Source organism: Suncus etruscus, chromosome 1 (genome assembly GCF_024139225.1).
Source record: "Suncus etruscus isolate mSunEtr1 chromosome 1, mSunEtr1.pri.cur, whole genome shotgun sequence".
NCBI lineage: Eukaryota > Metazoa > Chordata > Mammalia > Eulipotyphla > Soricidae > Suncus > Suncus etruscus.
In genome coordinates, this window is record NC_064848.1 from 192,669,600 (window position 1) to 192,741,043 (window position 71,444).

The 71,444-nt window shown below is 48.1% G+C and overlaps 1 protein-coding gene across 2 annotated transcripts; it reads right to left on the reverse strand.

Moving 5' to 3' along the window:
* Positions 1-26,816: 26,816 nt before the first annotated feature.
* On the reverse strand, positions 26,817-51,884 carry GOSR2 (golgi SNAP receptor complex member 2). 2 transcript variants are annotated; one of them, XM_049781317.1, is made up of 6 exons: positions 51,783-51,884; positions 39,757-39,821; positions 37,389-37,497; positions 36,528-36,660; positions 32,073-32,213; positions 26,817-28,340 (listed from the first exon to the last, which is right to left on the reverse strand). In XM_049781317.1, the coding sequence occupies exons 1-6, from the start codon at positions 51,809-51,811 to the stop codon at positions 28,179-28,181; spliced, it is 639 nt and encodes a 212-aa protein (XP_049637274.1). In that variant the 5' UTR covers positions 51,812-51,884; the 3' UTR covers positions 26,817-28,178. The 2 variants fall into 2 exon arrangements, with proteins under 2 accessions (XP_049637274.1, XP_049637282.1); XM_049781325.1 differs by lacking the exon at positions 32,073-32,213.
* Between the last annotated feature and the right edge of the window lie 19,560 nt (positions 51,885-71,444).

A 71,444-nucleotide genomic window follows, 5' to 3' on the forward strand; every position in this document is an offset into this window, starting at 1 on the left:
GTGTCAAAAATACAGAAGGTCACTAAGAAAGACCTAGAATTTTCCTGACCCCTGGAGCTTCCTGTTTCTAAAATCATTGTAATCAGGATACATCCCCTTCTCCTAGACCCCCGCCATCCCAATATCAGACCCAGGAACATGGGTTCAGCCATTCAGACAGGCCAAGATGGCGATGGTCTGAAACACTTTGTGGAGGCCAGAAACACCTTGTACAGGATCTGTGATTGTGTAAAACCTTCTCTGGAAAATTCAGTGTAACTTGCCAGTCATACCAGTCTGATTTGGGAAGAGCAACTGTGAGTGATTTGGATGTCTGAGTCTCTGACTGGACCTAGAAAGAGAGGGCTGGGGCTCAGACCATACTAGGTGTCTGGAACAACAACAACAACAACAACAACAAAAAGTGGAACAGTGGGGCTGGAGCCGTGGCGCAAGCAGTAGGGCATTTGCTTTGCACACTTAACTTGGAGGGACTGCAGTTCAATCCCCCAGAGTCCCATATGGTCCCCCAAGCCAAGGGCGATTTTTGAGCACATAGCAAGGAGTAACCCCTGAGCATCACAAGGTGTGGCCCCCCCAAACAAAACAAAACAAAACAAACAACAAAATAAAAGGTAGGACAATGCAGCCCAGGAAATAGCTCATCCTCATAGAGACCCCCAATGACAGGCCAATAGGAACTGGGGGTGAGGGGGTTAATCCCAGGTTTACACTTTTCTGTCTGTTGGCATGAAAGCAAACACCCAGCAGAGTTTTCCTCTGAGAAGCTGGACCTGCCTCAAATGGTGCTGGGAGCAAGAGAGGACTCAGGAGTGAGGTGTCAGTGATTTGTTGGGCTAGAAAAGCCATTGTGGGGAAGCTTTAAGAATTTCCTCCCTGGAGAGGAACCAAAGGAATAGAAGACAGGTCTATATGCGAGGCTGCATGCTGGGCCCGCCATCACTGATGTGCCTGCTCTAATATTTCCCCCAGAGCCTCAAGCCTTAGACAGGAGAGACCAGAGGAAGCTGGGGAAGCCGGGTCCCATGTGTAGCCTCTGGTTCTCCCGAAGGAAGGGTCTGTACTGATTACTGAGTCTTTTTATATAAACCGTGGGGACAGGGGACACGGTTATGTAAGAGTGTAAGGATCAGTGCTCCAAGGAAAGCTGGAACCGGAGCACAGTCATAAGTCTGGAGCATGGAGTAAAGCATGGAGAAGGGGTGTAGGGACCTCTTCCTATGAGGACCCACCAAGATGGGGCCAAATCAGCAGAGTTTCTGAATTTAGAAGACCTAAGATTTCCCGTTCTTGGAAATCCTGGTTGTCCTGCTTGCTGATTCTGTGAATCCGAGGCGGTAACGCTGTGTCCCAGCTTTCTCCTCTATTTGATGGAAGCATTAGGACCCACTGCGGTGTGGGAAGAGAGGTGTGCAGAGAAGCCAGCACAGCACCTGACTTGTAATAGACCCAAGACAAGAGTCATTATAGTGTTGTTTATGGCTGTTTCTTGTAGGAATTCTTTTCCAGCACAATAGTTCAGGCTCTCTAAAATGAGATCCCCTGGGGGAAGGGGGAGGGAGGGAGGGAGGGAGAGAAGAAAAGGAGGGAGGGGGAGAGAGAGAGAGGAGAGAGAGAGAGAGAGAGAGAGAGAGAGAGTCATTTTTACTTTCCAAGTCCTTGTAGTTTTCAAAGCTTATTCTGAAGCAGAACAAAAATAAAACCAGAGCTTCTGCCCTCGTGGAGGATTTCATTACTATTCTATTTTACAGATGTGGACAGAGGGTCAGCAAATTCATCTGTAGTCACATAGCTAGAGACAGGGACAGAGCTAGCATTCAATGCAGGCTGGGTCACTCCAGTTTTCATTCTACATGGTCTCATGGTCTTGTTTGCCCTGGAAGATTACTTGGTCAATTATGACTGATACCATTCTTTTGGTCTTTTTTGTTTTGTTTTGTTTTGTCTAGGACCTCCCTTAGTATTACTTGACCAGGCTGTAGAGGAATGGTGCTCCTGTGGTGCTAGGGATCAAAGTTAGGCTCCTATCCCCAAAACTTTGAGCTATCTCCTTGGCCCTATTTACATTTATTTTGCTTTGGAGGTGTGTACACTCCTGGCAATGCTAAAGGTTTACTGGCTGTGCACTTAGGAATCATTCCTGGTTGATATCAAGTAACCCTATGGAATGCTGGGAATATAATCCAGGTTGGTAGCATGCTAGACAAGTGCCCTGCCCACTAGACTATCTCTCCAGTCTCATTGTTTGTTTGTTTCAAGAAGACAAAACCAAAATTCAGTGTAATCAACTTGTCTTTGTTGATTCACTTATTTGGAGTCTATTGTGGGTCTTCCTGAGGGCCAGACTCTGTGGTGGGCCAGGTGAGAGGGGACATGGCAGAGCCAGAGTCAGTCCTGGCCCTTAGCCCCTGAAGCCCTGGGCTTCAACTGCCTTGCTCTCAGCTCTCAGGGCCACTCACCCTGGGGATGGGGATTCGTTCCAAGCAGAGACCAGCTCAAAGTCTTTGCTGCTAGTTTCCCTTCCTTTTTTTTTTTTTTTTTTGTTTGTTTGTTTATGGGTCATATCCAGCAATGCTCAGGATTACTCCTAGTTCTGCACTCAGGAATTACTCCTGGCTGTGCTTGGGGAACCATATGGAGTGTTCAGGGAACCATATGGAGTGCTGGGGCCCCAACCTGGGGTTGCTGTGTGCAAAGCAACAGCTACCTGCTGTTCTATTGCTCTGGCCTCTGGTTTCCCTTCCTTTAATTCAGGAATGCTTAGTAGGGGACTCATTGTGCCCTCACTAGCAAATGTCTCCTGGGGGTTGGGGCTGGAGGAGAGCTTGCATCACAACATCCACTTTCCATCCTTCTTATGCAGGAGCAGGATTCACACAGAGCACTGCTTAGTGGGTTCCTGGCAGCAGCCCTCCCAGAAGTCTCTCCCGGAAGAGCCAGAGCATCAAGAGGAGGCTTCATGGCAAAGAGGGGAGCGTGGGAAGTGGCAGAGACAAGAACAGCTCCCACCCAGTATTCTAAGAGTACACGAGTGCAAGCACCTATGATCCAGACAAAGGATGCTAGTGGGGTTTGTGGCAGCATCTCTATGCACCCCTCGAGTCTCTTGTCAATCAAGACCACAGCAGCTGGATCAGAGAGAAGATGCAAAGAGCTGAGCACCAGGCTCTGCCTCCAGGAGCTCCTGTACAGCATTACATGGTCCTGGAGCACTGCCAGTCTGGATCCTTCTCTCCCCACTAAAAATATCACAGGAAGTTTGTGGGCTGTCCGGAGTCCTGATCTTTAACTTAGTCCAAAGAAACTGTCCAGGCTTTGGAGAAAGAGGGGATGTCCTGAGACAGAACCTACTTAGTCTTGGTACCTGATAGTCTTATGCCCAGAATGCATGAGGGGTGCCTTTCAATCATGGATAAGGAAACTTTCACTTATGGGGACTATTCTGGAACTTTCTAGTTCTTTCTAGAACTAGAGAGAGAGAGGGGAGAGAGAGAGAGAGAGAGAGAGAGAGAGAGAGAAAGGGAGAGAGGGAGAGAGGGAGAGAGGGAGAGAGGGAGAATGTGGTATAAGGCCCACAATTTACCATCCTTGAGGGAAGCAAAGAAAGAAATCAAAGCTCACATGGAAGTTCAAACATGCCTGCAAGTTTGCCCACCTGTGTGTATTAAATTTTGGGGTGAATAATCCCCACCAATATTGACTTCAGGTTCATAGGAACCCAAACCATGCAACAAAAGAAATAGCATAAGAAGGAGAGTGAGGGGCCGGGGCGGTGGCGCTGGAGGTAAGGTGCCTGCCTTACCTGCGCTAGCCTAGGAGACGGACCGCGGTTCGATCCCCCGGCGTCCCATATGGTCCCCCAAGCCAGGAGCGACTTCTGAGCGCATAGCCAGGAGTAACCCCTGAGCGTTACCGGGTGTGGCCCAAAAACCAAAAAAAAAAAAAAAAAAAAGAAGGAGAGTGAACCACCACCTCCATCAGATCCATCAGCTCAGGTCTCTCCCTCTGTAGGTCTCTCCAGAACCACTCTTCTGTTTTGTTTTGTTTTGTTTGTCATTGTTGTTGTTTGTTTGTTTTTGGGTCACACCCAGCAGTGCTCAGAGGCCACTCCTGGCTCTGCACTCAGAAATCACTCCTGGCAGGCTCGGGGGACCATATGGGATGCCAGGATTCGAACCACAGTCCTTCTGCATGAAAGGCAAACGCCCTACTTCCATGCTATCTCTCCAGCTCAGGACCACTCTTCTGACCCAAACTCATGACTCTGCTTGGTTTTTCTCATAGCCCACTGGAGTGGAGGCCTCATGGCCCAATCCTAAGGGATTGGGGAGACTTGGGTCTGGAAATACCAACACAGGAAATAATCCACACAAAGTTGAAGGAGATTGGACAGGAAAACCACTAGTTTTCCACTCCTAACACTAAGGCAACAGGCACAAGCAGTTTCTCCCTGAGACCCAGGGTCTTTCTTTATTGGGAAGCCAAAGACCACAAATGGGTGGAGAACAGGTAGGGTAAGGGACCAATCCAAAGATGCTTTAATCCAGTGAGTGATAAGCACCAGCAAAAATGAATTATCCGGAATAGATGGAGATTAGTTATCCAACAGCCCACAACTCATTTCCTCCAAGGCAGATGTCAAGCTTTGCTACACCAGCCAAGGCTCAAATTAGGCTTGGGCTCTTGTCTAAGACCCATAGCTTGTCATCAGAGTTCAAGCTCGAATCTTCCTAAGTTCAAAAGGGCCCTTTGAAAGTGACTAACAGGTGTTGGAGTTCATTTCCTGGCTTGGGATGTTGAAGAAACATCTAAAAAAATGGATTTCAGGCACCGTGATTTGCAGGATTGGGAACTGCAGGGTTTCATGCACAAAACATTCCATCACTGCACCCACACCAGTGTTCACTTCCCTCCTCCACGGTCCCAGACACCCCCTCATCCTATTCCTCCCCAAAGCACTCTCCAGTGATCTGTTTCCTACTAAAGACTGGTTCTCAGTTTCCGTTGCCTTTGGCAGTTGTTATTCCCTTACTATATTTCCTTATATCCTGAAGATAAAAGATCATTTGGTATCTATTTCTCTCTCTCTGACTATCTTCACTCAGCATGACATTCTCCATATGCATCCACATAGTGGCAAATTGCAAAATTTTTTTTCTTTTCTTTATTCAAGGTAGTATTTTACTATGTAAATGTACCAGGTTTTTTTTTTTTTTTATCCACTCATCTGTTCTTGGAAATTTGGGTTGTTTAGATATTTTGGCTATTGCGAAGCATACTGCCGTGAACATAGGAATATAGAGGGCTTATCTGTCATTTTATGCTTTCTGAATTTTTTCTGGGGAGAGGCCACACTCTTGGTGAGGAATCACTCGTGGAAGTGCTTGGGGACCATCTGGGATACCAGGGATAGAAATAGGGTTGATCATGAGCAAGGCAATTGTCCTACCTTCTGTGCTTTCTCTTCAGTCCCCAGATGACTTATCTAAATAGAATTTTTGGACTATTCTTAGACTTGGGGTAAATAATAATAAGAAGGATTACTGGGGCATATGGAAAATAAATTCTAGTTTTTAATCTTATTTTCTTTTAGGCCACACCTGGTGGCACTAAGTAGTTACTCCTGATTCTCAGCTCAGAAGTTTTTCCTGGCAGGGTTGGGGGACCCTATGAGATGCCAGGGATTGAACCCGGGTTGGTTGTGTTGAAGACAAATACCCTACCCACTGTGCTATTGCTCTAGCCCCTAATTCTAATTTTTAAAGGTCTATCCATATTGTGTTTCCCAATAGGTGAACCAGTCAACATTCCCATTCACAATGGATGAAGGCTCCCTTTCTCCTTAGCCCCAGTGATGGGGGAACATTTTGGGGTTCTGATTTTGTTGCTGAATATGTTGGTGACTCCCCATCAGGAGTCACTACATGGCTCTGCTGCTGGTGATGGAAGAAAATGCCCCACCCCACTGTCAGAATGACTACAGTATGAAAAGTAAAATAAAAAGTGGATTCTGTCTTCAGGCTATGCCAGGATTGAACGTACAAAATAAAGGCGATCATTTCCCTGTGGAAAAACAGAAAATAAGTTGGTTGCTACAAACACTAAAAGGAAAAGGAAAAGGAAAGGTGGGCATATGGACAAAATATTCATATCAATACTTTGTGATGCACCATCAGAATTCTGCATACAGTGGGCTGGATAAAACCATGGGTAGGACTCTTAATTTGTACATGCTGGCCCAGGTTTGATCCTTAGCATTCCATATGGTTCCCTGAGCACTGCCAAGAATACAGAGCCAAGAGTAACCCCTGAGCATCTCCAGGTGTGACCCAAAAGCAAAAGCTAAAATAAACCCGAGGACTAACATTACAAAAAAAATCCAAGGCAGGGTCAAGACTCAGAATGGTGATGCATATGGATTGTATATGTGAGACTTTGGATTTGATTCCTTTAGATCAAATGCCCCAGCACTGCTCTGTGTGGATTTCATACACCCCTGCAATGCTAGAAGCTGGATGTACCCCACAATAGCAACAATCACAAAATAGAAAAATCCTTATCAGTGGATTTTCTGAAAAATTTTCTGAAAAGGCTGGTTAGATCATGTTGAAGAGGTATCCATATCGCAGGCAAGTGAGGTCAGCCACAAAGGGAGATAACAGCTCAGGGGTGCCCCAAACTGAAAGGCAGAGAACATGGCAAGCAGGAGGTGGCACTCTGGGGGTACCAAGGAGATTGTGCCATCTCTTGCCTCATCCTGCCCATTTTTGCCAGCATTGAGGACTCTGAGGCTTTGTCCTAGGCTGGGCTCTAGGTATGACATAGGCTTTATCTATGTCTATGGTAAGTTTAAGAAGCTCTGATGTTGGCCAGAGCAATAATATAGTAAGTAGGGTGTTTGCTTTGCACTCAGATGATCTGGACCTGATCCCCAGCACTCCATTTGGTCCCCTGAGCCTGCCAGGAGTGATTCCTGAGCACAGAACCAGAAGTAACCCCTGGGCACTGCCAGGTGTGCCCCCCCCCAAAAAAAACAAAATAAAACAACAACAACAACAAAACTCTTATGTGAATGGTTCTGGAGCAATAGTACAGCAGGTAAGATGTTTGCCTTGCAGGCAATCAACCCAGGTTTGATCCCCAGCATCCCATATGGTCTCCAAGCCCTGCCAGGACTAGTCCTTGTGCACAGAGTCAGGTGTAAGCCCTGAGCACCACTAGGTGGGCTCAAACAACAAAACTAAACAAACAAACAAAAAAAATACCTTCCAAGGTGTTAAATCTCAATAACATCAGTGTTGTTCAGCCTGTTCTGGGTCCTAGCTGCCACCAAACCTCCTGACTGCAGTCTGGCTTGGTAAGAGGACCCACTTCTAAAAATGTGGCTTCGATAAATTTTCTGCCATGTACATATGGGCAGCCCATGTGTGTTACCAGAAGGGTGCAAAACTCCCATGAATCGCCATGGAGATGATCGCTGGAACCAGGTTGCCATGGCAACTAACCAGCTCCTAAGCAGCTGTGTCACTTGGGGAAGAAGGAGAGTCATGTCAGGCACCTAAGTGCAAAGTGAAATCACAGACCTTCCCACCAGGGCCACGAGCTCTTCTCTCACCCCTCCTTTGCCTTTCCTTCTTCTGTGTATCCCAGCGCAGGGGCACTCAGTACTGTGGACCTGGATTGACCCTGTGGATGGGTCCAGAGAAATAGTACACAGCAGGGAGGATGTGGCTGAGCCAGGTTTGATTCCTAGCATCCTATATAGTCCCCTAGGACTATATAGGACCAGAAGTAATTCCTCAGCTCCACTAAATATGGAGCAGAAAACAAAAACCACACAAAAGAGGTTGGAGAGATAGAACAGTGGTAGGCCATTTGCCTTGCATGAAGCTGATCCAGGACAAACGGTAATTAGAATCCCGGCAACCCATATGGTCCCTCCATGCCTGCCAGGAGCAATTTCTGAGTGCAGAGCCAGAAATAACCTCTGAGCGCTGCCAGTGTGACCCAAAAAACCAAAAGAAACCAAACAAACAAACAAACAAAAAAACAAGAAAAATTTTGGGTGTAGAGTCACATCCAGGAGTTGTCAGGGCTTACTCCTGGCTCTGTGCTCAGGGATTACTCTGGGTGGCTCTTGAGGGGCCCTGTAGGGTATCAGGGATGGAACCAGGGTCAGTTAATTCCCTACCTGCGATGCTCTCTTTCCTGCCAGATCATTTCTTTTCTTTGTCTGGGGAAACTTTGCCTCCCAAGTTGTTGTATTACATAACTAAGGATGGAGCTGGATGGGGCTGGATGGTGATGGATGCCATTCCAGGTCACGTGGCTTCACAACCCCATTCAGCTGGTGAGTCCCAGGCCCAGGTGAAATCACTCACTCACACGCAGGCGTCAGGAAGCAACAACTTTATTCAGGCCCTAGCCACCATGCATGTGGCCTACTTATAACCTTTCAAGCATTCAGCCATTCTAGGCTTGCCCTGCATCTTATCCTCTTTTCAGCCATCTTCCCTTTGGGCTCCATGCGGCCCAAAGAGCCAAAGGGCCAAGGTCCAAAAGCCAGGGAGCCCAGCCGGGCAAAGAGAGAAACGGCAAAAGGGCCGAATCCCCTGGCTCAGAGGTTTATCTATTCTTTCCAAGACCCCTCCCTGGAATGGGCTGGGTCTTGCAGGTAGGGTTACACCTACTATCCGGTTCCCAAGACCCCTCCCAGAAATGGGTGGGTTTTGGGTACACTAGGTGGGTTTTGGGTACACTACATTTCCCCCCTTTCTGAAATATAAAGACCCTTTTTGTAATTCTGACTCCACCTTTAGCCAAAGGTGTGTTAATATTTTCATACAACAACGTAATAAAGTGAAAATTAATATACCAGCCCTTTTCAAAAACATAACATTTTTGCAAAATATACTATACACTTGTAACCTAAAATTCTATTAATGCTTTTTTACCAAGCACTATTCCGGAACTTTCATGTTTCTATACTTTTAAACTATATTGGGGGAACTTTTTGTTCCTAAAAACCTTTCCTATACACAAGTACTACAGCATAAATGTTTAACATACATTTTAAAAACAGGCTAAGTACATTAAAATACACAGTAAAACATTTTGCAATTGAAATTATTAACTATGAAAGACAACAAAACAAATTTAAATTATAAAGAAAATGACTAAGACAAAGATGCAGGTGGTTAGAAATCAGATGTTTAAATGGGCTAAACTGTATTACCTCCCTTTTATTTTTATTTTTTAACCACTAACTAAAACTTATCCCATCACCAACTATGAGTAAAATATAAGACTACCCGCTTAGTTCCTATACTTAAAATGATTAATTTGTCCCACGCTGATCTTACCACGTGGCTTTTGTAAACTTTTAAAGTTCAGATGCTGGTTTGTCCCACGCTGATCTCACCACGTGGCTTCTGTAAACTTTCTGCAGGCCGGTTCGCTAGAGCCATTTAACCTTTGAGATTTGGAGGGTGGATCCCAGGCTCGCTGCTTTTCCAGGCCAAGCGGAGCCCAGCCGAGCCGAGCCCAGCCGATCCAATCTGATCCGATCCGCAGGCATTGCCACTTAGGGGTTTTTAGAAGCTTTTTTCCGCTTTTCCCTCTGGGCGTCACTTTGGACGGTTTTTTTCGGCCACAGCTTTTTTTGCAGAGGGCTTTTGGATGTTCAAAGTTATTTAAACTAAAAGTCCAGTCCAAAATTTCCAAAGTCGAAATCCAAATTCAAGGCGCAGGTCATATTCAGAAAATCAGTCCACTTTAAATACAGTCTTTTTTCTCCTCCGTTTCCAATTTAGACTTTTAATCAGTTTTTGAAGAGGCCGAGGTTTTTTTTTTTTATTGTAACACCAAGTGAGGGCCCAGAGGAGCTGATCTCATAATTGTGGTGTGCCCTGAGCTTTGTCCTGTGGTCCAAGCTCTTCCACAGGGCTGAGTTCAAGCTGCCACCAGGAGTCTGGGACTCACTTTCTAGATGTGTGTGTGTGTGTGTGTGTGTGTGTGTGTGTGAGAGAGAGAGAGAGAGAGAGAGAGAGAGAGAGAGAGAGAGAGAGAGAGAGAGAGAGAGAGAGAGAGAGAGAGAGAGAGTGCATGTGTGTGTCCAGAGGGCCTTCTTGGATTTCAGAGATCCTGGCCTGAAAGAGTTAGGAGGCAGACTTTTTGCCGGACTTGAATGCTTGTTCTAAGAGTTTTTGCAGTCTCCTTGCCCTTTTTGCGTGAAAGACTTTGGCAGAAGCGACAGCTCCTCCATGCCTCCCAAGTTTTCTCACCTGTGAGGCTGAGATGAGGAGCAACAAGAGTCCTAATTCCTGCAGAGTCCCAGAAACTTGCCTGGGCTATGGGGTGAGGAGACCCCATAAGATTCTGTTGTTCGCCACATCCAAGCACTGGGCATCCTGATGGAAGATGAGGGATGTGGGGTGTTGCTCTGTGGTCCAGGAGAGAAGATGGCCAGGGAGAAGGTGCAGGATTCACCAATCACCGAGGTGATTCGTGCTTGTTAGGAAAAGCATCAAAGCTACAGTAAAACCTCCCAAACCTCCCATTTAAATCGTTTACCTATTTGTGGGATCCACTTTCCCTTCTGAGTCTGCTTTGCTCCTCAGGATCACAGAATCAAAAAGACCAATTGGAGGCTGGAGAGACAGTACAACAGGTAGGATGCTTGTCTTTCACTCGGCTAATCTGGGTTTGATTCCTGGTACCACATGTGGTCCCCTGAGTTCTACCAGGAGTGATTCCTGAGCACAGAGTCAGGAGTCAACTCTGAACATGGAAAGAGAAGGTAAAGAGAAGGGAAGAAAGTGGAAAACAAGGGAAGGGAAGAGAAGTGGAGAAGAGAGGAAAGCAAATGGAAGGGAAAAGAAGAAAATGAAAGGGGGCCGGAGAGATAGCATGGAGGTAAGGCGTTTGCCTTTCATGCAGGAGGTCATCGGTTCGAATCCCGGCGCCCCATATGGTCCCCTGTGCCTGCCAGGAGCAATTTCTGAGCCTGGAGCCAGGAATAACCCCTGAGCACTGCCAGGTGTGACCCAAAAACCAAAAAAAAAAAAAAAGAAGAAAATGAAAGAGAAGGAAAGGGGAGAAGAGGGGAAGGAAACAAGGGGAGGGGAGGGGAGAAACAGAAGAGAGGAGAGCATGGGAAGGAAAGGAAGCAGAAAGGAGGAGAGGGGAAGGCAGAGGAGGAGGAGAGAGCTAGGAGGGGATGGGACAGAAGGAGAAAAGAATAACAACTTACAGGGAGCTCTATTTCAGAGAGGCACATTTGCTCCCCAAACATCTTGTTTTTCATCTCTCAGCTCCTTGGGTGGCAGCGGCATTCATGGGTTACTCCTAGCTCTGTGATCAGAAGTTGCTCCTGGCAGGCACAGGGGACCATATGGGATGCCAAGATTCAAACCACAGTCTGTTCAAGTCAGCCTTGTGCAAGGCAAATGCCCTACTGCTGTGCTATCTCTCCGGCCCCACACATCAGTTTCTTCATGTGTAAGATGTAGGTTCGTGACACATCCCTGGAAGTATTATTCAAAGGGACAACACATATTTATGACAATTATTTGCAAGCACAGCCTCTGGCCCCCTTTAAAATTAATTCTTGGGGTTTTGTCCAGCACTGACATAGACCACGCATGTGGTGTGAAATGATGATCCTTGTCTTATGTCCATGATCCTATGGGTTGATGGGCATCCACGGATCAGCAGGGTGGCTCGGTTGCCACTACAAGTTGGTCCAATTTAACTGACTGGAGTTGAGTTAACCAAAGTTTCTGGGGCCACTGAAAGTAGCCTCCAGTATCACTGGGATGAGACACTTTCTGTCTCTTTAAATGGTAAGATTTGGGGAACCAGAGAGATAGCATGGAGATAAGGCATTTGCCTTGCATGCAGAAGAATAGTGGTTCAAATCCCGGCATCCCATATGGTCCCCTGAGCTTGCCAGGAGCAGTTTTTGAGCGTAGAGCCAGGGGAAAGGTAAGATTTGTGGTTTGTTAATTATTTTCCTGAAAAAAAGGTCCAGGTCTCATCAGTTTGGGAATCTCTGGGCTGGTGTGAAGACTTGGCAGAAGCAGCCAGGGTGGCACGGGGCAAGTCTTTCCTCTCCTGGGAGGGTCTTGGGGCTCCTCTCCTCCCCCAGACATTGCCACATGGTCTCTATAGAAACGGCACAGCTGCCTTCCCCCAAATGCAAAGATGAAGCTCTCCAGGCCAGCCTAAGGCTCCAGCTCAGAACTGACACATTTTCTTCTATCACATCTTATTTATCAAAATGAGTCACAAGACCAGTTTGGATTCACTTGTCAGGGATGGGACTAAATAAAAGCCTGTTTTATGGGGAACAGGGGAATCTTTCAAAACCAACGATTTTATTGTTTAATGAATGGCTTTAAAATTTTTTATTGAATCACTGTGAATTATGAAGCTCAATAAATGGTTTTTTTATTCAAGGAATTTTAGGGATGTTTCACTTCATGGTCTCATTTTTTTTGTGAGGGGAAATATCATCTGATGGGGTCTATAGAATAAGCCAATATTGTTTATTATAGAACTTAGAGTCTTGAGATCATCCTCCTTACGTAAGTCTCTAAGACAGAAACCATGATTCTTTTTCTTACAAATCGCCTCACAGGACCTGTCCATGGTAGGAAGCTTGCCCCAAAGAGTGGGGGAGTGCAGTTAGGGCAGAGAAGGAACAAGTATGACAATGAGAGTTGGATTATGACAAAGAGAATTGGAAATTATCACTCTGGACAAGAACTGGATGCTGAAAGGAGGGAAAATAATAGGCATTTTCAGTAGCAATATTGCAAACTGGAACCTAAGGGGAAAGGGAGATAGAGAGACAGAGACAGAGACAAAGATGGAGAGAGACATCTGCAATAGGGGCAGGCAAGGGGGAGGGAAGGAGGGAAACTGGGGACATAGCAGCTGCAAATGTGCACTGGTGAAGGGTGTTGTACATTGTATGACTGAAACTCAATTATGAACAACTTTACAACTGTGTATCTCACAGTGGTTTAATTAAATAATTTTATAAAAAACATACAAATTGACTCACAGACTTAGGACAGAATTCTATCTTCAGTAATATAAAATAAAAATGCATTGTTGAATATTACTATTTCTAAAGCAGCCTGATTTTTTTTTTTTTGGGTCACACCCGGCGGTGCTCAGGGGTTACTCCTGGCTGTCTGCTCAGAAATAGCTCCTGGCAGGCACAGGGGACCATATGGGACACCGGGATTCGAACCAACCACCTTTGGTCCTGGATCGGCTGCTTGCAAGGCAAACACCACTGTGCTATCTCTCCGGGCCCAAGCAGTCTGATTTTGGTTAATGTCTTCTTTGCTTCATCCTTCCCTTTGCAAGTTTTCAGTGTCGTTATATTTTAGGCACATCAAATACAACTGTATTTAAAATATGTATTTTAATGTTTATTTGTTATTTGGGAGAGAGGTCGGGGTACACATGGCTTGTGTTTAGGATCACTGTTGTGCTTATGAGTACTACACACTACATAGTATATACATAAAACATACTACACATATGTCGTGTTGGAAATAAAACCAGGGTTGTCCACGTTCAAAGAGAGTAACTAACCTGCCATATTCTCTCTCTAGCCCTGACCACTTTTTCCTATGCAAGGCAAATATTTAGCTGCTCTTAACATTTCTATAACTCGATGTGTGTGTTTTTAAGTCCTAGGAGATGGCTCCTTGAATTAAGGTGCCTGCCTCGCAAACATGAGGTCTAAGTGTGTTCCCTGATGCTGCCCACGTGCACAGAACTGTTCTGTGATCTAGGTCCCTGATGTCACACCACAGTGTATGGCCTCAAGCATACAGCCAGGTATGGACAAACACCACAACTAAAGTGTGTGATCTCTGAAGAGTGGCCAAAAAATACACTGGCAAGAGATGAATAAATGTGGGAGCTCCAGCGTGTACCTGTGTGAACCCTACAACACTTCCATGCAAGCACACCAACTCAACGAATGGGAACCCCAGTAAGCATATAGGGCATATGACCCCAGGAGCATCATACCTGGGGTGGGAACACCACACCCAAGCATGTATCATCTCAACAAAACACCAAAGAAGGGGCTGGAGCGGTGGCACAGCGATAGGGCATTTGCCGTGCATGCAGCTGACCTAGGACGGACCAAGATTCCATCCCGCGGTGTCTCATATGGTCTCTCAAGCCAGGAGTGATTTCTGAGCATAGTCAACAGTAACCCCTGAGCATCACTGGGTGTGGCCCCCCAAAAAAACACCAAAGGAAGGAATGGGGGCGAATAATAATAAAGAGATGCAATTCGAGTGCATGTCTAGGGGCTAGAGAGACAGTACAGCAGGGAAGGCATTTGGCATTTGCTTTGCATGCATCTGACCTGATTTCATCCCTGACACTGTATATAATGCCCCAAGCCCCACCAGGAGTGATCCCTGAGCACAGAGCCAGGAGTAAGCCCTAAGTACCCTTGGGTGTAGTCCAAAAAGTCAAAAGAGAAAGTGCATGTCTTTTTCACTAACATGCTTCCTGTTTTCATTTATTGTGAATACCAGTTTATTTGGGTTTATTTGTGCATTTAAGCAATGTTTTATATTTATCACCTTTTTTGAGTTTTGGCTGAGCTCAAAGCTTACTTCTGGCTTTGTACTCCTTGAGGAGTGCTCAGAGATCTACATGCATTGTCCAAGACCAGACTGGATTAGCCATGTACAAACCAAGCACACCTAACCTGCTTGTATTATTTCTCTGAGTCCGACCACATTTTTATTTTTAGTTATTTATTTTTGGTTTTTGAGTAACACCCAGCAGCGATCAGGGATTACTCCGGGCGCTATGCTCAGAATCGCTCCTGCCAGGCTCGGGGGACCATATGAGATGCCAGAATTCGAACCACTATCCTTCTGTATGTAAGACAAATGCCCTACCTCTATGCTATCTCTCCACCCACCCCCAACCACATTTTTATGTTTCTTTTTTCATGCCTTCTATTGCTTTGGAAATTTCCATTTGTTTTTCTTCTCCCAAGGGGTATCCTTAATTTGAAATAGCATCTTAAAAAAAAAAAGCCTACAATTGGGGACCGGAGTGATAGTACAGTAGATGGGGCATTTGTCTGGTATGTGGCCAATCTGCATGCTACAGGCAAGCCAAATTGGGCAGCATGGAGAGCGGCTTCAGGGTTACTCGGCAGAAGGACAGGAGCAAGGAATCAGTGATGATTGGTTACTCAGAGACCAGACACACTCAGGAGCTGCTGGATCTGAGCCTGTTTATTCAAAGTTTCCCTTCCATATTTAAGCAGATAATTATCAATAGTAGTAACTTGCAGTAGGTCAAGCATGACATGATTTTTAGCCACAGGGTTAAACATTATGCCTCAGCACAATCATTAAACAACCATCTAAACATTCTATGTAGTCTATAAATTCTTTGTACTACTATCATCAGTTTCATTTATTCTAGACAGAAATCAAAAAATAGTTATTCTTTTTCTTGTGGATATCATTTTACTATTATTATTCATGAACAAAACACAAGCCCATTGTCTATGAATGCTTAAACTAAGGAACTATTGTAAAAAGGGAGCATATGCAATTCTTAAAAAGACCAAACATTCTCGTAACCTACATGTTACTAAGTAACCGGCCCAAAAAATATAATTGTAAATTCTAGCAGCTTGGGGAAAGCAGCAAAAATTATTATTGTAAATTCTTCCAGCTTGGGAAAGGCAGCTTAGGGTAAGTCGGGTCTGTTCTAGCAATCCTTTTTTAACTGCAAGGGGCAAAGGCACACAATTTTTCATCTACTTGGCATTGTTAAATCTCATTATGAATTAATATTTAATAAGTTAATTGTTGCTATCTTGCCAATGCTAACTTAGGGCACCTGTGGCCTTTTCTCAGCAGTATCTGACAGGACTGCATCTCTTCTTCAGGCAGGAGACTAGGCCTGCACCACATTAGTTCTGCTGGCAATCATGCCTGTAGGCTGGGGGGCTTTGGAACCTGGATTCCATCCCCAGTATCCCATATAGTTCCTGAGCCTGCCAGGAATGACTCCTGAGAATACCTGGGTACAACTTCCCCAAAATAAAAACACAGTGTACAATTAATCAATCTGTTTTCTTCCTGGACAAAAACACAGACTTCAACTATGTAAATTCTGATGACCCAGCCAGGGAAGGAGATAGATCAAAGGGTCAAATTCAGGCTTTGCATGCCAGGGGCCCAGGTTCAACTCCTAGTACCTCACAGAGCATAGAATCCACTCTGAGCTATGCCAGGTGTGACTCAACATCTTCTAGAATCATTATCTTTTCTATCTACCAAAGTATTTTCCCCTTGTATTTTTGTTTATGTTTTGTTTTTGTTTTTTGGCCACACCCTGTGACACTCAGGGCTTGGGGGGACCATATGAAATGCCAGGGGGAATTGAACCTCTGTCTGTCCTAGGTTAGCGCACTCAAGGCAGATGTCTTACGCCCTGCACCACTGCTCCAACCCCTTCCCCTTATATTTGATTTCTACCTCATTTCTTCCCAAAATTCCCATCAAAGTAACTACTCTATACATTTTCATTTTAATAGTTGTGGTGAAAAATATTTGGTTCCTGGACTATGGATGCTTAGAGACATATGATCAGCACAAACACAAACTAAGCCCAACCTTCTCCAGCTGCTCCTTTGTGGCCCATCTGTCCTCCTTTTTGCATTTGGCCAGAGATTTATACTCTGTTCCTGTAGCAGTTTTCTTTGATGGCTTTTGGGTTTGCAGGGCACACTCAGCAGTGCTGGGGACTAATCCAAGCTGTGTGCACAGGAGTCAACTCTGCAAGTGTCCGGATCTCCTGCATGAAAGCAAGTGCTGGGCCTTTTGAGTTCTCTCTCTCTGGGCCCTCCATCCACCCCCGATTTTTATTTTTCAAAATGTCTCATCAATGGAGTCATGCCACATGGAGTATTTTCAGTCGGGCTTCTTCTACTTGTCTTAATGCATCCACTTGATGCATGTGTGAATAACTCATTTCAGGGCTGAAGCAAGCTCAACAGACTGGAGCAAATTCCTTCCAGGGGAAGGCCCAGACTTGATGCCTTGTATTGCAATCCCAGGGCACAGAGGCAGGAGCAACCCTGAACATCTTTGAGTATGGCCAAAATATCAAAAAATATAAAATAAGATAAACTCTGCAGGACACACACTAATTCATTCCTTTTTTTTTTTTTTTTTGTTTTTTTGGCCACACCCAGTAATGCTCAGGGGTTACTCCTGGCTATGCGCTCAGAAGTCGCTCCTGGCTTGGGGGACCATATGGGAAACCGGGGGATTGAACCGCAGTCCATCCAAGGCTAGCACAGGCAAGGCAGGCACCTTACCTCTAGTGCCACCGCCAGACCCTCATTCCTTCTCTTAAGGTTAATGTCATATTCTATCACATAGACATAAGTTAAATTTTAATTAAATTAATTTAATTTATTTTTGCGTCTTGAGCCACATCCAGCTGTGCTCAGGAATTACTCCTAACTCTGCACTTATGAATCCCTCCTGGCAGGATTCGGGGAACCACCTGGGGTGCTGAAGTTTGAATTCAAGTAGGATGCATGCAAGGCAAATGGAACCCATTGTGCTATTGGTCTGGTTCACATATCACAATTTTTCTTTTTTTCTTTTCTTTTTTCTTTTTCATTTTTGGGCCACACCCAATGGTGCTCAGGGCTTACTCATGGCTCTGTACTCAAAAAAATTACTCCTAGCAGGCTCAGGATATGAGATACTGGGAACCAAACTTATATCGGTCACATGCAAGGCAATAGCCTTAGCCACTCTGCTATTGCTCCAGGCCCTCATTTCATTTTTCTATTGTCTTTCTCCAGTAGAGGAACCTGAAAGCCAGGGTTGGTGACTGATAAATATTTGCACACAGTCGTTGTGTGTCTGTATGAAGAAAAGGTTCCCTTTTGCTTGGTTTCATATTGTTGGGTCCCAGAGGCATGTGGAGTAGCTGTACTGTCAGTCACCCATGACCAATGAGGGTCCTCGCAGCGCCATATACTCAGCAGCATCAGGTTTCTTTGGGTGTCATTTGTGTGTTTTGTTTGTGTGGACACAAATCTTTCTATTACAGGCTGCGTACAAGCTTTGGGCAGTTGAGATGTGTGTTTGCGAAGGGAACAGTGATTTTGGAGGGTGTATTTTATTAGTCACAATGATTTATCATATAGGTAGGCATGTTCATGCACATAGATACCAATCCCACATACCTACCAGAGTCAATTCCTCTTCACCATCACCTCTGGGTCTCCCCCCAAATGATCCTTCCCACAAATGTGACGCTGAACATCTTTTCATGTATGTATTTTTTGTCAATCTTCATTGTGAAGTGTCTGCTGTTTTGTTTGAAAATGTGGGTTGTGGGAGCCAAAGAGATAGGACAGTGTAGGATAGTACAGTGGGTAGGATACTTACTTGCCTTGCATGTAGGTGTCCCAGGTTTAAATTCTGACACCTCATATGGTCCTGAGCCCCACCTGAGTGCAGAGCCAGAGTAAGCCCTGAGCACAACTAAATGTGGCCCAATCTCCCAGCCAAAAATTAATTAATTTAAAAAATGGGCTGTTTTCTCACTATTGAGTTTTGAAAGTCTACCCTGAATGCTGGGTTCAAATTCCTAAGCAGGAAGGTTCTGGGAATGTTCTTTCATCACCTCCTGGACCTTGTTCCCTACCCACTGCCCCCATCACTGGGTCCCACCACTGGGTCCCCAGCACCCAGCCTGAGTCTGCCTGGCAATATTTTACTTATGTGAGTGAATTTGGGAATGAATGGAAGTATGGAGCCTTCAGGGCTGCCTTTTCTGTGCTCTGGGTTTCTCTTCCCTAAGTCTCAACCCCAAGTTCCCTGACTGCCTGACTCAAGGCCAGGAATCTAAGAAGAGGACACAAGAATCCTTTGGGGACTGAAGGATATCAGCCTCTACTGTCCACTCTGATGTTCGAAGAGATGCCCAGGGCATCCATCACAGACATTAGTTATGCCTGAAGGAGGGCGACCATTTTCAGGTCTTCTGGACCCTCCTAGAAGCTCCGCCATCTTGGTTTCTTCATGGTAGTGGCCTGTGACGTCTTGCCTGAGGACCCGTCTTCAGATGCCCTCATTCTAGCAATTTCTTCCTCCCTGCTCAGTGTGCAAAAGGTGGGTCAGAGAGAGTGGTTTGAGACCCTCCAGGGATGGAAGAATGAATGTTTTAGGGGGGCAAATAAGGAAGGGGAAAGCCATGGGAGGACAGTGAGGTGAGGGAGAGCCTGTCATGGATGAATACCCCCTTCTCTCTATGATTGATATGAGGGGTGCTATCCATGTTATGAAAAGGTTTATTTTCCAAAGGAACTGACTGGGGTCAGGAAGATAGTACAGAAGTGAAGGCAAACCCCAGCACCATGATGCTGTAGGCCCAACTGGTGCTGCCTTGAGCACCCCAGGAAGGCCAGGGAGGGGGCTGGCACTACTGGATTCCTTAAGTCCCATATTTTCAGGCCTCACATTAAACTGTGGCTCATTTGGCCAAAAATCTTAGGGGAGTGGATCCAGGAGTCCTTGACTACTGTTTAAGAGCCCCTAAACAAATAAAAAAGGAATGATTGTACTCGGCATCCTCTCTATTGCATAAAGAGAGGTATAATTTTAATACTTCATCAGTCAGTCCCATAGCACTCTTCCCCGATGCAGGCTCTCAAATGCCAACAAGAATGGTCCCCTCAGTCTGCCAGCAGTGATTCCTATGCACAGAGCCAGAATTAATCTCCAAGCATAGTCAGGTGTGGCCCTTAAAACAAAGCAAACAAAAAAAGTAAACCAAATGCCGACAAGAGATCCAGCAGAGCCTTTTCTCGGCTCTAGTCAATGATGCCTTTTCCCTTCCTGCTTATCCCCCAAAGCCAAAATCCCTCTCCTTGTTTTAAAATTTCTCACTCGGTCTGAGTACAAGAGCTCAGGGAATCACTGAAGATAAAACCGATAGGGTGGCTAGAGCGATAGTATAGATGGTAGGGTGCTTGCCTTGCAAGTGGCCAACCCGGGTTAGTTCCCCGGCATCCTTTATAGTCCCCTGAGCCCACCAGAGTGATCACTGAGCACTACTGGGTGTGTTCCCCAAACAAAAAAAATGTTCTTTAAAGATGAGTGTATTGAGGAAAGTGAACTTAGGATATTCTAAAAACTGCAGGTAGGGCCCAGAGGGATAGCACAGCGGCGTTTGCCTTGCAAGCAGCCGATCCAGGACCTAAGGTGGTTGGTTCGAATCCCGGTGTCCCATATGGTTCCCCGTGCCTGCCAGGAGCTACTTCTGAGCAGACAGCCAGGAGTAACCCCTGAGCACCGCCGGGTGTGGCCCAAAAACCAAAGATAAAAAAAAAAATAAAAACTGCAGGTAGTACAGACTGCAGGTAGTGGAAGGCAAGCACTTGCTTTCTCATTACTTGTTGGAAGCCATAAGACTTAGAGAGCAAATGGAGTCTCTGATACCTGAGAAACCAAAGGCCTGCACACCTGACAGGCTGTACTGTGGCATTTCCCCCATGGGCCTAAAGGAAAGAACAGCCATATAGTTCAGTTAGCAATAGCCACAAGATGCTCCAATAAACCTCCTGAGTTGATAAGATATAGATCACATCCTGTTAAGCTACCATTGTAAAAGAATGTCTGTATGATCTAAGGGTATGCTGTAAAACTGGAAAGTCCGTCCTGTACGACCCCCCTACTTTTCTATAGACACCATGGAAAAGTACTGACTGTTACGTCCGTATTTTGCTTAACTATAAAAGCTAGCCCCCTTCCAATAAACCTTGGCTCTTGATCAGACCCGTTTGACTTGAGCTCGTTTCTTTCTCAGCCTCTTTCCTCCATTTCAGGTCGGATCCCGCTTGTGACCCACGAATTACTTCGTGATCCTCATTCTCAAACCCCCCTCGGGTCGGGGGTCCCCCATCGGGGGTCACAATTACTGACTTGACTTCGACGCCCATAACCACATGGATATGATCCCCCTCCCTCCCAGCACTGCTGGGCTAAAAACAAAACCAACAGGGACCATAGTTAGCAGTAGGGCACTTGCTTTGCACACAGAAACCTGAGTTCTACCCCCAACACCACATGTTCCCCTGAGCACCACCAAGAGTGACTCCTGAGCGAAGAGCCAGGAGTAATCTCTGGGTACCACCAGTTGTAACCACTCCCAAAACACACAAAAACAAAGCAGATGTTGGTGGCATCGTACAGAACATAAACACTTTTACTTTGGCTCTAAAACTTTTCTCAGTGACCATAGTGGTTCTGCCATGGAGGGGAGCCCAGATAGCAGCTTCCAGACTGCCTTGATGCTCCTAGGTCTCCCCACCCTGTCTCTACCCTGGGCTTCTTGGCTTGATACAAGCCCCTCCATGCTATTCAGTGCCTCTCCACAGTTCTTCAAAGCAGATTATGCATTTCGCTGTGGGGGATGTGGAGGTACAGACAGCAAATCAGTTCTGTCACCCCATCTCATGGCTGAGACTCCATCACAGGCAGACCTGAGCAGTGGGGCTTCAGGGCCTCTTGTCCACGCGAGGTGGGTGGTGGCAGGGCCGGTGGTTCCCCCCCCCCAAGCCAATACATGCTGCTGGAACATTCTATAGCAGCTGGACCCCTCTGAGGCGTCTTCTGACAGTGCTTTTGGCTCAGGCTCCCAGACTCCTTGTTGCCTGCCGCCAGCACTTCCTTCATCAGAGGAATAAAAAGGAAGCCGTGCCATGAGCCCCCACACAGACGTCCACCCCCAGAGATGTCCTCGCGAGCTCCTGTGGTTGCGACTGTCAGGAGTGGGTTTTGGGGGAGCGGTTGCCATGGAGACCCTTCTGGAGTCACTGTGCAAATGTATCCTCTCCGCTCCCCTTTGGTGTGTCTCAAATGGATGCCTGGAAACGTCGGGGAAGGATCTCCGCTTCGCTCCCTCACCCTGATAACTGCTTTCTCCGAGCTCCAAGTATGATGGCAGCCTGTCCCCCGATCCCTGTCTTCCCTGATCTCCCCCCCTGCCAGTCTTGTGCAATAAGAACAAGGTCCTGAAGGAGGGCTGAGGGGCAAGGAGTCCTGCACACCAGGTGTTGACTAACCCTAACCCTAGGGTGGATTACAGGTTGCAGAGTGTTTTGAAGTGGCAAGGAACCAGAGAGATAGCACAATGGGTAGGACACCTGCCTGGCACAGCCAACCAGGATTCAATCGGCAGCACTGCAATATGGTCCCCCTGATCCCTGAGCACAGCCACTGTGACCCCCCAATCAAGCAACCAAGAAGTGATGAGACAGTTATTTGCAAGAGCAAAGTCGCAGTTGGGGCTGGGATGTGGAGCTGTAGGCTGGAGGGCAGGAGGGCAAAGAGCCTGGCTCAAGCTATCAGGCTGGGAACCTAGGAGGGAAATGCTGGGGTAGGAGCCTGCTGTTGTCATGGGAACAAGCATGGGGTGAAGGCCATTCGTCTGTGCATGAGCACCCTGGGAACCTGCCTCGTCCTTTGAGGAACATCACAGTCCGGCTAGCATCTGTGGGTGTCTATGGGCTCCGGGATATGTTCCCGAGACAGAAAGTCCTCTGGCTTGGTTAGAGGTGCTGATGAGACTAAGGTCCAGTGCCAGGCCAGAGGGTGAAATGGGGTAGGACTACAGCCTGCAGATGGGACAGCAGAGGTGGAGGTACAAGGGAGATCAGGCAGGAGCCTAGAATGATGCAGTGACCTCACTGATTGAGGTGCTCTCATTTCCAACTGGGCAAGTGGCCTTTAGCTAGTAATGTTCCCTGCAAAAGTCAGGCTAGGGGGTCCCTGAGTCCCCTTCCACTTGTTTTACCTAGTCTGGGACTTGGGAACCCAACAGATTTTTGTTGTTGTTCCACCCAATAGTACTAGGAGCTACTTCCAACTCAGAACTTGGGTCATTCTCAGCTCAGGGGTCTGTGTAATACAGGGTTGAACCCATGACCCCTGCATCCAGAGATATGCTCAGCATGTCGGATTATGGAGCCAACCCAGCAGTTGAGATCTCATCAGCCCCGTTTCTCGGCATCTCATTAAGCCAGCAATCTCATGCTCCCCATCCTTCCCAGTAACCACATCATGGCACAGTGCACCACACAGCAACCCTGGCAAGGCTGCCCAGGGTTCTCCTGACCCCAATTCTGGAGTGTATGGGCCAGAAACACCTCAGGGCATTCTGTCTCTGACTTAGAGTTAATATCTGGCTGTTGCACTTTCTGAAACTTTCAAATGTCACTGTATGTTTTGAAGATACCCAACCCTGCTTCAGCTACAAGATCCCACAAAGGGCCACAAGCCCGAGTTTCAAAAGCTGAGCCCAAGAACTGGGGGTTGATCTGGGTATGATGCAGGCTTGGGTGTGCGGAAGCCCCAGTCTGAGTTTCAGCACCACATTGTCCTCTGACCATCACCAGGAGCTAATCCTGAGCACTGAAGCAGGAACAATCCTAGGATCATGGGGTGACCCCAAAATCAAAACCTCATTGCTTTTTTTGGGAGGCCACACCCAGCGGTGCTCAGGGGTTACTCCTGGCTCTGCACTCAGAAATCACTTCTGGCAGGTTCAGGGAACCATATGGGATGCTGGAAACTGGACCCAGGTCCATCCCAGGTTGACCTTGGCCTACACCCTGCCACTGTGCTATCACTCTGGCCACCACATTGCTGAATAAGTGACAGCAGAGACTTCAAGCCTCAGGATGCTGAGTAGTGGGTGCTCAGCAACAGGACCCCATGGAGTCTGTCACAGGGGCAAGGAAGAGATTTATGGAATTACAGCTCAGAAACCCCCAGGGCCACATACTCCTCCTCTCAGCCCCATAAGCCCCAGCAGCTTCAGACTTAGTATCCCCAGGGAGGCCAGAACCTGTTTACTCCAGGCCCACCCGTTCTACTCCCCAGACAGCCAAGGTGGTTCCCCCCTGGTCAATAAGCATAAGGTTAGAACAACAGTCCATTGTGAAATGTGGAACCCGTCCTGACTAGCCCACGCATGACAGTTATTTCCCATGGTGGGGACCAGAGTGGCCCATCAGTGGCCTCAGCAGGTGACAAACTCTGGCTACCTCTTACAGGCACAGGGCCAAAGTGCCACCATCTCACACCACCACCTGCTGCTCCCCCAGGGAATTTGCAGAGCCAGAGATATGCTGTGAGAAGTGGTGGTGCTGGAGTCTCGGGCAGAGTCTCTGTGGCAAGTCAACAGCCAAGAGTTCCAGAGTGGGGGGCCCTCGAGAGGAGAGTGAAAGTTTCCTTACACCCAAGCACTTTCCTTGGCAGGCATGGGGATACCAGGCAATGGAAGGGCTGCTGAGCCCCCAGCAATGGAGAAGTCTATTTCTGCATGGCCAGCAGGAAGGCTGTGGCCAGGCAAGGCTGCGTGGCTACCAGAACAGCCTTGGAGAAGCATCTCTGCTAGAATAGTTTCTGCCAGGGTCACAGCACAGATGCAGGACCCTGGCCTTGCATACTGCCTACCTGGGTTTGATCTCTGGTACCCCCATATGATCCCCTGAACCTACCAGGGGTCATCTCTGAGCACTGAAGTGTGTGGTCCCCAAACCAAAAAACAACCAGAAATCCCTCGCTCTGACCGGCAAATCACCATCACCTGGAAACTATCCAGTCTCCCAATGCTCTCCAAGTAGTCAGGCACACCTACACAGTGCGGACTTGGAAAGATCATCAGGACCCCGAGGGTGAAGGTTCCGTATTTTAGTAATGTAGGAATGAGGCAGGGCAGGCCTGGTCAGAGTTTGGCCCATAGTGGGAGACTTAGTAATGATCCATGGGACACCTCACTTCCAGCCACAGGAAATGAAAGGGCACATTCCAGGCTTAGTCTAGGCTCATCAACAATGAGTCCATATATAGAAGGGATGGGAAGGGGCATCTCAGACACCAGGACCTGGATTTCAGGGGAGAGCCAGGACTCAGTAGACTCTGGAGCGAAGTCCCAAGGTCCACCTAGCTCAGAGCAGCCAGAGGATGGCATGACAACTCCCCTTAGTGGCCAGACTGTATATTACACCCAATTCACCCAATTCATTCCCCCAATTGCCCTCTCCCCACTCAGCTAAGGAGTTGCACCAAGGCCTTGCAGCTGGGTCCTTAGACCTACCAGGAGCATTGGGGGTGGGGTGGGTGGCGATGACACTGAAGAGCTTTGGGCTTTAGAGGCAGACAATATGGGGAGCCAGCTGGCCAAGGGACCACTAGACAAGTACGAGTCTCCTCAGTGGTACAGGGAACCAGGAAGGACCCACCTTTGGTTATGGACGTGGTCACTGGACAGGGCCACGGAAACCCAGCAAGTTAGTCCTCAGGGTCACTAACCCCATCTAGACAGTAACCGCACAGTGCGGAGAGGCTTCTGGCTTCTGCTGCAGAGACCCAAAGCATGCTAGGGACTTCCCAGGGCATTTCCATGGGGGCTCCCATGGCCCCTGCAACTTTTCTGCTGCTGACATTCAGATTCGTTCTTGGTCCTCACTTCCTTATACTCTGTAGGCCTCGTGGTCTCTTCAAATCTCTTGTGGAAGAAGACAGCTCATACTGAAACAAATATGACGTCATTTTGGACTTACTAAACTTTCAAATGCTATTTTTGAGTTGTTTTGGGGTTATACTTGGCAATGTCCTGATTCTCATTTGGGAATTACTCCTGTCAGGTTCAGGGGACCAACCATATGTGGTGCTAGGGGTTGAACCCAGGTTGGCAACATGCAAGACAAGAGCCCTACCCATTGTATTCTCTCTCTAGTCTGCCCACCCCCCCCCCAAATGTTATAATCTTCAAACCTCAAACCTCTATCAACACAGCAGTGGTACAATACATACATGAAATTCCCTTAAGACTAAAAGGCCATCCTAATTCAAGTTTGGGGTGTCCTCAGTGAACCTGTCATGAAGCAAGTTTCCCAGCTGCTTCTGAAGTGGCCAGCCCTGACCTGAGCACTCTTGGAGAATATCTAGTCTGGGAAATAATGACACAACTATGAATGGCAAAGAACTTAAAAATAGTTTTCTAAATAAAAATAAATCTCAATTTTATTCAAGTTAAGTACTCCGAAAACAATGGATGTGATAGATACGAATCTCCCAGACCCACATTCATCAGGGAAACAGGACCGGGGAGAACCAGTGACACCTACCACAGTCAAGACCCTCTGACTTACACAAACTGAAAGTAAGGCTGTTTCAAACTTTGTCACCAACCAAATGTTCACGAACTGAAGGGATTCCGCATTCCTCAGGCAACCCACTTGTCTTACACACCCGCAGGTGTCAGGAGCACTGCTGAAACTACAAGTCCACTAGAGGGTGCTCCTTCCTTGGGGCCGGGCCTTCCCTGGACTTGGGCACCTGGTTTGGGTCCAGGTTTTAAGGCAGTCCTGGGCATACACATGTTCTGTGTCCCCATATCTCCAGATGTGCTATGGCACCATGACTACTGCTCCTTGTACTTTGTATATGTGTGGTAGGCAGAATGAACTGCAAACTGGAGCATGAAGACTTCTGGCTGAAGCAAGCAGACTGCTTCTTGTACACACGTGGCTCTTAGGGGCCATTCTCAGCGCAGCCAGAGCTGTGTTTACAAACCACTTCAGGAACTGCTGAGTCCTATGCTGGGTCGCTGGGATGGCGGGAGACAGGTAAGGGGAGACCTTCAAGTGGCTTTTCAAACTCACATCTGTCCTGGAGCTGCCTCGTCCGTCCCTAGGGCTCCCACCGACACTCAGGGCCTCACTTCCTTTACGATTCCCCCTTCCTAGGAAACCTGGGGCCCTCTGTGAGTGCAGAGGGGTAAGAACAAAGGGAGATTCCACCAAAAAACTAAACAGACAACTCAGTATTCAAAAAGCCCATGTCAAAAGTCGGTGACAATCAGGAAATAGTCACCCAAAGAGAGTTGCACACAGGGGTGTGGGAGAAGACATTTGCACAGTCCCAGGTGGAGGTGGGGTAATACTAAGCAGGTTTCCAGCTCTTCAGGAAATTCTGAATATTACTGTGTTGCCATGAAGCTACCAAATCAAGGTCTGGAGGGGCCTATGGGCAGGGAAAATGCTAACCTGGTCTCTGGCGCTCAGCCACCCATTACACCAGACATAGGCATTGATCAGCCAGTCTAAGCTACATCTAGTCAGAGTCCCATTCCTGAAGATTCTCCCACACTGGGCATGCTCCACGTGGCACATGCTTACTGGGGCAATGGGGGCTCGGCCGGTGGCTGCTGCTGCTGAGGTTCAAGACAGGGAAAAATAAAAGCTGAGAGGTGCTGATCTAGGAGGAGATGGTAACTAACTGGCTTGTCACTATTTCACAGCTTCTTTCCAAGGGGCAAAGGACCCACTGAAGCCTGGACTTGGAGAGGGAGGGAGTTGGGGGGTGGGCAAGGTGGCCAAGGTGCCATGGTGGAATGTGAAGTCAACCATTCCATCAAATACTGTGGGGCGGGGGGAAGCAGGGGAAGGGACACAAAGACTGGACTGTTGTGGTCCCAAGAGTGGATATTCCCGGGGAAGAACATTCACTTCACATTAGAATGGGGCAATGCCTACAAAATGTAATGTGGAAAATCTTAACTCTTTGTTAGCAAATGGGCAATGCCTGTTTCTTACAGGTAATGTATCCACAAAAGTGCTGAGTATAAGTCAGCTGTATGCCACTTGGAGATGAGGGGAGGTAGCGAGCAGCCAGAGCTGCACGGGCCCAGCTACGAGGCTCCAGAAAGGCAGTAATGGCAGCGTGTAGTCAGGCCGGGCCACTCAGCTCAGCAATGAACCCTCCCAGCATACACTGGTGATGTGAACAAAGCCCTTCTCCTCCCCTTCCTTCCTCATGCCTGGATCCTCAGGCTCCCAGTGAGGTTGTAAGAGAGAGAGAGAAAGGAGGGGGTGGTATGTCTTTCATTTCCTAAGCACCGAGCATCTCAGTAGCCTTGGCTTTCCCTCCAAGATGGCAGAGAAAACAGAGATGAAAACTTCCCCGAGGTTCCATATGACGTTTCCTTCCCAGGGCTCTGGAGCTGAGACAGACACGCACCCCCCTTTCAGGCACACACACTCACACACAGACATAGGTGGGGTCAGCTCAGGTCAGGTAATTCACCACAAGGAACATGATGACACAGGTGAGGAGCATGCCCCCAATCATGAAGTACTTGTCCTGGAAGGCCCGCTTCTCGATGAGCCGCATCACTGTGTTGGACAAGCCCAGCATGTTGGCAATGTCCAGGATCTTCTTCTGGGTCCCCTGGGGCAGACAGAGGGAGAGGAAGGAAGATGGAGTCAGCAGGGACAGTAACTGTCATCACGACATGGGGCCTTCCCCACACACAGCGTCCTGGTCTAGCGGCCAGCCTATAAAAAGCAGCAGTGGCCACAACAAGATCCATTCTCACTGGATTGGAGCCATGTAGCTTTTGAGCAAAGCCAGGGGAAAAGGCCAACTTTTGCCACAAATGGCTGGAGTGTAAACGCATGCACGTGTCTCCACAGGTCTCAATCATCCTGATAACAGCGAAGTGTGAAAAAGTGGACCCAGGGGCCCGGAAGGTGGCGCTAAAGGTAAGGTGTCTGCTTTGCAAGTGCTAGCGTAGGACGGACGGCAGTTCGATCCCCCGGAGTCCCATATGGTCCCCCCAAGCCAGGAGTAACCCCTGAGCGTCAAACGGGTATGGGCCAAAAACAAAACAAAAACAAAAACAAAAACAAAAAGTGGACCTGGTTTTATATAGACAGATATGTAAAAAATTAATGCGGGACATCTTACAGAATTACACACCAAAGGTGGAACTATAAACCAGATTCCGGAAGGAAACCTGGAGGATGGTGCTGACACGGTTCCCCTGTCAAAAGTACCCCAGGGGCTTGCTCCGGTTTGGCCACAAAAAGGTGCTCAGGGCCAGTCTGCAGCAGCATGGGAAGGGCGGAGAGTGCTTCAGCAGGGTGAATAGTGGCCTTGAAGGGGCAAATGGCCTTGTGGGGAAACAGATGGGCTGGATAGCGGCTGCCTGTGGAAAGGGCCAGACTTAAGGGGGATGGAGGCTCTCTCAGGAGGGAGAGACAGTCTGGGTCTCCCCAGCAAGGGTGTTTGGCTGTTAATCAACCTGTGAAGAGGATCAGATATGCTGACCTTGCAGTATATAAATCAGATCCAATAAAAACTTTTCAGTAAACATTTTCAGTAAACAGTATTTTCCAGTAAAAGATATTAAAAAACAAAAAAAAATATTCTCTGCAGGGCTGGAAAAGGTAGGACAGCAGGTAAAACACTTGTTTGCCTAGGGCAAACTGGGTTCAATCTCCAGCATTCCAGATGGACCCCCAAGCACTACCAGGAGTGTTTCCTGAGCACAGAGCCAGGAGTATCCCCTGAGCAATGCCAGGTATGGCCAAAAGAAAAACAAACATTGCTCTCTGCTTCCACTCCTAAATTCTCACTCTGGGAGAAGCTACTGAGAGGCAGGAAGTGGGGTCCTCATGTAGGTTTTCAGGTATGCAAGACAGGATGACAGCAACAGTGACCACAACCCTACAGATACATGTCATCGCACGCCACCTAAACAAATGGGCATTTTATTCCTAAACCCACAACCCAAGTACCCAACCTGCCCTTCCTCTCTGCTCTCTAATGTTTACTTTGAAGCACATCCCATTTCTGTCAAGTAACAGATATAAACAAATGCTGGAAAGGTACCAGTCACTTCTCCGCACATCACCCCAATACATCTGCCCTGGGGACCCCAATCCATTTTTTTGGTTTTTTGTTTTTGAATCACACCCGGCAGCACTCAGGGGTTACTCCTGGCTCTACACTCAGAAATCACTCCTGGCAGGCTCAGGGGACCATCTGGGATGCCAGGATTCAAACCACCATCCTTCTGCATGCAAGGCAAACGCCCTACCTTCATGCTATCTCTCCAGACCATAACTGTAATTTTTTTTTTTTTGGTTTTTGGGTCACACCCCGCAGCGTTCAGGGGTCACTCCTGGCTCTACACAAATTGCTCCTGGCAGGCTCGAGAAACCATATGGGATGCCAGGATTCGAACCACTGACCTTCTGTATGCAAGGCAAACACCTTAACTCCATGCTATCTCTCCGGCCCCCCAATCCATTTAATACACACACAGGGAACGAGCAACAGAAGCAAGATTAGGCCTCATGGACAGAAGAACAAAAGCTAATTCTGTACAATCGTTATCTATTCTGGGGGCGCAGCGGTTGGGCATTTGCCTTGCATGCAGCCGACCCAGGAAAAGGCCTGGATTTGATTACCAGTGATCCATATAGTCCCCCGAGTCTGCCAGGAGCGATATCTCAGTGCAGAGCCAGGAGTAACCCCTGAGTGTCACTGGGTGTGACCCCAAAACAAACAGAAATTATTGATCCTTATGGAGAGAGAAAGCTCACATCAAATGTCATTACTGCCAGACTTCCCTGAAGCAGTGCAAAGACTAGATTCTGGCTAGAAATCCTGCTTAGCTTGGACAGCACGAATAATTTTATCACTGTATAAAATTCAAGTGTCAATCTTCTAAAATCACTGGGACCAAAGTGATAGCATAGCAGGGAGGGTGTTTGCCTTAAAAGTGGCCAACCCAGTTTGAGCCCCAGCATTCCCTATGGTGCCCGAGCACTGTCAGGAGTAATGTCTGAGTGCAGAGCCAGGAGTAATCCCTGAGCACCGCCAGGTGTGGCTGCAAAACAAATGCAAAAAAGCTGCTGAAATCACCTCAAAGTACTATACATTTCCAAAATGTTTTAATTAATACAAGGCCCTAAATCAGGACCCTGCACCTTCCTACATTCACAGGGTTCAAGCAGAAAAGTCCCCAGATATGGGAGGAGGCAATTCCGGACATAGGCAGCAGCGGGTGTGCAGAGGAAACAGAGCTAGAACCCTCAAACAGCAACCTAGAGCTCCTACTGCTGGGGACAGTCAAGCAGGATGGCACAGGAACCAGGCAGGGAGGAAGTACAAAGTGGCTGGGGCCAATGGCTAATCCCCTTGGTTGACACTGGTAGTGAATCTGGTCCTCCAGGGGCCTTGCTGGTTTTCTGAGCAGGGGAAGCAGCCAGTCCTCCAGTATGAGTTTGAGGGCACCTTCTGGGCACCAGGAGCTGGAGCTTGCAGGCGGTCGGGGGGAGGGGGGAGTCAGGGGCACAGCAGGGCAGCCTGGGCGTGTCCCACTAAGGTGGCAGGAACATGCCAAAGTCCGGCCAAGTTGGCAGGCCTGACACAGTCCAACAAAAACGCAGATAAAGGCTCCTGCTTTCTAAGTGTCCCTTTCTCACCACTTGGGGAGCGTGTCTGTCACAGGGGACCACGCCCTGATAACTGGCAGCGCATACACCCTTATCCATTAGGGCTGACACAGGAAAAGGGCAGAGGCTGAACATCACGCCTGACATCAGAGTCTGGGGAATGTTTCTGGAAAATACTCCCGGGGGCCCCAGGGCACAGCCTATGGGGCACAGCTGCTTCGGCTGCCCAAGACTGCAAAGTGCAAAGGGGTCACAGGCCTTAACACCCCGTGCTGGAGGGCAACTCATATGAGAGCCCAGCCAAGGGGTTCAGTCAAGTGTAGAGAAAGGTCCCCCACAGCAGGCTGTTTGGGGCGGGGACTCTACAGTAAGCACAGAGGTGGGCAACCAAGGCCCAGTCACACCTGCCTTCTCCTGAGAGGATTCAACAACCATTTCTCTGCTAAGTTCAGTGAATGGGAGAAGGCTCAAAGCGATGCCACCTCACAGTGTGCCGCACACACACAAGAAATCCTGACCTGAAGAAGGGCTTTTCTCTGCCCCGGCACCACAGTGCCCACCAATGGGAGGGAACCAAATCTCTGGGGCTCTGTGTCACCACACAGTCTCACCCACTGGGAACACACAATCCCAACACAAACTCAGGTAGTACCACACTGTAGCATAAAGCTAAAACAAAAGGCCTTGGCTGTATGTCCCCTAGCGGAACCCCCACCTTCAAAGTCAGCCTCTGGGCCCTCAGTCCCTCCAGAATACTGTGGCCGCCGCCAATGAGCTCATCCATGCCGTGGTGGATTTTCTGGAGGGAGGAGTTAAACTGCAGTGATTCATCCATGGGGATGGTGGTGTCAGAGTCCTGTGAAAGAAACGCAGGCACTTGATTAATCTGGCTGGTCTGCTCCGAGGGCCTACAGCATCAAATGTGCCAGAGGAGCCTGAGAAAATGCTTCAAGAACCAAGTGAAGGACCCAGCAGAGCAGAACAGGGACTGGGGGCCTCCAGGCTGAGGAGAAGCACTACTACCAGGAGCACCTCAGAATTGATCTGCTACCCACCCCTACTTATTCCTGCCTCCTGCTCAGGAAGAGCAACTCAAGCCATTTCTCCAGAGAGGGCTATGAAAGTGTCTTCCAAAAGTCCCTTCTCTGGCTTCCCTCTCATGCATTTATGCATGCAGCCATTCTAGCAACAGCTAGTCCTGCTGAGACTGACTATGGAGAAAAGCAATTGCTCTCTGGAAGATCTCTTGGAGCTGGGGGATCCCGTCTCCTGGGAAGCTAAGCAACTCTGTGAAGGAAGGAAGGATAGAAGCAATGGAATTCTAATCGGCTGTGTTCCACTTGGCCTGCACCTTAGCCTAAGAGCAGGCATGAGAGAATACCAGAATTAAGACACTTGCTTTATGGGGCCAGACAGGAGACAGAAAAAGAAGCCAGCTCTGACAGCCTCAATGCTGCTGTCACCAGTACTGGACAGCTGCGTACCAAGTAGGGCCCGTCACCACTCTCAGCTGGAACCATGGGTTAAAGCACCTTTCCTTTCCTGCGCAAGTTGAGGATCACTTTTCATGGATGTTCATCATCCCCACAACTCATAGAAAGGAACTGCCTTTGCTTTCTTTGCATGCTGACACAGCAGGATAGTGGTACATTGGCCACTAGCACTAGCACTGAGCCATTAGTATCCAACCAGGCCTCCTACCACCCGGACCACACCCTAGCCCATACTCTCTATATTTCATGGGTTCTACACATAGTTCATGTTTGGCAGATCCGAATTCTGGACCAGGAGTGAACCAACTAGACATCTATTAACTTACTAAGCCACTGACTCAAGTATTACGTTTTTATACTGGCTCTTTCTTACATGCCACCTGAAAGTGTATGACCAATAGGCCATTAGCTCACAGAGAGATGAACTATAGCTTCTTAGCATAGAACAGGACAGATTCTTGCCAGAAAGGCTCCTAGACCACCTGAGCATGCTTGGGTGCAATATAAAATGAAGTCTAGATCAAGGCGAGATAACAGATAACAATATAAACATAAAACTATTTCCAAATCGAAAATGAGAGAAAGCACAGCAGTAGACCAACCCAAGATGGACAGGTGATTCGATTCCTGGCATTCCATATGGTCCCCCAAGCCTGCCAGGGGCGATTGCTGAGCGAAGAGGCAGAAGTAACCCCTGAACACCGTTGAGTGTGGCCAAAACAAAACAAACAAAAAACCAAATAGAAAATAAACCTTGAGGGGTCAGGGAGATGCTCAAAGGGCAGAGACACTTGCTCTGCACATGGGAAACCAGGTCCAATCCCTGCACCACCTGATCCCCTGGGCAGAGCTAGAAAAAGCTTCCCAAGCCTTGAGGCAGGAGTAGCTCCTGAGCTCCTCTGGATAGGGTCCCCCAAATGGAAAGACCCAAAAGAGTCCCACGGCACAAAGGGGAGAGGGGGCATAAAAGAAAGAAAACTGGGGGCAGAAAAGAAAGAAAACTGAACACCACTTCCTCTCCTCTCTTACCTTCCCCTCAGCTCTCTTCTATTCCTCCCCTCTCCCCTCCCCTCTCTCTGATTTATGTGATCCAGGTGTATTTCTATGACCTTTAGCAGAGAAAGAGATGCAATATAGATCACAGACAACTGCTGTTGCAAGTGCTACAGAAAACAAGTGGGGGGAGGAAGACCCGGACTCTATAAAGTATTGTTCTTAACTCTTAGAACCCAGGTGGAGAGCTAGTATTTTTTTTTTTTTTTTTTGGTTTTTCGGGCCACACCCGTTTGATGCTCAGGGATTACTCCTGGCTAAGTGCTCAGAAATTGCCCCTGGCTTGGGGGGACCATATGGGACGCTGGGGGATCGAACTGCGGTCCTTCCTTGGCTAGCGCTTGCAAGGCACCTTACCTCTAGCGCCACCTCGCCAGCCCCAAAAGCTAGTATCTTGAGGACCTGTTCTGGATTTTTCAGATATGATTTTTTTTTTAAGTTTGAGAATTAGAACTATTAATTCACATTCCTAAGCCTTTAAATTTTCTAGGAAATCAGAAGGAAACAATTGTTGGCAATAATCCTGCCTCTGATCAATGGTAAATACTATTAAATGCTTTTAAAAAAGGTAAAATCTTAGGGACCTAGACACGTTGCTGAGGCTTGAACCATAGCTGCAGGAAAGTGAGTGCCTGAACCTTGGCACCAAACCTGTGACCGAGAGTCATGAGCTTAGTAAGAAAGCCACATTTCTGTTTCCAGGGCGGAGAGCTCGTAGGCTGACTCCATGCTCTGATGCCAGCCCAATCAGGAGCACCTATCAGGAGCACGGGACTGGGAGCAGTGCCCAAGCAGCAGAGTGTATGGCCAAAAATAATAATAAAAAAGTAGGCCACAGTTTCTAGATCCTCCAGCTTGTTTGTCTGGCCCATGAACAGTACTGGTGTTAGGGGTACCAATGTTTGCACACTCACAAATTGAAGTGAGACTTGAGTCCCCCAAACCTTAACCATTTGCAGCCTGCTGTGGACAGGAAGCCTCACTGATAATGTGAACATTTGATCAATACTTATTTTGCATGTTAAATATATTATAAACTGCATTTACAATAAAGAAAATGCTATTAAGAAAATCCTGGGGCCGGAGAGATAGCACAGCGGTGTTTGCCTTGCAAGCAGCCGATCCAGAACCTAAGGTGGTTGGGTTCGAATCCTGGTGTCCCATAAGGTCTCCTGTGTTTGCCAGAAGCTATTTCTGAGCAGATAGCCAGGAGTAACCCCTGAGCATCGCAGGGTGTGGCCCAAAAACAAACAAAAAAAAAAGAAAGAAAGAAAGAAAAGAAAATCCTGGGGCCAGAGAGATAGCATGGAGGTAGAGTGTTTGCCATGCATGCAGAAAGGATGGTGGTTCGAATCCCGGCATCCCATATGGTCCCTTGAGCCTGCCAGGAGCAATTTCTGAGTGTAGAGCCAGGAGGAACACCTGAGTGGTGCTGGGTGTGACCCAAAAACCAAAAAAAAAAAGAAAAAGAAGAAGAAGAAGAAGAGCAATAGTGCAGTGGGTAGGGCACTTGCCTTGCACACAGCTAATCTAGGTTTGATCCCCAGCTTCCCATTTGGCCTTCAGAGGCTACTAGGAGTGATTTCTTAGTACAGAGACAGGAAGAACCGCTGGCCCAAAAACAGGCAAAAAATTATAAGCAAGCAGGGGAGATGGTTTACAGGGACTACCAGGTATGACCCAAAAACTGAAGAAAAAAAAAAAGAACTAGGAAATACCCGTACATTAAAAATAAAACCAAAACAACAAAACAAAAAACAACCAGCTCACAAAAAAACAGAATTGAGATGATAGATAGCTCATATTGTTGGAGACCTTGCTTTTTTATGCCAGAGCCCAGTTTAATCCCCTGTACCACATAATCATTTAAGCACTAAGCTGAGAGTAACCTCTGGGCATTGCTGGATGTGACCCCAAACAAACAAAACCCACAAAAACAAAATAACTAAGTCTACCTATTCACTGAAATATATTTTACAGAGGACTTGAGAATGGCCAGTATGTTTTCTAGGGAGATGCAGGGAATGACCCTACAGAGAGTAAAGGCAGGGAGAAAAAACTAGGAATGAACACACAGACCAACAGGGCCAGCCAGAATCAGCCAGGCCTAGTAAAGCAATGCAGCTACAAAACACCACAACAAATTCTTCCTAATTGCTGCTCAGAGTAGGGGCAAAAGCATCTCATGCATCTGACCATGGACCCACAAACAGGCCAGAGCCAGGGCAGCTGCCCCATTTAAAAATGGCCCGGCCAAAGTGATAGCACTTGCCTTGCACGTTGCCCACCAGGATGGACCTGGGTTGGATCCCTGGCATCCCATATGGTTCCCTGAGCTTGCCAGTAGCAATTTCTGAGAGGTGTCAGGTTTGACCCCCCCCCCCAAAAAAGGCCCAAGTTCTCATCTGTCTTTACTCCCCCAGCAGCAGCAACAGCAGCAGACCACCCCACATTAACCTCTGCTATTCCTTCATCTCAGAACTTCCACTGTAGATTACTGTGCTAGAGAGAATCCTGGCTTAGGTCTGTCCAGAGCAGGCCTTCCATGTGAGCTGGTTCAAGCCCCCTAAGAGAAAGCAGCCCCCATAAGCTGTGAACATCTGTGGGGACTCCCCACATCTTACATTGGTGGTGAAAGTGCGAGACAGAAGTTCCTCTCGCTGTCTCTCCTGCAGCTCCATCGTATATCGCCGATGCTGGAAGTTTCTAAGAGCAGTCTGCAGGTGCTGAACATCATACTTTAACTGGTCCACACGGCTGAAATGGAGAGAGGGGTGGAGGTTGGAATTCAGGAACTCAGGCAGCACAGCAGGCTGAATCTGATCTCCCTGCTGATCCCCCTGCCGCTTCCCCTATCGCCAGGCCAGCTCCCTCCCGAAACCAGGTAAAGCAGCAGTCCAAGGTGCCTGCAGCATGACTGGAATCCCTGCGGGTCTCTGATCCTGGATGCATGACAGGGAGCAGGTGACAGGAAACAGGGTCAATAACCTCTTCCTGACCTTCACTGGATTATATGGTGCTCCGAGAAACCGCCTCAGGGCATCTTTGGAGCAAAGGATCAATGAGGTTCAGAATAATTTTCTTGCAGCAGAGGCTGGGGTGGAGGTGATGACATGGTATCATTGTAATTTTGTAATTTGTGGGGAGGGTGTCCCACAGATAACCAGACACTGGATCTGCATTTTGTTATAAATAGATACGTAAAGTGATTCAGAGCAAGATTTCATTTCAACCCAGGTACAGAGCAGAGGTAAAGACCCTCACGGCATTAAGCTTCCAGCAGCCCTGGGCTGAGCCAGGTCAGAGGGCACACGGCTCAGGAGCATTGATTCCCGTTTTATTCGAGGACTTTCATTCAGCTAGAATTGTGCTTTCTCTCTGCAGTCTTCATTTGAAAAGGAGGGAGTGGATGGATTTTCAGAGTATCCCACAGACAGCCCTGCAAGAAGGACCTGCCTCAACAGGCCAGGAGTCAGCACACTTACAGTTTGGCATTCTGTCTTTTGTTAGGAAGTTCCTTGCTGGACAAAATCTCCAAACGTTCAAGTTGGCTGAATATCTGGTCAATGCTTGCTTGGATTTCGTTTTCTACTACTGCATAAAAGATTAAAAAAAGAGAGAGAAATTACTGGGAAAGACAAGTGAGCTTAAATTAGAATGCTAAGTTAAATGTATCTTATTTCCTTTTTGCATTTCCAAAAAACTCAAAAACATTTATTTCAAATGGAGAAAAATACACAAACTAATGAGCAGTGGGGAAAATACTCATGCCAAAAACCCAAGTGATGCTGTAAATCATGTTCCAAATTGATACAGATAGCTAGTTGCTAATACCATAGCAAGGTAAAAAAAAAAAAAAGAGGAGGTGGGTTGGATCTCTGGAGCAGTGCTCAGAAAGTCTGGGGAGCCCTCCTAGCAATTCTCAACCAGGTCAGAGGACCAAGAAACATGGAAGGCCTGAGTATGCTGGGTTGGGAGTGGGGGAGATGAGAGCAATCCAATCCAATTGCTTGCAGTGCCAGGGGACCAGTGCTGCCAGGAACTAAATCTGTGTCTGCAACATGCAAGGCAAGTGCTTTGTACTGCCCGGCCTGAATATCAATTTTTAGTAAAAAGCTGAGGGGCTGGAGTGATAGTAAGGTAAGACGTTTGCCTTGCATGTAGCCAACCAGGGTTTGATCTTTAGCACCATCAGGAGTGATTACTGAATGAAAAATGATAAGTCCTTGAGCATCGCCAGGTGTGAGCCCAAACCAAAAATACATAATAATAATAATACATATTAAAAGCAGAAGGTAAATTTGTAAAACTTTTCTGCCTTTGGAAAATAAACTGAAATACTTAAAGGTTACCTAGACAAATTTACTTTTTTTTTTTTTTTTGGTTTTTGGGCCACACCCGGCGATGCTCAGGGGGGCAATGCTCAGGGGTTACTCCTGGCTGTCTGCTCGGAAATAACTCCTGGCAGGCACAGGGGACCATATGGGACACCGGGATTCGAACCAACCACCTTTGGTCCTGGATCGGCTGCTTGCAAGGCAAACACAGCTGGGCTATCTCTCTGGGACAAATTTACTTTTGTTATGGGGTCACCCAACAGAATAGCAGAGGCTAAACCCAACCAGTGCCAGAGATGAGAGCTGGGTCTCCGGGTGCAAATCATGTGCTGGGTTCATTGAGTTATTTTTTGGTGACCCCTCCTCCCATAATTATTAAAAACAAAATACAGCATCTGGATACAGAATGTCTTTTTCAACTGCCAAATATAAATAATAATGATAATAATGCAGAGCACAAATGCAGACTACTCTATAAAAGCCAGAAAAGAGGTCCTGTAAGGCTTCCCGCAGAAATGGTGGGCTGGAGTCAGAGTCCCCAAAATAGAACAAATATCAATAGGAAAAGGCGCAGGAAAGAATCCACGGAGGGAACGATATGATAACTACAGCTATTTTTCTTATCCTTTTGGCTACACTTGCAATGACCTCTTTTCCATTTCTAATCAGGAACATTTAGATTATGGAAGGCAAACAGAGCAAATGAAGAGAAAGTCAATGGCACAAAAGAAGTTTCTTGCCACCTAAGGAACTGATAGGGAAGCTGCCTAGAAGGCGGCCTCCAGGGGACCAAAACTAAGAGCAAGCTGGAGACATGACAGAGTTTAGGCACAGAGTAGAGGAGAGATCAGAAAGGAGGGGTGCAGGCAGGAGAAAAGGGCCTGGCTGTGGTTAGCAGTGGGGATAGGAAATGGGGTGTGGAGGGAGTAGAGTGGAGGGCCTGTGATCCTCTGGGTAAAAGTACCTCTTCTTACCACAGAAAAAAAACTCATAGCCAGAAAGAAGCCATCTTCTCAAATGAAACTATGTGGAAATAATGCTCCTCACTTCTCACTAAGCAGCCACCATCCTTGGCTAAGAAACTACCATGGCCAATTTAAGAGCTGAATGTTCCATGATATAGAGGGATGGGGGGAGGGGGCACACATTTGGTGGTGCTCAGGGGTTGTTCCCAGCTGGCTCCTCCTGGGGATTGAGCCTGGGAGGAGTACATTCCTCTAGGGGCTGAGTAATCAGATGGAGACAGATTGAGCACAGCACCCCAGCCTCAGAGGGCCCCATCAGGTTGATTGGGGGGGGGGGGGTGAAGGAGGGAGACTGGTGGGATTCCAAAGGCACGATTCAATCAGGGAAATCAAGGACTCTGGTTTGGGGGGTGAAGGGGGAGGTTTCTGTCCACCTTAACAACAGAAAACTCACTTTCCTTAATCACTGAGCCCCAGGGCAGAAACACAGGCAGGAAACCCAGCCCATTAGCACCGAGTCAGGACTCTGCTCAGCAGAGTGAATTACTCACGGTGCACAGATTGCTTGTCAGCTGTCTCTAGGCGTCCCATGTTTGACTGGATCTCATGGATCTGCCTATCAAAGAAAGGAGGAAGAAATGAATGAGACAGGAGTCAAGAGCGCTTGCAAAGGCCATTTTCCCACTTGCCAGCATAGAATGAAAAAAGTTGTCATTATTGTTGTTTGCCACACGAAGTGGTGTTCAGAGATTACCCCTGGCTCTGCACTCAGGAATTATTCCTGGCGAGTTCAGGGGACCATATATCCCCTATGGTTAAATTGGCAAGCACCTTAGCTGCTGAACGATTGCTCTGGTGGCAGTATGTTATGATTTAAGTGGACAGCATCACGACTGCAGAATTTGCATGTGGCCCTGGGCAACATGGCTTGGGGAGGCTTTGGAGACTTTGACACTGTTTGAATGATACTGAGTTGACTCTTATGGGCTGCCCGGCCATCTCTGAGATAAACTCAACAGTTACTAGAGTTACCAAGCAAAGCCCCAGATGGCCCTGGCCCAGTCCATTCTCTGGGATGTTCTTTGACCCCATGCACTGAGCACTGTAGTGGTTAGTCCAGGGAGAGTCAAAGAGCAGGAGAGGAAGCACCCGTGTCCTTGAAAAAGTGCACAATCAGAACGTAACAGGTCAGAAAGACACAGGGAGACCGGAGTTGAGCACAGCTAATGCGAGCCAACAGAAAGTGCAGGCCAGGGAATAAAGGGGCCTGGCTGAGCAGGGGCAGTTGGGAATTTCAGTGGGCGAAGAAAAAGATGAAGACAATGATTGATACACAAGGCGGAGTGACTGTGGATTCACCCACAGAGCACTGGGCACCAGAGAGGGTGGAGATGTGATTAGTGGTTTGAAGATAGGAATCATCTGTTTGGTAAACAGTAATTTCTAGCAATTGAGGTGAGTGAGAAAGGCCAACACAGCCCCCTGGCCTTTGGCACAATCTGATGTTAGGTCCCCAGGCCATGGCAACCACAGCTCCCCACCCCCAACATCTCCTGCAGCTTCAGGTTCTCCCTGCTTCGGGAGCTACAGGGAAGAAGCTGCTGAGCTCCAATATCCTGATGCTTTCAGGTTCTGTTTGTTTTGGGGCCACATGTGGGGATGCTCAGGGCTTATTCCTGGCTTGCCTTTAGAGATCACTCCTGGTGGTGTGGACCATATAAAATTCTGAGTATTGAACCCAGGTTGGCCATATGCAAGGCAAGCTCCTTATTTGCTGTACTATCACTCCAGCCCCAATATATTCCTGGTTTTGTGTTTTTGGGGCCACACCCGGCTGCACTCAGGGATTACTCCTGACTCTGCGCTCAGAAATCGCTCCTGGCAGGTTTGGGGGAACATATGGGATGCCAGAGATCGAACCCAGGTGCGTCCTGGGTCAGCCACGTGCAAGGCTAATGCCCTACCATTGTGCTACCACTCCAGTCTTTATTCCAAATTCTTTTTTTTTTTTACTTTATTTTTATTGATTGATTGATTGTTGGGCCACACCCAGCGGTGCTCAGAGGTTACTCCTGGTTCTGCACTCAGAAATAGTGCCTGGCAGACTGGGGGAATCATATGGGATGCTGGGAATTGAGCCGGGAATTGAACCAGGTCCCTCCCAGATCAGCCACGTACGTGCAAGGTAGATGCCCTACCACTGTGCTATCTCTCCAGCCCCCCTATTCCAAATTCTTAAGGAACAGCTCAGCCACCACCTCCACAGTGCACATCCCAAACCATGACCAACACTCCCCCTATAGAGGAGAGAGAGGAAATTAAAAAAAAAAAAATGGCCTGACCCCAAGCAGAAGCCCAGAGTTGCTTTCAACTGAATACTTCCCTGGCTCTGCTCTGTCCTTTTAACATGACCCAAGACACCAGAAGCAAAGGCAGCCCTGTAGTACTCCTGGGGTTTCTGAAGTGTCAGGCAGCCTCTGCAGGGGCAGGAAGGCAGCTGGAGGACCCTACACTTGGGCCAGCTTGAGAACTAGGTGGCAGTGGTCATGGAAAGGAGTCTGGACTTGCAAAAGGCCTGACTGCAAACAGGGAGCTACACTTTCCTGCGAGCTTCAAAGAGCAAACCGGGAATCTGCTGGCATTATCAAGACACAAGAATATATGGTTTGTTTGTTTTTTAATTTGGGGGAATCTTTAGGCCACACCCAGTGTGGCTCATGGCTTTTCCCTGGCTGTGCTCAGGAATCACTCCTGGCAGGGATTGCAGTGCTAGGAATTGGTCACAAGGCAAGAGGGCAAATGCCTTATCTGCTGTAATATTGCTCTGCCTCCTAAAATTTCTTACAAAGGAAGAAGGAAGCAAAGAGGTCAGCTGAGAGGAGAAGAGAGGAGAGGAGTGGAGGGGAGGGGAGGGGAAGAAGAGGGGAAGGGAGAAGAGGGGAGGAGAGGGAGAAGAGAGGAAAGAGGGGAGAGAGAGGGAGGGAGGGAGAGAGATAGAGAGAGGGAGAGAGGGAGAGAGAGGGAGAGGGAGAGGGAGAGGGAGAGAGAGAGAGACCAGATCAACTCTGGCCCCAGAAGGGGAAAATGGGCAAGAAAAACCAATCTGGGGATTTGGGGCAATATATATATTGCTTATATATAGTGGCCCTGTGCCCATCACATGATAGAGTCTGTATCTATGTTTTGCCATTAAAAAGGCGGGGGGGGGGGTGTTCTGGGCTGAAGAGAAAGCAGTGGGTAGGACATTTGCCTTGCATGTGGTCAACTCAGGTTAAATTACTGACACCCTGGGCCCGGAGAGATAGCACAGTGGTGTTTGCCTTGCAAGCAGCTGATCCAGGACCAAAGGTGGTTGGTTCGAATCCCGGTGTCCCATATGGTCCCCCGTGCCTGCCAGGAGCTATTTCTGAGCAGACAGCCAGGAGTAACCCCTGAGCAACGCCAGGTGTGGCCCAAAAACCAAAAACCAAAAAAAAAAAAAAAAATTACTGACACCCTTATGGTTCCCTGAACTTTACAGAAATAGACTGAGTCATAAGTGAGCCCGTAGCACCAGCGAGTATGCTACCTTTCCCCAACAAATAGCCTAAATCAAATTATGCCCATGTAAGTTATACACAAGTCTATGTTATATGAATGGTTATGATACTATAAGCAGAACAAAAATAGGCATTTGAGTTTGGGCTAAAACAGCAAGATGGAATTCATCAGGGACTGAAAAGTACCCTGACTCTGGGCTTTTGAAACAGCAAGCGAGAGAGCTCTAGAATCAGATTCATTTTGAGGAGCCACAGGCTCAGGGGAAAGTTTCTGAGCAGCAGCTGAGAAAGATGTCAGAAAAGAAGAAGTGAGGGCTGGAGAGTACAGCAGCAGGCAGAGCAACGTGGCTGACCCAGGCTCGAGCTCCAGCACTCCTGAACACTGCCAGAAATGAGCCTCAAGTACCAAGTCAGGAGTAAGCCCCGAGCTCAGCTCAGTGTGGCCCCAAAACACAATCCAAAAATCCCAAAACAAAGGGAGGGCCGGAGAGATAGCACAGCAGTAGGGCATTTGCCCTGTGCACGGATGACCCGGGACCCAGGTTCGAATCCCAACATCCTATATGATCTCCCAAGCCTGCCAGGAATGATTTCTGAGCAGAGCCAGCCAGGAGTAACCCCTGAGCACCGCTGGATGTGGCCCCAAAACAAAAAGAAACAAAGAGAGTAAGAGGAAGTCTCAGGGACCAAAGAACAAAACAAAGTCAAGCGATGGGGCTTGGCTCAGTGAGTGGGCATAAACCTTGCATGTGTGAGGCACTGGGTGCAATCCCAGCATCTCCCTCGTCCTCCAAAAATAATGCTAGTGCAAATGCAGAACCCACAGGGACTTCTTCACTGGCTGCTCAAGGAAGATACCTGAGATTCCGAACCATAGGCAGCAACTACAAGGTGATAGAGGTCAGTTTAACAAATAAGCCAAAAACAAATGGTCTCCTCTGTAAAATGGGGGGGATGCAAGAGGGGGGGAAAGGGAAGAGGGTGAAGAGGAGGAGGGTGAGCTAGACACTAACCAAGGTCACAAGGGTAGAATGGTCTTAAAATTTTAGGAAGGCTCTTCCCGGCCAAAGTAGAACGAAGACTTGACCAGTCCACAATTCTTAATCTCTCCAAGGCTGCCTGGAAGAAGTGATGCCAATATCTACAAAACGTTAAAAGCTTTCCAGGTGGCTTTTATTATTTTCTAAGCTACAAAGGATCAATTTTAAGACGCTCCAGGGAAACTTCAGGTAAACATTACTGATTCTTCCCATCCATTCTCTATTTGCTCTGAACGAACTAGAAAAGGTATGATCAAAAAGTGATCCCAATCTCTTCATTTCATGCCTGAGAGGAAATAAATGCAAAACAACAAAGCAAGTATGAAAGGCATGGTGAGAACTACTATATGCCAAGTGGAAAAATCTGTTTTAAACTGAACTGGGAATTCAGATGACACACTAAAGCCAATAAGGAACAGGTGAGCACAAGGGAGACTTGGGGAAGTGGATACTGGCGACTTTCAGAAGTTTGTGCCTTGTTTTTGAGGGTCCATGAGACCTTGGGCATGGAGAGTCCCACGGGGACTCGGAAGATGACTACCAAGTAGAGACTCAAGCAAGGCCGCTGCTATTTTATTTTATAAGATCAAGAGAACTGGGACACATTTTATTATCTATTTATTATTGAGGAGGCTGGGCCATACCTAGATGCTCAGGAGTGACAACGTACAGTGCTCAGAGAACCAACTATATGTGGTACTGGGGATTCAAGAGTGCCTTCAACCCTGTGTTAAGGCCCCTCTCCAGACCTGGAAGTAAAACCTAAAAATAAATAAAGCAATAAATAAAGGCCAAGGCACTGCTGCTCCCCACTTCATATGCTAACCACTGTGACCAAAAAACGGGATTTTGGAGTTTAAAGGATCTAGGTCGAGAGGCCAGGGATGTGGCTCAGTGGACAGAGTACATACCTTGCATGCATGACATCTGAGTTTAATCTGGCACTGCAAAATAAAAGTGAAATAAATGGGGAAGGAGAAGAAAGGGGAGGGGATAGGGGAATGAAGAGAGGGCAAAAGAGGGAACCGAGAAGAGAGGAGGGGGGAGAGGAGAGAGAGGAGAGGAGAAGAGAGAAATTTAGGTTGAAGGGCTGGGATGCAACCCAGCAGTACTACACTCGCTCTGCATGTGAGGTCCTGGTTCAATGCCACCACCAAATCAGAGTGTGTTGAAGCTCTAGTTCGACTGCCCCATTTGAGACAATAAACAATTAACTTGGTAGCTTCTGTCTCCACGGTAAAAAGAGAGGTTTCAATAACCAAAATTAATAAATGCCCCCACCAACCAAAAGAAGAAAGAGCTTCCTGGGCTCTATACCTACTGAATCAGTATCTCTGGGGATAAGAACCAGGAAAAATTCTTGGACTATATAAAAATGAGGAAAAAAAATGTGGGTATCATTACAATAAATGGGATTCCCCCTAAAACAGGGGTCTCAAACTAAATTTACCTGGGGGCCGCAGGAGGCAAAGTCGGGGTGAAGCAGGGCCACATAAGGATTTCACAAAAAAAAAGAAAAAAGTCCTCAAACGTCATTATTAGTAGTTTTAATTATTTCTTCTGAACATGAATAGAACATTGAGTGGAGATCATGAACAGTTCTTCTGAACATGGCATCTTTTGCCTATTCCTTGCTGCCAGAGGCTTGACAGCACTTCTCACAAATCTGAACCACATTTGGCTTTAGAGAGGAAGCAGTTGAGACCCTTAGTATGGCTTGAAGATGATCATCATTAAGTCTAGACCTGTATTTTGACTTACTGAAATTCAATGTGGAGAATAACTTTTCACACAAATATGTGCTCCCAAAAAGGTACATGGTGCACTTGAACATTCGGGAAAGCTCAGGGAAGCTGGGGGGGGCAATTCTCTCAAAAATTGGCCATGCATGTCTGCTTTTCCACTAATCTCCCTGAACTTGGCTTTGAAATCAGAGTTGCATAGCAGGTCAATGAGCTCCATTTGAAGCACAGGAGGGGCAACTTGCACATCAAAGAAAAAAGGGTCCACAAAAATTTGGAAAGTGGCTCTGTGCTTTTTGAAGTCTGCAAATCTGTGATCAAATTCCTTCTCTAGCTTAAAAATGGCATCAACATATTTCTCACCACTGAATGGTATGCCTGCATCCACAAGTTCCTTGCATGCTGGGAAATGGCAAAGGTTTGTCTGAGAGCTGGGATTTCCATAACACAAGTTTTGTGGAGAATGCTCTCACGTTGTCATAGGCAGCACTGATAAGCTGCCCCGGGCCTTGTAACATCTTGTTTAGTACATTCAATTTATGTGTGATGTCAACAAGAAAAGCTAAGTCCATGAGCCATTTGTGATCACTCAACTCAGAAACAGCATTCCCATCCTTCTCCATAAAGGCTTTCACTTCTTCTCTCAACTCAAAACATCTTTTCAGGACATTTCCCCTGCTAAGCCAACGTATCTCGGTGAAATAGAGCACATCTCCATATTCTGACTCCATTTCCTCTAAAAAAAGCATGAAACTGGGCCCGGAGAGATAGCACAGCGGCGTTTGCCTTGCAAGTAGCTGATCCAGGACCAAAGGTGGTTAGTTCGAATCCCGGTGTCCCATATGGTCCCCCATGCCTGCCAGGAGCTATTTCTGAGCAGACAGCCAGGAATAACCCCTGAGCACCGCCAAGTGTGGCCCAAAAACCAAAAAAAAAAAAAAAAAAAAAAAAAAAGGCATGGAACCTCCTGTGCTTTAAGCCCCTGGATCTGATTTGGTTGATGCATTTCACAACAACAGGCATCAGATTGTCACACAGCAGGCATTTACTGCAAAGGGCCTGCTGATGGATTATGCAGTGAAGAGCAATGGCCTTCTCTACTCCCTCCTCTTCAAGTTTTTTTGAACAAGTGCCACCAGTCCATTTTTCCTCCCTGTCATCAATGGTGCTCCATTGGTTATTATTCCAACAAACCTCTTCCATGGCAAACCTGCATTCTCAATGGCATCACACAGATGCCGAAATATCTCATTAGCAGTGGTCTGGCCATGCATTGTGAGCAGCTCCTCTGTCAATTCAAAATTGCGCAGTGTCTGTTATATCTGTGCCATCATCAAGAGCAACTGAGTACGCATCAAAACATTTGGCTTTCTCACAGTTGATAATAAATGTCACTTGACATGTTAGAAATGCACTCTGCCACAGTGTTGGCAGAAAGGCTGATTTTGCTAAACTGACCTTTCTTTTCCGGACAGATAATACTTGCAGCCTGTAACATGCATTCTTTTTTAAACAAACTCTCCTTCTGTGAATGGTTTCCCTGCCTTAGCAATCATCTCACTAACCATGTAACTAGCTTCGACTGATGCAACATTCATTTTGGTTGTTTTCTTGAAGAAATCTTGTTGCCTCATTAGACATGCTTTAAAACTGGCAACCTGCTTGGCTCTTTCAATTCCTTAATATTTTGCACATTCCTCAGCATGTTTAGTTGAATAATGGCGTTTCAAGTTGTATTCCGTGTGCACTGCAACTTTCTCTGAGTAAATAAAGCATGTGGGGATGCCCCTGTGCTCAACAAAGAAATACTGCATCTCCCACTTTTCCTGAAATTGTCTGTGCTCGTCATCAATCTTTCTCTTCACTGCAGGCTTTGATGAAGTCATGATGAAGGTATGACAAAATCTAATTCTGTAATAAACTTCTCTCCCTTAGGCCTCAGATAATGCAAGGGACAGTGGGCAAGTGCAGCGGAAATGATGTCTGCACTAGGCGCAAACTATTCGTGATTATTTGCTTACCGAATATTCACAATGAAAAATCGCATTAGTAAGAAAAAAAATCGCAAAAAATTGCATTAAACATTTGCATACCCCGAACGGAACTGCTGGGTGTATGCGAATGTTTAATGCAATTTTTTCTTACTAATGCGATTTTTATTGCGATTATTCGGTAAGCGAATAAGCGCGAATACTGTGATATTTGAAGGCCGACCGCGGGCCGCGAGTTTGAGACCCCTGCCCTAAAATAAAAGTCAATCCATTAGCTTTTCTTCCATAAATTTCATTCTAATGCCCTGTGGGTTAAAAGGTTGGGTTTAGTTTCTTAGTTTTTTTAATTCACGTTTAGTTATTCAGGAGCTTTCAAAAAGTTGATCCATGGGATCGGAGTGATGTTCAGTGAGTAGGACTTTTGCCTTGCATTCAGCCGGCCCAGATTACATCGCCAGCATCCCACATGAACCCTGGTAATTCCTGAGTGCAGAGCCAGAGTAACCACTGAGCATCTCTGTGTGTGGCCCAACCTCCCTCCAAAAGCTAGTCTAAAAATAAAGATGAAAAAAGTATCTGATTCCAAAGTACTTTCAGAGATATGTCAAGATAATCAAATACTGGGTTCAAAATTCCAGTAAAATTAACCCCTAAGTACTATGTCCATTCAACTATACATCTCTATTTTCCACAATTGCAGATGTTGACCATAGAACTCCATGGTTTCGCATTTATAGACACCTAGTTCCTGGCTCCAAGGAGCTTAAGGAAGCCTTAAACTACAGCTGATGGATGAGGACACAGGCAGAAAGGGTCCAATCCCAGAACTCTCATGTCCTGCCCAGTGCCCCAGTGCCCAGCTGCAGGGCTGTCTTGTCCTGTCAACCCCAGGAGGAAACCCATCACATGTAACAGGTGCTCAATAAGTACAGAGCAAGTGAGGGCACAGGATAGGGCCTGATGGGATGGCACGGCAGATCTGGTTCATTAGAACTTTTCAGTTTTGTTACCTTGTCACCCCCATTCGCTACTATCATGTGTCTCTTCTCATATCATAAAAGCAGAGCTGAGCAGCTGCCAGAAACTACAGGAACCACAAAATTAAAATATTCAGTCATTGTCTTTGAGGAAAACCAGCAGAGCTGGAGGGTCGATGGAAATCCAGGAAAGGTGGCTGGCAGTTTGCAGAGGTGAGCAGTTCACCCACATGCTACATGTCTGCTTTGGGACCCCACATATCTAGCAATTCTCCAGATTTGAGTTCAAAGAGACTACTGTGACCCAAGTGCTTACTGCATCTATATGGTGCCAAGAATCTGGAACAAAATCATGCTGGAGAATAAATTGGATCAAACGAGCTGTCCTGTCCATTACACAATAATTAACAGCACAGATACGTTCCTATTTTCTCTGTTGCTTTGTGAGTCACACCTGGTGATACTGAAGGGTTACTCCCAGCATTAAGCTCAGGAGTCACTTCTGGCTCCTAAACTGAGAGCTTCAACTGCATTCTTTCCCCATACTAAGTCCAGGTTTAACTTATAAGTCCCTGCCCAGGACTTTTATGTGGAGAATAGGAAAAACTCTGATCAAGTCTTCCTGCCATTTTCTTTATTTTTAAAACCCTTTTTGAGGTACCAGGGTTTATTATCCTGTTAATCACACTTTTCATGCATCCACCATTCCAACATCAGACCCATCATCAGAGTCCTTTTCCCTCCATCAGTGTCCTGAGGATTTCTCCCAACACCTCCTTCATCCTTGTCATTTTAATGCCATTGCATTAAAAAAAAAAAAGAGAGAGAGAGAAACAAACAAAAAAAAAAAACAAACAAAAAAAAGAGGAGTATGAAGAAGAAACCCTAAACTTCAAGATAAAGGAGAGTACTCCACCGCCTTTCTTATTTCTCATGTTCTAAAGTAGTGGGGTTTTTTTTTTGTTTTGTTTTGTTATTTTGGTTTTTGGTTTTTGGGTCACACCCGGCAGTGCTCAGGGGTTACTCCTGGCTCTATGCTCAGAAATCACTCCTGGCAGGCTCAGGGGACCATATGGGACGCCGGGATTCGAACCACTGACCTTCTGCATGAGAGGCAAACGCCTTACCTCCGTGCTATATCTCCGCCCCCCCAAAGTGGTGTTTTTACAGATAATTCAATAGGGGTAAGTGGTCCCATCAGAATGTAACTCCAACATAAAAGTTTTCGTATATACCAAAAAAAAAAAAAAAAAAAAAAGAAATTAAGAATCAAACATACACACCAACGTACACAGCAACTTAAGGGGAAAGTACCAGTGTCTACCACAGACACATGAAGACATAAGTGGAATTGTGTGCCTGTGGTGTGTGTGCGGATGTGTGAGTGTGAGCTCCATAAAAAGGATATGGGAAACATTCCGAAAAGGCAGACACAGAAGGACAAGCACTGGGTCTAGGGCTAGAACAGGCCAATTTTGAGCCAGAAAGCAGAATGGACAGTACCAGGGCCTTGAGGAATGAGAAGATGCTGCTTAATGAATGCCTTAGTTTCTGCTCAGTGATAGGAAGTGGATAGAAGTGATGGTTACACAGACTGCGAATGCACATAACTTCATAGAAGTGTACTCTTAAGAGTTTAGATGTTTAAGTAGCAAATCAAATAATGGCAAAGATTTCAAACTGCATAGCCGGGGCCAGAGTATAACAAGTAGGGTGTTTGCCCAGCATGCAGACAATCTGGGTTCGATTCCTAGCACCCCATATGTCCAAGTACAGCCAGGAGTAATTTCTGAGTCCAGAGTCAAGTGTTACCCCTGAGCACAACCAGGTGTGGCCCCAACCAAAAGATTCTAAAAACAGCTAACTTTTGTTTTGTTTTGTTTTTGGGTCACACCCGGCAGTGCTCAGGGGTTATTCCTGGCTCCATGCTCAGAAATTGCTCCTGGCAGGCATGGGAGACCATATGGGACGCTCGGATTTGAACTGATGACCTTCTGCATGAAAGGCAAACACCTTACCTCCATGCTATCTCTCCAGCCTCAGCTAGCTAACTTTTATTATTATTAAGTTTTGGGGGGCCACACCAGGTGGTGCTCAGAAGTTATTTCTGGCTACAATGCTGGAATGCCATATAAAGTGTCAAGGATTAGAGGTAGGGTCGATCGCAGGCAAAGCAAGGGCCTTTATCTCAAGTCTATATGGTCCTAAACATCTAACTCTTAGGTGATTAATCTTTGTATGTTTTACTACTCACTGCCAAGCATAAGAGGTCTCGCATGTGGGAGGCCCCAGGTTGGATACCCGAACACATACACGTCCCCAATCCCAGAGCACCGATCTAAACCTGGTGTCACCCGGTGTGGCCCTATTTATCCAACGCCTCCCCCTTACCAGAGAATGACCTCTATTTACCACAATCAACCACCTATATCTCGGCCAGTTTTGGAACAGAAAGAAAGAAAAGAAGAAAAAAAGAAAAGAAAAGAAAAGAAAAGAGGGAGGGAGAAAGGGAAGAAAAGAAGGAAGGAAGGAAGGAAGGAAGGAAGGAAGGAAGGAAGGAAGGAAGGAAGGAAGGAAGGAAGGAAGGAAGGAAGGAAGGAAGAACACAGCTGTGGGAGCACCAGTCCGGTGAGAAGTGGGGGGCACAAAACACCGCCAGGCAGGCAGGGGCCCACACCACTGGGATTGTGCACTCTGCCCCGAGAGGGGGGTCCCCTGGACGCGGTCCATTCACCCTCCGTCCAACCCTGACTGCGACCAAACAATGCAAGAGGGGCAGAGGGACGAGGCACCATCATCCCGGGCAAGTCCAAGGCAGGTGCTGGACTAAGTACTATGACCTCCAGGTGTGATGCTCCCGTCACCGGCTCTCCCCAATGGCTAATGACTGGGTCGAGAGACCAACGTCCTCGGGCCACTAGGCCGGTCCCTCCGATCGCCAAGACAGAAGGTGTCTCTTAGGGGCATTTACTTATTTATTTATTTATTTTGGTTTTGGGGTCACACCCGGCAGCGCTCAGGGGTTCCTCCTGGCTCTGCGTTCAGAAATCGCCCCTGGCAGGCTCGGGGGACCTTATGGGATGCCGGGATTCGAACCCCCGTCCTTCTGCATGCAAGGCAAACGCCCCACCCCTTGTGGGTATTAAAGCCCTTCCAAGCTGGCCCAGTCAGCACCATGATGAACGGCGTCCCGGGGAGCACTGGAGTAGGGCCCAGGCCTTCGTTTCCCCACACCGGCCTCACCCGATCTTGCTTCGCGCCCCCACCCGCGTCCCGACCCGCCCTCACTTGAGCGTTTGCTGGTACAGCGGCTCCATATCGCTGAGCCGAGCTGAGCCCCCGTCCGGCTCGGAATTCCGCCGACCACGTCCTCACCGTCGCCCCTCTTCCGGCTTCCGGTTTACGACTTCCGGTTTCCGGTCTCAGAAGGACCCTCTGTCACCTGTTGCCTGGAGCTGCCTGCACTCGCGCCTTACTAAAATGGAGGTCACCAGATAGCAAAGAAAAGGAGGCCAGAGCCGAGAGAAAATCGGATAAGTGTGTCCAGAGGTTTTTCTTGAGATGGTGGACGAGCCAGCGCGGTTTTGGTCGGAGATTGTCGTCAGCAGGAGATCAGGCATGGATGTGGGCAGACTCTGAGAAGGGGCTTTGAGGCCCTTAGAGCCAGGCTGGTGGCTGGCGCGTGAATACAGACGAAGACACCTGCGAGGACACCTGCGAGGACACCTGGGCGGGCACCTGCGCTATTCTCCCTGCTCGGGGCTGCCTGCTCCCTCCGAGCTAAAATTGCTCTGCTGTTCGTCTAGAATATGATTCAGTTGTCGCTTCTGGCGCATGCTTCTGTGTCTCAAAAGTATAGGATAGCTTCTCAGGCATTCTTCCAGCTAAGTCCTCCATTGATGGCCCCATGGGGGTGAACCTGACTTCTTTCTTATCCGAAAGAGACCTTGGTCTAGGAAAAGAAATAGGCATAAATATGACCTATATTACATATTCGTACATATAAATATGTACGAATAAATATTTAGAAGGTGGAAAAGGCCAAAGAAATTGAGTTGACCTGGGCTTGGGACCAATAGGAGATTGAGGAAAAGTCAATATAGAAGGTGACACCTGGGCTACCTTGTTTATATGCTCAGGATTTATTCCTAGTACTGCACTCAGAGATCACTCCACTCCTGGCAGTGCTCAGGGAGAACCAATTGGGTTGCTGGGGTCCAACCCAGATTAGACACATGCAAGGCAAGTGCCTTCCACGTTGTACTATTGCTCTGGCCTGAATGAATTTGAAAGATTGAGATGCTTGAGTCTCTGCACCCCTCTGCGCCGAGACCTGATGACTTTCCATCCTCCCAGGCTTATCTGTAGCTCCTCCCTAGGGAAGAGATACGCCTCTTCCCTTGACATACTTGATATGTCAAAATATGATGCTTTTATTTTCCTGTATCCTAGCTCCCACCCAGTTTTGTGTCTCAGGATACTGTCCACCCATGTTCTTTCTTTCCCAAACATCATTTTTCCATTTATTCAAATAGTTATTAAGGAGCATCTGTTACTCCCAGGCACAGATATGGAAAAGGAAGAAGACAACCCTCAAATCTGTCATCTCTCCCAGTGTTGAGTGGCATGAGTGCTACAAATGATACAAAGTATGTTTCTCTGAAAGGAAATAAAATAGGAGTGCCCAGTAACCAAATGCAATTAATTAAAATCTTTAAAAATTAACAAATCTGGGGCCGGAGAGATAGCATGGAGGTAAGGCGTTTGCCTTTCATGCAGGAGGTCATCGGTTCGAATCCCGGCGCCCCATATGGTCCCCTGTGCCTGCCAGGAGCAATTTCTGAGCCTGGAGCCAGGAATAACCCCTGAGCACTGCCAGGTGTGACCCAAAAACCAAAAAAAAAAAAAAAAAAAAATTAACAAATCTGGGCCCGGAGAGATAGCACAGCGGCATTTGCCTTGCAAGCAGCCGATCCAGGACCAAAGGTGGTTGGTTCGAATCCCGGTGTCCCATATGGTCTCCCGTGCCTGCCAGGAGCTATTTCTGATCAGACAGCTGGGAGTAACCCCTGAGCACTGCCGGGTGTGGCCCCCCAAAAAATTAACAAATCTGAGGCCAGAGAGATAGCATGGAGGTAAAGTGTTTGCCTTGCATGCAGAAGGTCGGTGGTTCGAATCTCAGCATCCCATATGGTCCCCCAAGCCTGCCAGGAGCAATCGATTTCTGAGCATAGAGCCAGGAGTAACCCCTGAGAGCGCTGGGTGTGACCCAAAAAACAAAAATAAATAAATAAATAAAATTAACAAATCTGGGCGGGAGCAATTGCACAGCGGGTAGGGCATTTGCATTGCATGTTGCCAACCCTGGTTCGATCCCCAGAATCCCATATAATCCCCAGAGCCTGCCAGAAGTAATCCCTGAGCACCATCAGGTGTGGCTCCCAAACCAGTGTGTTTTGTGTGTGTGTGTGTGTGTGTGTGTGGCCAAACTAAAAAGAGAAATTGAAGTCCAGAAGCTTCTATATTCTTAGAACTTTCTTTAAAGAGAAGAATTTCCTTACTTCTATCTTGCTGCTCTTTAGACTTCTTTCCCATTCCTTTTCCAGTTCTAACTATACCAGATGGACAGTGAGCCTCACAGCCATCATTCTCTATGGAATCTCTCTCCTTTCCCTTACTTAAACTCTTGTAGGTCCACCAGAGTCCATTTGAGTTAACCCATCAGTTATGCTCTGTGAGTCATCCTACATATATTTACTGAGCTCATACTATGTATGAGCAAGAAAGGGTTGGGATAGAAAAAAAGATACACACATCAGCTTGCCACAGAAGTTTTTAAATTTTGCTTGCATTAAAGAAGTCTGCTTTAGGACGTTTTCCCTGCCTGTGTTAGTAGGGAAATAACTGACAATTATCTAATTAGGTTGTTGTGTGTTAATGTGGGATAGAGATCATTAGAAACTATGCCAGAACATAGAAGGGACACTTAACCTAGTCTGGGACTAACTCTAGAAGACTTAAAAGAGGCAATGATATTTGAACTGAATCTCAAAAAACATAAACCTAGAGGGAAGAGCTTCCCAGAAGAAAGAAATAATAAAAGCAAAAATAGAGACATGGTGTGTCAGAAGTATGGATGATTTGAGATTACTAGCGACAAAGGCAAGAGAGACAGACTGGTCACATCAGGCTAAGACACTTTCTTTTCTTGGTAGCAAGGAGCCATGGAATAAGTTTGGCCTGTGAGTCAGTATCTTTCATCAATCCCATCTTTCATCATATTTAGCTTTTAGGCAAATGACTCTGGCTACAGACTTTGGTCATTGTGGTTAAATGAGAGGGAAACCAGAGAAAAGTACTACTTTAGTAGTACAACTTGGAGATGCTGCAAGAAACATGTGTTTAACCATTTACTCTGTCATTTAAGCAGGCTCCCTGCAGGGTTTGTGAGGCGAGTATTATTATATGGGCCCCATCTATATAAGCAAAATGATGAGAAATTATATGTCCATGGAGATGACACAAAGGCCCACGGCATGTGCCTTCCATGCAAGAGCCCCAGGTTTAATCTCTGGTACTGCATGGTCCTCCAGCACGATGAAGTCACCCCAGAGGGCTGCTAACTGCCTCCCCCTAAAGTATATCCCAAGCAAAAGGTGTGAACCTAAATACTGTAACTAGAGATGTGTGAGCATGGAGGCCAGATGCCTCAGTGAATGCCTATGTACTACAGCAAGCCCCGGAGAGCACAAATAGAACATGCCTGAGTACCACAGATCAGATAAAGGCAGAGACCCTGCCCACTGCCATTTTGCCAGCTTTACCACTGGTCTTCAAAAATATCAGATAGCAGCAAAATAAGCTTCCAGGGTAGACTGTTTTGGAGTGACAACTGTGGGGCCTTCTCTTCGAATAGAGGTGGCAAGTTCCCTTCCTACTTAAAGGCACAGCAGCCTGCAGCCACACCTGGCACTCTCCAACAAAAATGGCCCATCATGAGAACTCACAGCTCTGTTCACAAGGGCCTTTGTCCTCTGGCTTTGCACCTATGGTTCCTTGTGCTGCAAACATCTTTCCTTCTCTTTAGACCTAATTAATTCCCATTCATTCAGATCTCAGGTCTGGTTTCATCTCCCTTGAGGGACATCCCTGATATGCCAGCTGGCTTGGAACACCTCTGTGCTCCTCTGACTCCCAGTGCTTCCACTGGATAGTTACAGATGCAATTAATCTTTCTGTTCCCCAGCCTGAAGGCAGAAGCTGGTCCCTGCATCCCTGCATCCCCCAGCATCATCTCAGTTCCTGGTGCAAGGCTTGTGCCTAGCAAGACATCCATTGCCTCCAAATAGGCTGTTTCTCATCAATTCACTCTTCTCACTTTCCAATCTGCCTACAATTTTGGAAGCCCAGAATGCTTTGCCAGCTAGATCTTTGTGAATTATCAGCGTTGGCAGAGACACTTTGATAGGTGAAGTTTGAATCACGCCTGGTGATGTTCACAGGCTACTCCTGGCTTAATTTGGGAACAGGCAGTAGGGGGCAGGGAAGTGCTTGGAGGTCTCTGTGGTGCTGGAAGTTGAAGCAAGAACCCCTGCAAATCAGGTGTGAGTTCAGCACTGGAGCCTCTGTCCAACTTGCAGAGCTGGTCCTCAGTTGACACCCAGAGGCAGAACTAGGCTTGACTGTTCTATTTACAGGGTAGAGGAGAGACCAGGTGTCTCCAGGTGTCTCCATCTTGGTATTTCCCGACAAGCAGCTGAGCTTTGGAAAAATAATATGTCCGAGGCTACAGAACTCACAGCCAGAGAGGGAACTATGAATGTCTTGTACTGTCTTTTCCATCTGACATGGGCTTGGATTACAGGTGAGCAAGACACCTGAAGATTCTGCTGGGGACTGTGACCAACTTCCCCAATAGCTTTCCCACTCCCCATCCCCGCCTCCAGCAAAGCCAGAGAAACTTAATCTCAATTCATTGGGGGGGGGGGTCTGGAGACAACTACCCATCAGCTATCCATCACCCCCCCCCAAAGTCAGAGAAACAATTTCACTGTCTTGGATTGCAGGAGAAGTTCTCAAGTCCCTCGGTTTAAAGCAAAACAGGCAAGGAGAATGACATCCCTGAATGCAAAGAAAAACAAGCCTGTAGGGCTCCTTCTAGGAAACAACTGGGAGAGGGGATGGCCCCAGGTGGAGAGGGGTCCCCAGGAAGCCACTATCCCTCACCCCATCAACCTCAACAGCCAGGAGCCAGGTGGGGGCAGGTTCTGTTCTGGAGGCTGTGTGTTGTAAACAGGATAAAAGGGGCTGGAAAGTCTCTCTTATCACTGACTGATGTGGCCCCAGGTCATGGGGGAACTGGACCCCCAGCAATAGGGGCAAAGGTCTGCTCATCCTCTTGCTAAGTGGCTCCCAGGGCCCTGAGGCACAGGGACCTCTACTTAGCCCTGGACAGGCAGAGAAACTTCTTCCACCAGCCTGTGGGGTTCCCTGGAGCAGTCTGTGCTTGGAGGGAGAGAGGCCAGAGGAAGACAGTGGAGGAGGTGCTCAAGGGGGTGAGTACGCCCCGTGGGGGCAGGAAGTTGTGGTTCCATGAAAGTAGTGATGGTTGGGGTTACCTGATGTGGGAGGTGGGGGCTGAGGTCAGTCTCTGCACTCAGGATTGATCTCTTCCTGCAGACCTCACACAGGGGGGCAAGTGGGGACCTGCACTAGGGTCTGTCCCCCAGTCTGGGCATTGCAGGGTCTGGCTCACAGCATGAGGTCAGTAATTGAAACCTAAAGACTCAGGACTCTGAGGGATGCTTAGATCACCCCTTCAGGGAATCTTCTGTTGTAAGCAGATAAGTAGGGTCTCTCCACCAACCCCCCAAATGTACTTTAGGGAAATAGTAATAGTAAAACCTTAAGCAGAGATTTCCCAGCTCTGATGTTGCCCAAAGGCATGGAGAACACAGCCCTTTAGCATGTAAATCTGGAGCTCTTAGAATCAGAGAAACTGAGATGCCACCAGATGCTGAAAACCTGGGGCCTACTCAGACAAGAGTGGACCCCTCAAAAATGGAAAAACTGCAGAAGAATCTGAGATTATGAGATGCGCATCAACTGTGCAAGTCCTGTGGCAATACCCAGGTTAGCATTTATGTCTGCAGAACTCCAGGAAAATTCACTTGGAAAAACTGTCGAAAAACTCCTTCTGAAAGTCATTCGGGGCTTGCCTGTCTCCCTAGAATACATATCTTACTTCTTGAGAGTTCTCTCAAGCAAGAGATTCTCCCCTCATCTTTCTAAATAAATTTCCTTAAAAACGATCTTGCTTCCCCATTTTCCTCCTCCTGAAAAATCTTCACTGTGAGGGAAAGTGATGGACCCTCAAATACCCATTCTGAGGTTAGGATCTAGGCAGGCATTGTACCAGTGCTGGGAGCTAAGAGGGTCCAGCAGTGGAAGAACTCTTCAAGGATATCTCCCATTCTTCCCTCTTTATAAGCAACACTTCTTTGGTCATTTCTGCCTCCTTTTGTAGGGTCCCGAATTTCTGTCAGGGTAGGGCTGGTAGTAAGGTTCACAGGAAGTCTGAGTCTGAATTTCCAAATCAGGCTCTTTGGATCTGTCAGTGGATGTCTGTGATCTTGTTTACTTGTTACAGGTGTTCAGTTGTACCCACTCTGTATCATACTGGAGTCAACAGGTGATTTGTCCCTGAGCCCTGCTGGCTATCCAATGCCCCCTTCCCCAATTACTATTATAGTTTGGGTCCCTTACTTACAGTAGTGTTGACTCATACAGTTGATGGTTTTTTTTTGTTTTTTGGTTTTGGTTTTGGTTTTTGGGTCACACCTGGTGGCACTCAGGGGTTACTCCTGGCTCTGTGCTCAGATATCACTCCTGGCAGGCTCAGGGGACCATATGGGATGTCAGGATTCGAACCACCATCCCTCCTGGATCAACTGCTTGCAAGGCAAATGCTCTATGGCTGTGCTATCTCTCCGGCCCCAGTTTTGATGTATTTTTATGACACCCTAGACAGCAGAAGTTTCCAAGACCCTTGGCCAATTGCCCCTATTACCTTCAATACACCAGTGTTATCCCTGTCCAGCTTGGCATTCTCAGTTTATAACCCAAAGCCATGGGGCCGGGTGGTGGCGCTAGATGTAAGGTGCCTCCCTTGCCTGCGCTAGCCTTGGACGGACCCGTGGTTCGATCCCCCAGCGTCCCATATGGTTCCCCAAGCCAGGAGCGACTTCTGAGCGCATAGCCAGGAGTAACCCCTGAGCGTCACCGGGTGTGGCCCAAAAATCAAAAAAAAAAAAAAAATAACCCAAAGCCAAAGGTTTGCCATTAGCTGATACTTTCCATGCCCTTGTTTTGTTTCTGTAGATGCTACAGATGAGAGAAAACATTTGATGTTTTTCATTACCGCTTTTTTTGTGAAGGTAGGGGGTGGGTTTGTTTGGTTTGGGTTTTAAGTTACACCCAGCTGTGCTTGGGCTTCTGCACTCAGGGATCACTCCAGGTAGTGTTGGGGTATCAGGGATTATACTTGGACAGGCTAAATGCAAGGCTCGTGCCCTGCAGAAGCGTTACACACTGCACTATCTCTCTAGCCCTACCCTTAGACTTACTTGATACTCTTTGGTTCCATCCAACTTGCATAATTCCATCTTTTTTGTTTTGTTTTGTTTCTTTTGGTTTAGGGCCATACCCAGAGGTGATAAGGGCTTAACCTTTACCTGCCACTCATGGATCATTCCTGGTAGTGCTCGGAGGACCATCTGGGCTGCCAGGGATCAAACCTGAGTTGGCCACATACAAGGTAAGTGCTCTGCCACTACACTATTGCTCTGACTCCAATTTTATCTTTCCTTAAGACTGCAGAATATTCCACGGAGTGCAAAACCCTGATAGACTTGAGTTGGTCCCAACTCTAGCCCAGAACTCCACCTTTTGGATCAAGGACATGACTTATGACACACACACACACACACACACACACACACACACACACACACACACACACACACACACACCCTTGCTTCAGGAAGTCTGGAGGTACAGTGGGCTCTGGGAAAGCAGAGCTCAGGAACTACCCTGCACCCAGAGCACCTTCCATCCTGCAGGGGGAGGAATGATAGGACTCATCAATTTATATTAAGACAACACTCATCCACCCAGGGGAGCATTTGCTAAAGCACAAATGGGGTCCCCTGTCCTGCAGTCTTAATAGCCCTCCATAGGGCTTTTTGTCCCAGGGATCAGCACTGGCTGTGCCAGAAGCAAATGAGGTTTCCAGAAGGGGACCAGACACAGGAGGGAGGTGCTCTGTCCTAAAGGGCATGAGACTGAAGTATTCTCTTCTGTGAGAGTTGGTCAGGAACCCCTCTCTGCCGCACCTCACAGCTGGCCTCCACAGAGAACAGAGAGGGGGTCTTCACAGCCCCCACCTCCTCCAGGCCAGGACCCTCAGCAGCAGGGCCCCTCCGCCAAGCCCTCACTCTCCTTTCAGTGCCTCAGGGAGACAAGCAAGGGACATTAATGGCAATCTCAGCTTTGCAGCTTTGAAAGGGAAGCGCTCTGGACCCGGAGGCATGGGGCTGACACAGGGATCTCAGGCAGGCGGGTTGGCCTGGGGGCTAGCATGTCCCGACAGACAGGCCTCCCTACACAAGCCAGACCTCACAGAGTGCAGGGTGCACTGAGGGGGACCGGCGGGCCTGGCAGCAGAGTAGGGGCTCATCCATCACGAACCTTCAAATAGTGGCCCATAGACCTGCCTGAACATTGGGCTTCTTGGAGGGGATTCTGCAGTGTCTCAGCTCCTGGAATCCAGCACATTCCCATGGGGTTAGGGTTGGGGGACCAGGGTGTTTTTTGGTCACCCAGACTGGACTGCCCCGCAGTTCACCCAAGGAGCAGGGCCTAAACTGTCTCCTTTAGCTGAAGCTAAGGTTCAAGGGCCTGAAGCCCTAAGAAAGTTGCTGAGGGTTTTTTATTTGCTCTATTTGTAGGAAGTTCTGTGCAATCAGAGAGCAATCCCAAGGGTCTTGTTTCCCCATTTTTGTTTCTACTTAGCCTGGAAAACTGAGTCCGGTAGGGATCGCCAAAGCTCTGCCAGATGATGGGCTGGATACTGATCCTCCCCCAGAGCCCTGCCAAATGGGCTCTCTCGCCGGAAGCACTAGGGACTCCCCACTCTGCCTTCTCTTCCCCTGCAGCCAGCAGCACTCGCCTCTCTTCTTCCTCACAAGCTGAGCCCTGGCTTGCAGCCTGCAGGTTTAAGAAGAACCCATGGTATGGGCAACTGCTCACAGAGACCTCAGAAAGGCCTGTGTTCAAATGCTGCCTCAGGCAGCCCCTGTTGTCTTTGGCAGGTTGCTTGAATTCTCAGAATCCACTGGCCAAGGGTGCCTGGGAGAGCCTGGGGTGGTGGAAGGCTGCCTGACTTTGCTATGAGAGAGCTGGGCTGGCTCTTGGATAAGGACCAAAGAAGATCCTTACAGAGATTCTGCTGAGGATCCATGAAAGCCCATGTTTGAAAGTAGCTGGCACAGCGCTGGAGAGTGCTGGACTCCCTCTCTGTGTTTTCCCACTCCCCACAGCACCTGCAAGGTATGGATTCCATCACCCTGTGCGCCCCACACTCCCACGCATAGGCAGCTTTGGCCAGTCCCAGGCTGATGTGCCTGACTGTGGGTTCTGGACAGGTCGGGGCCCATGAGCTGCTCACTCAGTGCCTCTCTCACTCTGTGCCTTTTAGCTGAACATAGGCTCCACAGCCTCAATTGACACTCAGCTTTGTTATGTATGTGACAGGCATTTTCAGCCAAGTTCTATCACTTCCTTGTGCCTCTGACTCTACATCTATGAAATTGCTATGATATTGGTACCATCCTTGTGGGGAGTTTATTTTATTTATTTATTTATTTATTTATTTATTTATTTATTTATTTATTTATTTATTTTGCTTTTTGGGCGACACACAGTAGCGCTCCAGGGTTTCTCCTGGCTCTGTGTTCAGACATCGCTCCTGGCGGGCTTGGGGGACCATATAGGATACCAGAAATTAACCCCAAGTTCGTCCAGGTCAGCAGTATGCAAGGCAAATGCCCTACCACTGTGTTATCACTCCAGCCACTCCTAGGAGGGTTTAATAAGTTAATGATTATAAAGAAAACAGGCTACAGAATACTGGAGAATTTTATTAAATAAATTGTATTGAGTCCACAACATCCTATATGGTCCCTTTGGCTCTTCCAGGAGTGATTCCTGAGTACAGCAGTAGGAATGACTCCTGAGCATTGCCGGATATGACTTCAAACCAAATAAACAAAAAATGTATTTGGGCTTGAGAGATGGGGCAGTGGTTAAGACACATAATCTTGCACATGGCCAACTCTGGCACTATCTATAGGGTGCCCAGAACATGGGCAGGAGTGATCTCTGAGCCAGGAGTAAGTGAGCCCTGCTCACTTCTGGGTGTGACCCACAACCCTCCTCCCCCCCCCAAATATTTTTGACTGACTTCAATGCCTGGAATCAAACATTGACCTCATACATGCTAAGGCATGTGCTCTTTACTAAGCCATATATCCCAGTCTTACATAGAATTTTTTGTGTGTGTGTGGTTTTTGGGTCTCACTCAGCAGTGCTCAGAGGTTACTCCTGGCTCCATGCTCAGGAATTGCTCCTGGCAAGCACGGGGGACCATATGGGATGCAGGGATTCGAACCAATGACCTTCTGCATGAAAGGCAAACGCCTTACCTCCATGCTATCTCTCCGGCCCCTTACATAGAATTTATTGACCAGCTTTCCTGCTCGTTTTTTACCCACCTACTGGGCTCAGCACAGGCTTTTGACAGACCCAAATAACAGACTCTGTTTTTTCAGGGAAGTTCTTTCTGACCCGAGTTACTTTCTTATAGGGATGGGGAGGAGGGAGCCAGGCTCCATGAGAGGTTGGTGATGGCCCAAGCTTGGCCTCTGCTCCTTGCCTCTCACCCCACCCACCCAGACACTGGGCTCCCACCCCACCCAGCTCCTTCCCAGGCTTGGCTTTCTGGAGAGTGGGGGCTGGGCTGGGCCTGCTGGGGAACCTCGAACTCAGGAAGAGAGCGACAGACAGGCTGCACATTTGGGACCGCCCAGTGGTCAGCACAAAGGTGGCTACAGGAGGAGCTTCCTCCCCAGGAGGAAGGGAGAAGGTCAGCGGCCCACATCCGGCCCTGCCCATTCCTCCCAGATGCTGTGGAAAGATGGCCTAGCACTTGTTCACTGCTGGGTGGGGTTTTCCTTCACACTGACCCTGACCTGCAGGGCTGGGCTCACAGGCACACAGGAGCCCCCCTCCCCCAGGCCAGGGGCTTTAGGGTGAAACAACCCATCATGGGCTTAGCTGTCTTCGTGGTACCTGGCTGGGCCAACTCAGGCAGCAGAGCTGCCTTCTCTGCTTGCATGGTGGGAGGGATGTCTTAGCTGACAGTGCTTACTGAAAGGATCAAGGTCATGCATTGAGGCTAGAGGGGGCCAGGATTTCTTTCTCCAGAGTCATAAATGGGCTCTCAGGTCTGAATTGTGTCATAGTACGAAGAGCTTGACTTCGGAAAAAATGGAAGCTTTGTGACAAGGGGAAGCCTGGCTCTAGGATCATGGGGTGGGAAGTTCCTCCCTTAGTTGGGAGGTGACAGCAGAGACAGAATTGCTTTATCTCCGAGACCGAGGCTGAGTTCCATGCAGTCCTGGGCACTTTGATCCTTTTGAGTTTCTGGCTGGGATAGGCCCCATTGACTGTTAGCCTCCAGAAGAGGATCATTGGAAGGTTTAGACAGATTTCAAGTTTAGGATTCCTATGCTTCTTTTATCTTTTTGATGAAGTATAGAGGGGAAACTAGAAAAACAAGTACTGGGGCAAAGGTATGATGACATTTACCTGTAAACATATATTATAAAATAATATACAGATATTATTCATTCAACCATCATCCATCCTTCTACTTGTTCATCATCAATTCATCCACCCATCTAGCATCCATTTAGTCATACATCCATCTATCTATCCATCCATCCACCCTTTCATTCATCCATTCATCCATCTATCCATCTATTCATCCACCCATCCATTTATCCATCCATCCATCCATCCATCCATCCATCATCCATCCATTCTTCTAGGATTTATTCCTGAATGGCTAGAATGGCAATCCCTTCCCTGAGAAGGTGGGATATCTAATCAAACACAAGTTCTCTGTGTTAGGAAGATGCAGGGAGTTGGCTATTCATCCTGTCTGTTGGGTACTGCAGGACAGACCAGAGCATTTTGTGTTTTTCCCTTTAGCTTCCTGGTAACCCCATCCTTGTCCCTCTCAGTGCCTTGCTCTGTTTGTTTTCCTCTAGATTGCTTGGCCACAAACTGCCTTGTTTGTTGTTAAAACTTGGCCAAGTAAAAACTTCCTGCCACAGCCTATTCTCTCTCTCTTTCTCCCTCTCTCTTACCCCAGGTGTGTGTGTGTGTGTGTGTGTGTGTGTGTATATATATATATATATATATATCCTAGGTGCCATTGAATGACTGAGTCTCCCATGTGTATGAGGCCCATGCCTGTTTAGTCCATTGTGCCCTTAGCATTGACATCCCATTCCTTTCCCACCAGTTTTGCAGTTTTGCACAAGTATCATCCACAGGCTCCCCCTTTTCTTCATAAACCACTTAGAGACAGAACTGGGCTTGGTTTGGAGCACAGGGAAAAACAACAGACAACTCAACAGTTCACCTACCCCCTGCCCACTCAGGGAGTTGCTTTTGAGGCAGTACTCACCTATCCACCCCAGAGCTCTTTTTTTGGGGAGTGGAGAAGCTCCCAAGCAGCACTCAGGATGTTCTGGGGTCTCCACTGGTGACTTTCAGTCAACTGGCCTGAGGATGCCATGTTGCTCAACTCTTGCAGTGCTGGATGCCTCCAATGACCACACTCTATCATGCTTAGGGGACCAGGTAATGCCAGGAATTGAACCCACAGATCAATGGTGAGGTGCTTGGCATATGCCCTAACCTCTGTGCTGTCAACCACTCCACTACCTCTGGGGAGGGCCACTGTGAAATGAGCTAGTAATGATAATGACCGATTACAGACCTAGTATAGAATTCATATACAATATAGTTCACCCTTTTGTTTGTTTGTTTGTTTTCAGTTGTACCAAATATCAAGCCCAGGATCTCCTACCTGAATGGCACATGATTTACTGCTGAGCCATACCCTGTTTCTAATGCACCCTCTGAAGGTAGTGGGGGGGGAGGGAGGGAGAGAGAGAGAGAGAGAGAAAGAGAGAGAGAGAGAGAGAAAGAGAGAGAGAGAGAGAGAGAGAGAGAGAGAGAGAGAACAAGCACTCTAGTGGCCAGAGCACATCCTTTTTATGTAGGAGGCCTGGGTTTCAATCCCTGGCATCCCATGGCCCCCAAGCACCTTGGAATAGCTCCAAAGTCAAAGCCAAAAATAAGAAAATAACTAAGCTTATGATCCAGTAGTTTTTAGTATATAAGTATGTGACTTCATGGCTAATCCCAGAGCAATTTCATCATCACCCCACTAACCCACACCTGTTAGCAATAATCCCCCCCCCCCCTTTCTTCTGTGTCCTCAGCAATCACTATACTCCCTTCTGAATCTTCTTTCCTGGACATTTCCTGGAGCTGGACAAAATGGTATGCGATATTTACAGCTGGCAACTCAGCAGATATTTTCAGGCTCTCTTGAAGAGTAAGTGCCCAGACTGCTTTCTCTTCAATGATTTTCCTCAGCATTCCTAGGACCTCTTTGCTCTCTATGCTACCAATACTAAGGTTTCTTTGATATCTATGGAATCAATATGACCCAGGTTTCTTTTGTCTACTTTTTCTTTCTGCATCAAGCCACTAATTTATTAGCTAGAGGAGTTGAGGGAAGTAGAAAGAGGTGATGAATTCTCTGCCTTTTACTTGGGATATCTCAGCAATATCCCAGTGGTAACCAAAGCTGAAAAGTGGGGACAAACATTCACCTTTTGGCAGGTGGGTAGGATTTTGAATTTGATGATGCTGAACCCAATGTTCTACTCTGATGGTATGGCATTTGTGCTGCTTCCTTCAGGAATCCCTTTGTCCTACCTGCTATGGTTCCTTCTAGAAAAAGAGACATTCATTGAGGAGGCCCTGACTGGGCAGGAAGGATTCTGGGCTCACCCACAGGCCCCTTCTCACATCCTCTTCTGAAGGTTCCTGGTGAGAATTTAGGCCTGGTTTGGGCATGAGAAAAGCAGTCCAGAGGTCTCCATAGCATTACCTCTCTGTGCCCAGGAACAAAGCAGCAGACTTGGGTCTGTACCAGAAAAGCAACCCATAGGGGCCCATTGGACAGTTCTTTACACACAAGGACACAAAGGGAAGGTGCTCATACTTGGCACACCAGATCATGGGGACCCTTCATGGGCTCTTCTGGCCAATGTAGTTCTGGGCTGCCATAGCACCATGGATGGTAGTCCTGGCCATGACCTCTGACCTCTGATAGGTATCAGTGACTTGCTTTGCCCCTGAAAACACAGCTGTAGACCTTGGGAGCTCTGGGCCATCGGACCCCTGGGCACTGCAGCCTTAATGATGGGAGCCAGAGACTTGGGCATCTGACCTGTGTATGTTTGGGTGCTGGTGGGGTTGGTCCAAGGAAGAGGAACTTAGCCAGACCCGCCCCCTTGCTACACAGTGGTGGCTCCCAGCCCGTCAGGCTCTGTCCTGAGCTCTCTGGAAGCACTTGGGAAGGAAGAGGAGCCTTGAGCAAGTTAGTTATTACAGATCCCCGATGGGGCGGTCTTCCACACTGACCCATGGCTGAACCTAGGCTGGTCTCCCAGCCTGGATACAGGAGGATGCCTGAGGACAGATGGCCTTGCGTCGTCCTTTCAGCCTGGCCCCCCGAGAGCCTATGGCCACTTTCCGGGGGCTCTGCTCCATGGAGAGAAGGGGCTTCCTCTGAGGGTGGGCCCCAGCGGGTCTGGGCAGGCCTGCTGTGCATGGACTGGGCTCGCTCCCCGGGCGGGCGACTGAGACACCCCCAGATTGGGCAGGCGTGCAAGTCCCCACCACTGGCCCCTGCCCGGGAGGCCTGGCTAATGACCCCGCACATTCCGGCCAGCCGGCAAGGGCCCGGGAATTGGCTGAGGGCAGGTCCATTAGCTGGAATTCTCCCAACGCTCACACATCAGAGCCCAGTGGGGGAAGAAGTGAAAAGTTGAAAAAGAGCTAATTATCGCTTTTATCAGAGCGGGTGGGTTGATGGGTCCTGCCTGAGGGCAGCTGGGCTGCATTAAAGATTAAACGCCAGGTAGGGAGGAGTGGGGCTCCTCATTCCACAGGAGGGAGGTCGCTGGCCGCCCCACGGGGACCTAGTGGTAGGCGGCAGCCTTAGATCTGTCAGCCGGGCCTTCAGTCCCAGAGCCCACCACGGGGCCGGCGCATTCCACCAGGGGACCCCCTTGGCGCCCTGTGCTTCCGTCCAGCTGTGGAGAAGGCAGTGGAGGTCCGTGTCTGCCCCTACAGGGATGAGGGGTCGGACATGCCTAATTATCCAATTGGTAGGTTTCCTGGCACCTGTCTGACCCGATTCCTGCACTTCACCCAGTGACCTTCAAGGCAGAACCTGCTTCGATGGGAGTTACAGGCGCCTGACCAGGCCCCAAAGCCAGGGCTCAGAGTACTAACTCCCTGCAGGCTGGGGTTTGAATTGAATCCCTAGCTTCAATCCTCTGTACCTAATGCTGGGCTTAACCCTCAGAGCCATCTGGGCCGGGCTCCCTGACTAGCCATTTGAGGGTGGCACCTCTGAGGGTCCAGGCATGGATGGCCCCCAAGGCAGAGGGCTGCTTTTGTGTCAGCAGAGGACAAAGTGGGGCAGATCAGCACCTTTAGATACTCAGAAAATCAAGACACAGTAGGATGGGGCAGCTGAGCGCTGAGGTCTGAGGTCTGACCTAAGATTACAACCATCATCCCTTCTGGTCCAGCTGGGCTGGTCTTCGGGAACATAGGTGATCCAGAAACCCTAGAAGCAGGGTGTCCATGGGCTGGTTCCAGAGGGAGCCCCTGTGGGCCCAGCTGAGCTCTCCCCTGACAAGACACAAACCAGCACTTTTCCCTGTTACTTCCGCAGCTTTTGTTTGTTTGTTTGTTTGTTTTAGGGCCACACCTGGTGTTGCTCAGGGGATACTCCTGGCAGGCACGAGGGATCATATGGGACACTGGGATTCGAACCAACCACCTTTGGTCCTGGATCAGCTGCTTGCAAGGCAAACGCCGCTGTGCTATCTCTCCGGGCCTACTTCCGCAGCTTTTAATGCCCTGCCCAGAACAGGATACAGGCCTGACACCCCAGAAAAATCCCCCAGAGACTTCACCACTGGGGCTCTGGGACCTCTTCCCACTTGCCAGTTCTTTTCACATGAAGAATTTTTACATGACCATAAAATAGGTATACCAAGCAAACATTCACTGATGATATTAAATCCTGGAGAAATTTATTTTCAAAAGTCACACAGGGACTGAAGGGATAGGGCAGTGGGGAGGGTGCTTGCTTCACACATGGAAGACCAGGGTTCAATCCTCGGCATCTCATATGTTCCTTCGAGCCCAGTCAGGAGTTAAGCCCTGAGCACTGCCAGGTGTGGCCCCAAATACCCCCACAAAAAACTTGAAACAGAGTCATTTGGAGCCAAGGGTGTCCTGGGGTCACTGAAGCCTTCTTAAAAAGTGTCTCTGCTGGGGGCCAGAGAGATAGCATGGAGGTGGGGCAGGGCATTTGCCTTGTATGCAGAAGGATGGTGGTTTGAATCCTGGCATCCCATATGGTCCCCCATGCCTGCTAGGGGCAATTTCTGAGCAGACAGCCAGGAGTAACCCTGAGCTCTGCCAGGTGTGATCCCAAAACAAAAAACAAAAAAATGTGTTTCAGCACCCCTGTGGGCTATCTAGGGAGCAGAGTGAGAGCCTGATGTGGGTAGCAGAGACTGTGGGACCCAAGGTAGGGGACCCGGGAGAGTGGGTTGTCTTTCTACCTGGCATTTTATTTCTTTCTCTTGGTTTTGTTTTGAGACTCCTCTCAGAACTTTGTTCTTTTTTTTTTTTTTTTTTTTTTTTTTTTGGTTTTTGGTTTTTGGTTTTTGGGCCACACCCAGCAATGCTCAGGGTTTACTCCTGGCTGTCTGCTCAGAAATAGCTCCTGGCAGGCACGGGGGACCATATGGGACACTGGGATTTGAACCAACCACCTTTGGTCCTGGATCAGCTGCTTGCAAGGCAAATGCCGCTGTGCTATCTCTCCGGGCCCAGAAGCTCTGTTCTTATTCCTGGAGGTGCAAATATGGAGTGCCAGGGATTGAACCTGGGTCTATCAAGAGGCAAGCACCATCCTATCTCCCCAGCTCCTCTCTGTGGCATATTTTACAGGCCAACCAACACCCTCCAGAAGGAGCTGCAGAACACTGAAGGGTTGAGGGGCCCAGAGAAGAGGCCCCATCCCTGCTGCAAGCCCCTTAGCTCTGGGGGAGAAGGCTGACTTCACCTGGGGGAGATTTATACCTCCACTGGGCTCCTCAGGACCCTGAGACACCCTTCTCCTTTGAGTTCAGGCTCAGCTTTGCCCCAGTGACTTGGCTTCATGCCTCAGAGCCTCAGTTTCCTCCTCTGTCCAAGGGCCTAAGTTATGCCCTGTCAGGTGCCTGACATGGGGGACTGACACGGCAGTTGGGAAGGTGCCATGACTGCCAGAGTAGCTGCAGCCATATTGGGCTAATTCTGACCTTCACAGTCCTATTCCCAGAGCCTCAAGAGCCTCAGCTATAAGGGAACTTCCCATTCTCTCTCTCTCATTTCACATCCTTCCCAGCTTCCTAGTGGTAGGAGCCCCATGCCTCAGTTTCTTCCTTGGTTCAGAAGTTTTGGGAGTAAGGCAAGTCCACAGAGTACCCTACAAAGTCCTGACTCCAGCCTCTCCTTGCACTCCCACCCCTCCCATGCACCCACTTTAATCTCTTCCTGAGAGCCTTCCCTGGAGTTCCTGCAGGGCCCCTACTCCCAGGGTTGAGGACTAAAGGAACTAAAGGAAGAAGCTTGGGGCGAGGTCTGAGAAGGGCTATGGTGGGAGAAAGAGAAAGCCCCCCCGGAGGCTGAGATCTAAGGGCTGGACTCCCTCTCCCATAGCTGGGCCCCTCAGGATCCTGGGTTTTCTAGGAGTTTCCCAACTGCAGAACCCATTACCTGGGCCCATACCAAGTCTCCCAAGTCTCACTTGTTGGGGACACAGTGTTGAGACAACCCTGGGGCCCTGAGGCTGAGATGGCTGAATCCTGCTATCCTGTCTGAGGAGCAGGTCTCAGAAGGGTTCCCTCCTTCCCCTCACCTACCCTCTATAAGTGGGCAGGAGTCCAGGAAAGCTCACCTGCGAGCTCAGGGCTGCATTCTTCTCCTGCTTCCTCCAGCTGGGCAGCCCCACCCCTCACTGAGCACTTTAGGCAGAGCTGGGAAACCACAAAAATTTTAAGCTGAGATGAAGGAACGTAATAGGCTCTAATCTGAAGTGACAGCAGCATTATTAGGCTGCCAAGGGCAGTGGGAGGTGGTGGTGGTGGTGGTGGTGGGGAAGATAGGCGGGAGGGGGCCAGAGAGATGCAAAGCTGAAAGGAGACAGGGCCTGGCAGGACACTCAGGCAGGACCCAGTGATATGAAAGGGGTTTCTGGAGGTCCAGGGGAGGCAGCAGAGTGATACCATAACAGCAAAGGGAGTCGTCCTGACAGAGGCTAAGCTGACTCTGAAGCACAATGCACAAGTGAGTTTTCATGCTCGGGTGTTGCGTTAGCTCCTCAAACTCAAATTTTATAGAGGAGGCAGGAATTAGGGATAGAGAGGCCCCCTCCTGGAAAGACAGACTATCAGGACAGCAAGTCAAGTCTGTCCTTGCTCTCAAAAGGTCAAAGGTCATCCAAAGTCCCTGACCCAAGGAGACTATTCCCAAAGAAAGGCCATAAAAACCCCTGGATCAGTCGATGGAGCCACGGACTCTGAAGTAGAGTCGGTCGGTCAGACCTACCTGCTCCAGCCTTGGCAAAGCTGTGGACAAAGACAGCAGCTGCCCTGAGCTGGCCAGCCAGGGGGCTCAGGGGTCTTCCCTGGCTGGGTGAGAGGAGAGGGCACTTCCTGGGGTGAGCAGCTGATCTGAGGGAACCCCTCCAGGTCTGCAGAGCCCCTGTCCCCTCATACTTCCAGATATTAAAGTCATAATTATGTGGTCCCTGTCATTGTGGTCAATAAGACCCTGATAAGGGCTGTGCTGAGGGTTGTGTGGGTCACAGGAAATGCTTCTTTTCCTATGAGGAATTCTGTGCAAGGGCTTGAAGATGTCTCTGAGATCTTCTGGGGGGGGGGGGTGGAAGATGATCTTGTCCCCACTTAACATGGTAACAGGTCTTCCAGGCTTCTTTCTATGTCCTGATTTCCTTACAGCACTGAGGACAGAGCCAGGGATTCCCAGGAGGGCCCATCTGGGAAGCCTGAAACATCCCTAAATATTGCCTGCATCTACCAGGGCCTCTGGGGCTCCCTTAGCAGGATCTTTGGTGTGTCTTTGGTGTCCCCCTAGGATGAATGTGTGGTGAGATGTGTCTCATGGGGAAGGTGAACTGTCCACAAGATGGTCCCATGAGCCACCACTAAGATAGATTCTGGTCACCTTCAATACCCTGAACCGACAGGCTGAAAGATGAAGGGCTGAATGCAAATAATTCTTTTTGTTTGTTCTTGTTTTGAGGACACACCTGGCATATTCAGGGCTTATTCCTAGCTCTGCGCTCATAAATAAGTCCTGGCAGGCTTGGGGAGTCTTTAGGATGTCTGAAATTGAACCAAGGTAGGCGGCATGCAAGGTAAATACCCT

Excerpts from the sequence above, each read along its gene's own strand:
- GOSR2 (XM_049781317.1), bottom strand. The coding sequence starts at position 51,811 with ATGGAGCCGCTGTACCAGCAAACGCTCAA. Across the intron at positions 39,822-51,782 it reads CTGTACCAGCAAACGCTCAA|GCAGATCCATGAGATCCAGT; the intron begins GTGAGGGCGGGT and ends TTTCTTTGATAG. Across the intron at positions 37,498-39,756 it reads TGACAAGCAATCTGTGCACC|TAGTAGAAAACGAAATCCAA; the intron begins GTGAGTAATTCA and ends TCTTTTATGCAG.